This window comes from Vicia villosa, linkage group LG5 (genome assembly GCF_029867415.1).
Source record: "Vicia villosa cultivar HV-30 ecotype Madison, WI linkage group LG5, Vvil1.0, whole genome shotgun sequence".
Taxonomy (NCBI): Eukaryota; Viridiplantae; Streptophyta; class Magnoliopsida; order Fabales; family Fabaceae; genus Vicia; species Vicia villosa.
Window position 1 is genome coordinate 112,311,786 of NC_081184.1, and position 72,089 is coordinate 112,383,874.

Below are 72,089 nucleotides of genomic sequence, written 5' to 3' on the forward strand. Positions count from 1 at the left end.
AAACATCAAATAATAGTCTTTAACATGAATTAACTTCCATAGAAGTGCAACGGAAACTCAACAATTAGTTCAAGATTTCATAGCATCTTAATTCAATAATTAACGCACTTTAAAGTGACAATCTCAAATAAACAACTCAAGTGTATGCCAAAACATAAAAATCCAAAAGCAAATAAATCAACTCGTTCGTCCCCTCGAGTGCTACGTATCAGAGCGACACGACTCTAGACCAACTCAGCTAACCTTTCCTCAACGCGAGTCACCTGCACGTTACCAATATAAAGGCAACGGCCAAACAAAGAAAGGGTGAGATATCAATTCATATAATTGAGCGCATGATAAATTATATATCAGAAATTAGACATGTTCGGTTAATCGCATTCACAAATATTAATATCGTCATTCTATCATTAAGTCACAAATTCACATCTTCACATAATCCCATCGTTTAATAAGTCACAAAAATACAATTCACAACAAAGTCACAAACGTCACGCTATGAATCACATAGAAATATATGGGACATGACTCATGTATATGCATGTGGTACCAATCGGAGCTTCAGCCCCCGTCACCAATTGCCCAATTCAGAGGCACAAGGCATAAGCCTTCGTCACTAATTTGCCAATCCAGGCCGTCACAATATATATATATATATATATATATATATATATATATATATATATATATATATATATATATATATATATATATATATATATATATATATATATATATATATATATATATATATATGCAAATGTATGCGACTCGATGGACCGAACATCACACAACACCATCATCATCATCATTTACTTCACAAAAATATTCGTCACAAGGCACACACCCATATCACAATTATTACCGATTGTTAAAGGTAATACACTTCACACATAATGCAACAACTTCATACAACAACGGAACAATTCTGACAATTCACCAAATCAACGGACGAAACCATTATAAAAAGAATCACAAAGATATTCACAACAATCACATTCACGATCAAATCCGCAAGATACCGTAATTTACCGCTAAACCGAATAGTTAATCTAAGTTCAATTTATTCTAATTAAATAGGCTTATAAAAAGTTAATTTAATTATTAATTTAATCGACCGATTAATATCACAATTTTGACAAAATAACACCACCACGTTAATATACTAATTAAACTTAACTACCACGTCAATTTTCATCAAATTCCGGACAACTAATTATATCGTCTATTTCCGCTATTTCGGTCGAACGGGACTAATTATTAAATGTGTTCATTGCCAACAGGAACTAGTTATTATATATATATATCTTAGGTGATTTATGAAAACATGGAAAATAGTACTTACAGCAAGCAAGTAAAGTAGTCGAACCAACAAAATGAACTCACATGGCAAGGTGGGTGTTTCATACTTATACATACTACCCATATGAATGTCATATAAAATTAAGTAGAAGTATTCACATATAAAATAATAAGGCATGTTTAGACATAGCATGGGAAATCATGTTTTAGAAATAGCAGGTAAAAGTGTTTCATACTTATGCATACTATTATAATAATAAAAGGAACCAAAACAACACCTGTTGTCCGTCTGCACAAGTGCAGACCGCCAAATGGCTTATGCCGGCAATAACAGAGGCAATGCGGAAACACCAAAGGCAACAATTTTTATCAGAGAAACAATTTTTATACAATACGGCAACAGCAACAATTTTTTTTTCATTTTTCTTTTTCCAAACCCAATACAGCAAAAGCAATTACAGCAATAACAGAGAAATAATTAACGGCAACTTCATACCCTAATCCCCAACATATAAGGTTTCATAAGCCTCATTATAGGAAGAGAATCCCACCCTTACCTTGGATTGAGTGCAGCTCTAATGAATTCTTGGAGAAATTTGAGAAAAATTGCACTTTAGAACAACACTTTTGGATCCCCTTTCTCCTCTTCACAAACCCTAGCTTCCACTTCTAATCTTTTGTTTTTAACTTCCTCGGTTCTCTCTTTCTCTCTATCTATGCTTCTATTTTATTTTATTTTTTTTATTTTAAATGGCAAAAGAGACCACCACCACCTAATGGGCCTAACAAAAGATTCCCCTTAACACTTAGAAATGTCATTAATTAAACTCAAAATTTATTCTACTCTTAATAAAAAAAATAATACTTCCACTTAAATATCATTAAAATAAAATCTGATTATTTTAATATACCGACTGAATACTCAGTGTCTCATATTTACGGTCTAATCTTAATTACTCGGAAAATTCCCAAAACGCTACATATTACCTCATTAATAGTATTAATACTAAAAACATTAAAATTTACGATTAAATATCGATCCGCTATCCCGAACTAATACCGACTAAATCACCCCAAAACGCGAAAATTCAATAAACACCGCAAATGTCTAAATCAAGCAGATAATCATTTTTCCGGGCGTTACAATTCTCCCCCACTAGAATATTTTCGTCCTCGAAAATAGAAATTTACCTGATTCAATTAACTCGGGATAGGATTCTCGCATCTTGCTCTCCAATTCCCAGGTCAAGCTTTTGCCAGCAAATCCTACCCAGACAACTTTCACCAATGCAATCTCTTTGCCTCTTAGAACCTTCATATCGCGATCCACAATTCACACAGGCATCGTCTCTACTATGAGATTATCGCGCACTTGCACATCGTCCATCTGAATCACATGAGACGGATCTGAAACATACTTCCGGAGTTGTGACACATGAAACACATCGTGCAAATTAGCAAGATTTGCCGGTAACGCCACACGATAAGCAACCTTCCCAACTCTATTCGATATTTGATACAGACCAATAAAGCGAGGAGTGAGCTTCTTAGACTTCAGAGCTCGCCCAACACCAGTCACAGGTGTGACCCTCAAAAACACATGATCACCAGCTTGATATTCCAAATCTTTTCTTCTCTTGTCATGGTAACTTTTCTGCCTACTTTCAGAAGCTTTCATCTTATCTCGAATAAGCTTCACTTTCTCCGTAGTCTCTCTAACAATCTCGGGTCCAAGTACCACACCCTCACCAGACTCGTGCCAACATAACGGAGTTCTACACCTCCGACCATACAACGCCTCAAAAGGTGCCATTCCAATACTAGAATGGTAACTGTTATTGTAAGTGAACTCAATCAACGGAAGATAAGTATCCCACGAACCTCCCTGCTCAAGAACACATGCTCTCAACAAATCCTCTAATGACTGAATAGTCCTCTCGGTCTGACCATCTGTCTGTGGATGATACGTCGTACTCAACCTCAACTTAGAACCCAACGCCTCTTGCAAACTTCTCCAGAAATCGGAAGTAAACCTCGGATCTCTATCCGACACAATACACAAAGGTACACCATGCAACTTCACAATCACCCTGACATATATCTCTGCTAACTTCGCTATCGGAAATGTGATGTTAATAGGTATAAAGTGTGCCGATTTCATAAGCCTATCAACAATCACCCAAATCGAATCAAATCTTCTCAAGGTGTTAGGTAATCCCGTTACAAAGTCCATCGAAATGCTATCCCATTTCCATTCTGGAAATTCTAACGGCTGCATCAATCCTGCAGGCTTCTGATGTTCGATCTTTGACTTCTGACAAGTCAGACAAGCATACAAATACTGTGCTACATCACGTTTCATACCAGGCCACCAAAACAAACCCTTCAAGTCTTGATACATCTTTGTAGCTCCTGGATGAATACTCAAATTGCTTCTATGACTCTCTTCAAGAATCGCCTTCTTAATCTCTTCATCATCAGGAATGCAAATACAATCTCGGAATCTCAATACACCACGTGCATCTAACTTGAAGTCATCCTTCTCAAGTCGATTGGTTCCTACCATCAAATCCACCAACTTCACATCTAGCTTCTGAGCCTCTCTAACATTGTCAAGGAAGTCATTGTTAATCTTCAACATTCCCAACATAACACTAAGCGGTGTCACTTCGCATACCAAACTCAAGTCTCGGAACTGCTCAGTCAACTCCAACTCTTTAACCATCATGGCTTACATATGCAAAGTCTTTCGATTCAAAGCATCGACCACTACATTTGCTTTTCCAGGATGATAGTTCAAACCGAAATCATAATCCTTCAACAATTCAAGCCACCTTCGCTGCCTCATATTCAACTCTTTTTGATCGAACAAGTACTTCAAACTCTTATGGTCGCTAAACACTTCAAATCTAGAACCATAAAGATAATGTCTCCAAATTTTCAACACAAAGACCACTGCCGCCAAATCAAGATCATGCGTAGGATAGTTCTTTTCATGGATCCTCAACTGCCTAGACGCATAAGCAACCACTTTACCATTCTGCATAAGCACTCCACCTAAACCCATCAAGCAAGCATCACAGTACACAACAAAAGGCTCTCCTGAATTAGGCAAAGTCAAAACTGGAGCCAACGTCAATCTCTTCTTCAACTCATTGAAACTTTCTTCACATTGAACATCCCACACAAACGCCTTTCCTTTGCAAGTCAATCTCGTCAATGGAAGTGCTAACTTAGAAAATCCTTCGATAAACCATCTATAGTAACTGGCTAAACCCAAGAAGCTTCTAATCTCAGTAGCTGACTTCGGAGTCTCCCATTGTAACACAACATCAACTTTAGAAGGATCCACGATAATACCACTACCCAAAATGACATTACCAAGGAAACTAACTTCATGCAACCAGAATTCACCCTTAGACAACTTGGCATACAACTGCTTCTCTTTCAGAACTTGTAACACAATTCTCAGATGCTCTTCATGCTCTTCTTCAGATTTAGAGTAGATAAGAATGTCATCAATGAATACCACCTCGAACCGATCCAAGTAAGTATGAAAAATACGGTTCATGTACTCCATGAATACTCCCGACGCATTAGTGACACCGAAGGGCATCATCGAATACTCGTAGTGTCCATGCCGGGTCCTGAACGCGGTCTTCTGAATGTCATCTTCTTTTACTCTAATCTGGTGATATCCGGACCTCAAATCAATCTTAGAAAACACACTAGCACCCACTAATTGATCCATCAAGTCATCGATTCTTTGAAGTGGATACTTGTTCTTTATCGTCACTTTATTTAACTGCCGATAATCAACACAAAGTCTCATACTTCCATCTTTCTTCTTTACAAGAAATACGGGCGCTCCCCACGGCGATACACTTGATCTTACAAACTTTTTCTCAAGCAATTCTTCTAATTGCTTCTTCAATTCAGATAACTCCGATGCAGACATCCTGTACGGTGCCATAGAAACAGGTCTAGTACCAGGTACAAGATCAATCGCAAATTCAACTTCTCTTTCCGGAGGTACATCAGGAATGTCATCAGGAAACACTTCAGGAAATTCTTGCACCACCTTTAACTCATCAATTCGAACTTGATTCTCAAAAGACAAAGACACCATCAATGAGAACATTTGTGCTTCATCTTGCATCAGTTGCTTCAATTGCTTACCAGTCAACAAACCAACTCCTTCTTCTTCAAAAGAAGAAAATCTCACTGTGTTGTTAAAACAATTGATATGAACATAGTTGCGTTTCAACCAATTCATACCCAAAACCACATCCAAACCAACAAGCGGTAAACACACAAAGTCAACAACAAAGTCCCTATCAAAGATTGACAGAGGACAATCCAAACACACTAGAGAAGTAGTCACCGTTCCCTTAGCGGGGAGTTCGACAACCATTTCTCCATCCATAGTAGACAAAGTAAGACCCAATCTTTTCACACAATCATCCGCAATAAAATAATGAGTGGCACCGGTATCAATAATATTAATGAAAGGAATGCTATTAATGAAACAAATACCTCTAACAAGGCCATCCTCACTAGATATCTGAGTTCCTGACAAAGCGAACACTTTACCACCTACATCTGTCTTCTTTGGCTTCTGACACTGGCTATCAATATGTCCCTCCGCACCACAGTTAAAGCAAACTGCAAACAACATCCTTATGCTTACAATCAGATGACATGTGTCCCGTCGTACCACAACGGTAACACCTCTTCACATCAGCAGTACAAGCATTGCTCTTATGACCAGGTCGACCACACTTGAAACATACAATCCTAGCAGGAGCATCTCCCCCACTAGTCTTATGACCATGAGCAACTCTTTGCTTCCCTTTACCAGCATCATACGGTTTCTCGCGGTTGTGTTGATTCTTGCCCCTCTTCTCATTAATAACACGATGATGAGCATTATTGTCCTCCTCATAAATCCGATAAGTATCCACCAAATCAGCAAAAATACGGATCTTCTGGTAACTAATCGCTTTCTTAATTTATGGACGCAACCCATTCTCAAACTTGATACACTTGGAAAACTCACGATTCCACCATCATAGTATTGGTAAAACTTAGCCAGCTCACCAAACTTAGCAGCATACTCCATAACAGACTTGTTCCCTTGTTTCAGCTCAAGGAATTCAATCTCCTTCTTACCACGGACATCCTCAGGAAAGTATTTCCTTAAGAACTCCATGCGAAACGCAATCCAAGTGATCTCCTCACCATGAGCCTCCAATCTCCTACGGGTCTCTAGCCACCAATCATCTGCTTCCTTAGCCAGCATATAAGTTCCATATCTAACCTTCTGTGCAGGAGTGCAATCCATAACATGAAAGATTCGCTCGATCTCCTTCAACCAATCAAGAGCACCATCGGGGTCATGCGTACCCTTGAACACCGGCGGATTCTCCCTCTGGAAAGTCGCCAAACTACAAGATCCAGCACTCTCGTCAGCATTCGGTTGGTTCTGCATAGCCTGAGCCATCGCTTCCAAAGCAGCAGCTATCACAACATCATTCCTCCCAGCCATAGCTTCACTACAACACAAAAGCAATCGGCACAAACAACAATACGCAATTGTTAGTCTACACTATGACTTGACACTTGGCCGGACAAGACCGACCTGCTTTGATACCACTAATGTAACACCCCAATTCTATCCACGGAAATTAAATAAAACCAGAGTATAAAAAAATTCGCAAACAAACAATTGAGGTATCACATAATCATTCTCTAAAACAGTTCACCTCGTTGCATAAAGCGGATACATAGCATTCACAAATACGGAAGGACTAAAAACATCAAATAATAGTCTTTAACATGAATTAACTTCCATAGAAGTGCAACGGAAACTCAACAATTAGTTCAAGATTTCATAGCATCTTAATTCAACAATTAACGCACTTTAAAGTGACAATCTCAAATAAACAACTCAAGTGTATCCCAAAACATAAAAATCCAAAAGCAAGTAAATCAACTCGTTCGTCCCCCCGAGTGCTACGTATCAGAGCGACACTACTCTAGACCAACTAAGCTAACCTTTCCTCAACGCGAGTCACCTGCACGTTACCAATATAAAGGCAACGGCCAAACAAAGAAAGGGTGAGATATCAATTCATATAATTGAGCGCATGATAAATTATATATCAGAAATTAGACATGTTCGGTTAATCGCATTCACAAATATTAATATCGTCATTCTATCATTAAGTCACAAATTCACATCTTCACTAAATCCCATCGTTTAATAGGTCACAAAAATACAATTCACAACAAAGTCACAAACGTCACGTTATGAATCACATAGAAATATATGGGACATGACTCATGTATATGCATGTGGTACCAATCGGAGCTTCAGCCCCCGTCACCAATTGCCCAATTCAGAGGCACAAGGCATAAGCCTTCGTCACTAATTTGTCAATCCAGGCCGTCACAATATATATGCAAATGTATGCGACTCGATGGACCGAACATCACACAACACCATCATCATCATCAGTTACTTCACAAAAATATTCGTCACAAGGCACACGCCCATATCACAATTATTACCGATTGTTAAAGGTAATACACTTCACACATAATACAACAACTTCATACAACAACGGAACAATTCTGACAATTCATCAAATCAACGGACGAAACCATTAGCAAAAGAATCACAAAGATATTCACAACAATCACATTCACGGTCAAATCCGCAAGATACCGTAATTTACCGCTAAACCGAATAGTTAATCTAAGTTCAATTTATTCTAATTAAATAGGCTTATAAAAAGTTGATTCAATTATTAATTTAATCGACCGATTAATATCACAATTTCGAAAAAATAACACCACCACGTTAATATACTAATTAAACTTAACTACCACGTCAATTTTCATCAAATTCCGGACAACTCATTATACCGTCTATTTCCGCTATTTCGGTCGAACGGGACTAATTATTAAATGTGTTCATTGCCAACATGAACTAGTTATTTTATATATATATATATATATATATATATATATATATATATATATATATATATATATATATATATATATATATATATATATATATATATATATATATATATATATATATATATATATATATATATATATATCTTAGGTGATTTATGAAAACATGGAAAATAGTACTTACAACAATCAAGTAAAGTAGCCGAACCAACTAAAAGAACTCACATGGCAAGGTGGGTGTTTCATACTTATACATACTACCCATATGAATGTCATATAAAATTAAGTAGAAGTATTCACATATAAAATAATAAGGCATGTTTAGAGATAGCATGGGAAATCATGTTTTAGAAATAACAGGTAAAATTGTTTCATACTTATGCATACTATTATAATAATAAAAGGAACCAAAACAACACCTGTTGTCCGTCTACACAAGTGCAGACCGTCAAATGGCTTATGCCGGCAATAACAGAGGCAATGCGGCAACACCAAAGGCAACAATTTTTATTAGAGAAACAATTTTTATACAATACGACAACAACAACAACAATTTTTTTTCATTTTTCTTTTTCCAAACCCAATACAGCAAAAGCAATTACAGCAATAACAGAGAAACAATTAACGGCAACTTCATACCTTAATCCCCAACATATAAGGTTTCATAAGCCCCATTATAGGAAGAGAATCTCACCCTTACCTTGGATTGAGTGCAGCTCTAATGAATTCTTAGAGAAATTTGAGAAAAATTGCACTTTGGAGCAACACTTTTGGATCCCCTTTCTCCTCTTCACAAACCCTAGCTTCCACTTCTAATCTTTTGTTTTTAACTTCCTCGGTTCTCTCTTTTTCTCTATCTATGCTTCTATTTTATTTTATATTTTTATTTTAAATGGCAAAAGAGACCACCACCACCTAATGGGCCTAACAAACACTTAGAAATGTCATTAATTAAACTCAAAATTTATTCTACTCTTAATAAAAAAATAATACTTCCACTTAAATATCATTAAAATAAAATCTGATTATTTTAATATACCGACTGAATACTCAGTGTCTCATATTTACGGTCTAATCTTAATTACTCGGAAAATTCTCAAAACGCTACACATTTCCTCATTAATAGTATTAATACTAAAAACACTAAAATTTACGATTAAATATCGATCCGCTATCCCGAACTAATGCCGACTAAATCACCCCAAAACGCGAAAATTCAATAAACACCGCAAATGTCTAAATCAAGCAGATAATCATTTTTCCGGGAGTTACATAACACCCGTATGATTTTAATTTTAATTTAAATTGAAAATTTAATTAATATTAGAATTATGTTGAATTATGGAAAATAAAATTAGAAAATAAAAGGTTTAAGGCATTGGGCCAATGTATGATGTTAGCAAGGAAGGAGGTGTGAGTTAGTAAAAAGCCTTTTCTAATTAAAGTTATTTTCCATAAAACAAAAAGGAAATTGGGAAAAGAATAGAACGTGAAAGATTGAAGGTTTGGAACACGAAGAACGTGAAAGAGGAACAAAGAGGAAGAGACCAAAGATCAAGAAATTTGGCTAAGGTAAGGGGGGACTCTTCCAATTACCATCTCTTATTGTAATTATGAGTGATAATGCATGATTGGTTGTGTTGTTGAGTCAATTTGATTGTATGTCAGAGTTAGGTTTTTGGGGTTCTAAGAATTGAATTGGGAATTGGATTTTTGATGTATGGATTGATATAGGATGATAGTCTAATAAGTATGAATGAATCCTATGAATGAAAGTGTGAAATTGGACTATTTTAGACTAAAAATCATGGACTGATATGAGTAGAAACGAGTGAGAATTGGACATGGTGCGAAAATGCAGATTTTGGAAAATTTACTGGTGTTTCGCGTATGGAATAGTGTCATACGCGTATGGGATAAGGCTATATGCGTATGAGGGACAATTCCAGGAGCAATACACGTATGATACGCAGCTGCCCTGTCCCAAAGACCATGTGCTGGTGATTTGCGTATGAGGAGCGTATGAGAGGGGTCATACGCGTATGAAAAATTTTAAAGAGGATTTTGGTTCTGATGATACGCGTATGAAGAGGATGATACGCGTATGAGATGTTTTCTGGGAAATTTTTGACTCTAGTGAAACGCGTACGATACGCGTATGGTAAAGGGCGATACGCGTATAGCTTGGTGATACGCGTATGGTCGCTGTGTGTTAAAAATCCAGTTTTGTGATTTTCTTTGAAAGTTCAATGATGCGTAACTTTTGATCTGTAGGCCTGTTTTGTGTGCCATTTGAGATGATGAACCTTGTGATATGATCTTGTGTTATTGAATGATGATTTGAATTGTATTGAATGATTGCTAATATACATGTGAACATGCTTAAAGATGATGATGATGATGATGATATAAGTATGTTGTGTATGTTGCATTCATTTCATAGTCATTTGATGAAGGCTGAATTCCTAATGATGAGAGGATTCAGTGAAGGGCATAATTCCCATCGTGTGGAATTTTATGATGGCAGGGCCGTATCTGGACGATGTTAGATCGGTCCGTGTTTTATTCTCATTGATGATGTTTGGTACCACATGCATAGAGTCAGTTACATTCATATGCATGAATTGGATAATATGATTGAATGTGCTTCATTATTATGATTGGTATTGTGTGTTTTGTGTGATGATGGATTATCTGAATATAGATGGATTGGGTGAAAGATGTAACTATTGATGTATTGTTATTTATAATGCAATAATATTGTTAATTGCGAATGAGAGTCACCCTTACACTATATTTTTCAGATTGAGGATAGCGGCTTCGACTTGGTGAGGATTAGCTCATGAGTCAATGTGTTTATTTAGCGTCGGGTCATGCTCTGATAGATGTGACACTAGGGGAACGCTGTTTTATGTTTATGACAATAACTCTGTTTTGTTTAATTTATTTTGAGGATTAAAAGCATTGACGACGTGGTGCTAGTTTTGATGATTTATTCCGGTGTGTAAACATTAGATATTTGATTTATGAGTTATGTTAAGATGTTTCTTCAGTGAATGCATGACATACGACTGATGATGTTTATTTTATTATGAATTGTGACGCCCTTGTGCATGTTACTCTGATTTTAAATTGTTTAATTGTCGCGGGGTTTAGAAGGGTGTTACAATAGTGGTATCAGAGCATAGTCGGTCGTTGTGACCAGAGTCTTAGTGTCAGTCTTTCCTGTGTATGCGACTAATACGAGTTATTTGTCGATACTTTTGTTCTGATTAAATTGTTTGTGATTTAAGCAGAGCAATGGCTGGAAGAGGTGGAAGAAATGATGATGCTATCGCTGAGGCTTTGGGCAGGATTGCTGGTGTGCTGGGTGGGAATGTAAATGGAGCTAGGGTTGGTGCTGACAGGCAATTAGGGAATTTTCAGAGGAACAATCCTCCATTGTTCAAGGGCATGGACGATCCTGAAGGTGCTCAAAAATGGCTGAAGGAGATCGAGAGGATTTTCAGAGTCATCGATTGCGCTGAGAACCTGAAAGTGAGGTATGGTACGCATATGTTGTCTGAAGAAGCTAACGACTAGTGGATGTCGACCAGAGCTGAACTAGATGCTGATGGTATAGATATTTCTTGGGCTGTGTTCAAAAGGGAGATTCTTAGAAGGTACTTTCCTGAGGACGTAAGAGGTAGAAAGGAAGTTGAATTCTTAGATTGACTCAAGGTAATACGACAGTGCCAGAGTATGCATCGAAGTTCATTGAGTTGGAAAAGTACTGCGTGCACTACAACAATGATGAAGATAGTGAGTTCTCAAAATGTGTCAAATTTGAGAATGGCCTTCGTGATGAGATCAAACAAGGTATCTAGTACCAGAGGATCCGGCGATTTGTCGACTTAGTGGACTGTAGCAGGATTTTTGAAGAAGATAACATTAAGCTGAAGTCATCTCACTCTCGCGAGTTAGTTGACAGAAAGAGTAAGAAGTCTATGGATAGAGGTAGTCCATACGGTAGAGGTAAAGCTGCTGACTGGAAGAAACCTAGTGGAGGAGATTCCAATGCTCGTATCAGATGCTATAATTGTGGTGAGATGGGACATCGTAGGCATGAATGTAAGCTTGATCAGAAGAAGTGTTTCAAGTGTGACCAATTGGGTCATGTTGCTGCTGACTGTAAGAAGAGGGTTGTGACTTGCTACAACTGGGGTGAAGAAGGCCACATTAGTCTGAATTGTACTAAGCCAAAGAAGAACCAATCGGGAGGAAAGGTTTTTTCTTTGACCGGGTCAGAGACTACTCCAGAGGATAGATTGATTAAAGGTACGTGTTTTATCCATGGCTCACCTTTAATTGCGATTATTGACACTGGAGCAACTCATTCTTTTATTTCTTTGGATTGTACTAAGAGGTTGAATTTAGAAATATCTGAAATAAATGGAAGTATGGTTATTGACACTCCTGCGTCGGGTTCAGTAACTACTTCGTCTGCTTGCTTAAATTGTCCGGATGATATTTTTGGTAGAGAATTCGGAATGGAGTTAGTGTGCCTTCCGTTGAAACAACTTGATGTAATCCTGGGAATGAACTGGTTAGAGTTCAATCGCGTGCATATCAACTGTTTTTCGAAGACGGTAATATTTCCTGATGATGTTAGTTTTGAGGATCTGGGAATGACTGCTAGACAGGTGAATGAGGCTATCGAAGATGGTGCAACGGTATTTATGTTGTTTGCATTGATGGATTTGAAAGAGAAAGTGGCAAGTAGTGAACTACCAGTGGTATGTGAGTTTCCAGAAGTTTTTCCAGAAGATGTGAATGAATTGCCACCAGAAAGAGAAGTAGAATTCGCTATTGACTTGATTCCGGGAACTAGTCCAGTGTTGTTGGCACCGTATCGTATGTCGCCGTCTGAGTTGGCTGAACTGAAGAAACAATTGGAAGAATTTCTTGAGAAGAAATTCATTCGTCCGAGTGTTTCCCCGTGGGGTGTGCCTGTGTTGCTAGTAAAGAAGAAAGATGGTTCGATGAGGCTGTGTGTGGATTACAGACAATTGAACAAGGTTACTATCAAGAATCGGTATCCACTGCCGAGGATTGATGATTTGATGGATCAGCTGGTTGGAGCATGTGTATTTAGTAAGATTGATCTGAGGTCTGGGTATCACCAAATTCGTGTGAAGGATGACGATATTCAGAAGACTGCCTTTAGAACGAGGTATGGACATTACGAGTATTCGGTAATGCCGTTTGGAGTTACTAATGCGCCTGGTGTTTTTATGGAGTATATGAACGGGATCTTTCATCCTTATCTCGACAAGTTCGTAGTGGTGTTTATAGATGATATCCTGATATATTCTAAGAATGAGGAAGAAGATACGGAACATCTCAAAATTGTGTTAGAGTTACTACGAGAGAAGAAACTTTTTGCCAAACTGTCGAAGTGTGAATTTTGGTTAGAGGAAGTCAGTTTTCTTGGACATGTGATTTCTAAGAATGGTATTGCTGTTGATCCTACAAAAATAGAAGCGGTATCTCAGTGGGAAGCTCCGAAATCAGTGTCAGAGATTCGTAGTTTTCTTGGCCTTGCAGGTTACTACAAGAAGTTCATTGAAGGATTTTCGAAGTTAGCGTTGCCGTTAACCAAATTGACCAGAAAGGGACAAGCATATATTTGGGATTCGAAATGTGAAGAAGGATTCCAAGAGCTGAAAAAGAGGTTGACAAGTGCTCCTATCTTAATTTTGCCGAATCCGACAGAATCTTTTGTGGTTTATTGTGATGCATCACTGATGGGCTTAGGTGGTGTATTGATGCAGAATCAATAAGTGGTCGCTTATGCGTCGAGACAACTCAAAGTGCATGAAAGGAATTATCCGACTCATGATTTAGAGTTAGCAGTTGTGGTTTTCATTTTGAAGTTGTGGCGACATTATTTGTATGATTTGAGGTTCGAAGTGTTCTGTGATCATACGAGTCTGAAGTATCTCTTTGATCAAAAGAGCTTAATATGAGGCAGAGGAGGTGGTTAGAATTTCTTAAGGATTACAATTTTGGTTTAAATTACCATCCTGGTAAGGCAAACGTTATTGCTGATGCGTTGAGTAGGAAGTCTTTGCACATGTCTATGCTAATGGTGAAGGAATTGGATTTGATAGTACAATTCAGAGACTTGAGTTTGGTGTGTGAAGATACTCCTAATAGTGTTAAATTGGGTATGCTAAAACTGACTAGTGGTATTCTCGAAGAGATTAGAGAAGGTCAGAAAATGGATGTTGAGTTGATTGATAAGATAACTTTGATTAACCAAGGTAAAGGCAGTGAATTCAGAATTGACGAGAATAGTATATTGAGGATTGGTGGTCGAGTTTGTATTCCCGATGTTGTTGAGCTTCAGAAGAGTATTCTGGAAGAAGGACACTGTAGTGGTTTAAGTATTCATCCGGGTGCTACCAAGATGTATCATGATTTGAAAAAGCTGTTTTGGTGGCCGGGAATGAAGAAAGAAATTGCTGAGTTTGTGTATTCTTGTTTGACGTATCAGAGGTAAAAAATTGAGCATCATAAGCCATCTGGGTTTATGCAACCGATGTTTATTCCGGAGTGGAAGTGGGATGGTATATCCATGGATTTCGTTTCTAGTTTGCCGAGAACTGTCAAGAATTGTGAAGCTATCTGGGTCGTGGTGGACAGGTTGACGAAGTCTGCACATTTTATACTGGTAAGAATGGATTATCCGATGGAAAAGCTCGCTCAGTTATATATTGAGAAGATAGTTAGTCTACATGGTATTCCTTCGAGTATCGTGTCTGACAGAGATCCGAGATTTACGTCGAAGTTCTGGGAAGGTTTGTAGAAGGCTTTGGGTACTAAGCTGAGATTGAGTTCTGCTTATCATCCGCAGACGGATGGACAGACTGAGAGGACGATTCAATCATTAGAAGATCTGTTGCGTGCTTGTGTCTGGAAAAAGGAGGTGCTTGGGATAGTTATCTGCCTTTGATTGAGTTTACCTACAACAACAGTTTTCATTCGAGAATTGGTATGGCTCCGTTTGAGGCCTTATATGGTAGAAGATGTCGAACGCCGTTATGTTGTTATGAATCTGGTGAAAGTGTTGTGATCGGGCCAGAAATTGTACAACAAACTACGGAATAGATTAGGATGATACAGGAGAAGATGAAGGCTTCTCAGAGTCGACAGAAGAGTTATCATGACAAGAGGAGGAAAACACTTGAGTTTCAAGAAGGAGACCATGTGTTTATGAGGGTTACTCCGATGATAGGTATTGGTCGGGCGTTGACGTCAAAGAAGTTGACACCGCGTTTCATTGGTCCGATCCAAATTTCTGAAAGAGTGGGAGAAGTGGCATATTGTATTGCTTTGTCGCCGATGCTTGCAAATTTTCATGATGTATTTCATGTGTCTCAGTTGAGGAAATACATTTCGGATCCATCCCATGTGATCCAAGTAGATGATATACAGGTGAAAGACAACTTGACGGTTGAGACTTTACCTGTGAGGGTTGAAGATAGAAGGCTGAAGCAATTACGTGGCAAGGAAATAGCTTTGGTCAGAGTAGCTTGGGGAGGACCGGCTGAGGGAAATGTTACCTGGGAGCTAGATAGTCAGATGAAGGATTCTTATCCGGAACTCTTTACCTGAGGTATGTTTTCGAGGACGAAAACTCTTTTAGTGGAGGAGAGTTGTAACACCCGTATGATTTTAATTTTAATTTAAATTGGAAATTTAATTAATTTTAGAATCATGTTGATTTATGGAAAATAAAAGGTTTAAGGCATTGGGCATTTGTATGATGTTAGCAAGGAAGGAGGTGTGAGTTAGTAAAAAGCCTTTTCTAATTAAAGTTATTTTTCATAAAACAAGAAGGAAATTGGGAAAAGAATAGAACGTGAAAGATTGAAGGTTTGTGTCGCCCTCGGTTTTTTGCCATACCTCTCGTGGAGAGATACGCGAACTGACTCTTTTTTGTTCCTGCTTTTGTATTTTTGAAAATCAGAGAGTCGCCACCGACCTTTTATTTTATCCAATTAAGGAAAGGTTTATAAAAGAAACAAAAAAAAGACCTTTAAGAAATTCTGGGTAAGGGGGTAGGTTATACAAAGGGAAGGTGTTAGCACCCTTTGTATCCATGGTTATCCATGGGCTCTTTAATTTTCTTAGCTCACTTGTTTTCAATTACTTTTCTATTGCCTTGAAATGCTCGTAGGTGGCTTCAAATACCTTTGTAAATTGACTTTGTAATGATCCATGTGCGGATGTATACAAAGTGTTTTTATCTTTCAAAAGATGTTTTTTTGAAAAAAGAACGTTAACTTCGTAATGATCCTTGTTTGGATATATACAAAGTATTGTCTTTTTGAAAGTTTTATTTTGAAAAACAATGATATATGAGAGATTTGTTTGTTTTGATTTGAGCAAGCAAATTAGGAGGTCTACCCTGAGTTATAAGGTCTTTATCCTATTTCCTTTAAAAATCTATCCTTTCACCGGATATAAACAAAAGTTTGATTTTGTACTCGAAACAGTAGAATTTGATTGAAAAGAATGAGAAAAGGGATTACCTTAAGAGGTGCAAGTGTGATTGTGTTTAGATTCAGATATTTTATCTTTGACATACACGCAGTTTATATGTGCTGGAATTTAAAATGCGGAAATGTAAAATGCGGAAAGTAAATCTACGCTATTACATCGATTGTGTAGGAAATGTAAACTACGCTATTTACATGAATTTGACAACCTATACACTTGATCTAGGAATTTAAAGTGCAAGAAAATAAAAGAAGTGTTTTTGGATTTTTATGATTGATTTTAATTATAATTAATGCATGATTAATTTAATTAAAATGAGGAAAAGATGGAAATAAAATTTAAACCTAAAAAATTAAGTTTAAAATATGTTCAAAATGCTTGTTAATTAATTTTAAAACAAAACTAATTTTTTTGGAATTTTTGAAATTGATTTGAAATTGATTAAGTTAATTAACACATAATTATACAAATAATTACACAAATAATTAAAACTTAAAGAGAAAATTATTCTAAATATGTACAAAATTAGTTTATAATATATAAACAATATTTAATATAAAGAACAATTTTTTTAATGATTTTTTTGATTGGTTAAGATAATTAAAAAGCAAATATATAAATATATACTAATTAATTATGCAAAATAGCCTTAATTTAAACAAAATATTAATATTTTTATGTCTAAAAATAAATAAATATTTTATCAGATTAAAACTAAAAAATAAAATATTTTTGGTGTTTTGTGATTGGTTGATTTTAATTAAAATGCAAAGTATAGAGATTATTAATTAAAATATGCAGGGGGGTGTATTAAGTGAATCTGAAAAAGAACTGAATTTAGTTCAAAAGATGCATTTGGGCCAGAAACCAGGGGTGTAGAAATCACTTCGTATAGGCCCAGTCCACTTGTTTCTTTTTTTTTTTTTTCTGAATTTGAATTATGTGGGGTCCACGTTTTTAAACCAGAACCAATCATGTTATAACATTTTGCCACGCGAGCCATAGACTTATTGACCAGCCAATAGGAGCGAGGGAGGAAGCCACGCATGCAGTCAACCATGCCCTAGCCTTGCTGACCACCGGAACAGTGTTTTCCGGTTGTCTTCTCCGGCGAGGTGGTTTTCAAAACCTGCGAAATCGTTAGTTTAAACACCAAATGAAGACCCTACCCCCCTAAATCGAGGTCTGGGAATCCAATGGTGAGGTTAGTTTGGACTGAAAGTGCTTGTGTTAAGAGATTCGAAGAGAAACATAAACTCACGGTTGACAATGGCAACCTACGTTCTGGACGTTAGAACTCTCATGCTAGGGTTCAAACCTGACCTAATGATTGTTACCAACTCAACCATAACCATTAGACATGATAACAACACATAAAATGAGAGTTTGAAATCAATGAAATTTTACCAAATCGGAGAGTGAGAGAACTCGAGCTTCAGGCCTCTATGAACTTGGTTATGGATCTGAACTTGCTCAAATAAGTTCCAGGAAGTGATTTATGGACTTAGTTTGCTTTGAAACTAGCTGCAAATTTAAATACGAATTTTGAAGTTTCTTTGATTATTTTTGAAATATGAAGTGAGAAAATGATATGCTTGCTCTATTTCGTGTCTCTCCCTTACATTGATGAAGTATGCTACCTAATTTATAAGCTACATGGTGCTTAAAAACTAAGCTAAAAGCATTGATGAGCTTTGTTGAAACTTTGATTTTTAAATATTAAAAATCTTTGAAAATTTGACCAAGTCTTGCTCCTCTTCACTTCTCTTGCCTTGTACTTCCTCTTGTTGCAGAAAATTGAAGATTCTTTGGTGAGTCATGCTTAGAAATTAAGCTATGCATTATCCTTCCATTTTCCTTTTTCAATTTAATCTTAATTATGATAAAATTAAATCAAAAATGGAACAAAAATGATGTGGGCTTTGTCTTGGTCGTGGGAAGCCCATTATATCATGGTAAACATGTTTGAACTATGAAAACTTGGCCCCATTTGGAAAAAATACATTTTTGATCAATGTTGGTTTTATGCATTTTCCCAAAATTTAGCCAACTTCAACAAGGTGTAAATCCCTCAATATTTATCATATGAAGGAGATCTTGCACTTTTTAGAAACCTCAAAGAGTCCTCTAACCAATGTCTTTGGTCTCATGTCAAAATGATTTTCCATGCTCCTTGTGTGTCCTTTTGAAAAAAGTGTCTTTTTGTTGACTTTGAAAATTACCTATAATGTCTCGGTTCATATTTTTCAAATGGTGAATCAAATGATCATGGGACCAATTGAATTTGAAAGATAATTGAATTTCCTTCACAATGAGCTTTGGTTTGAATTTTTTGGATGAAGGATGAGAGAGTTATGACCAGTCAAAGTTCAGTTGACTCTTTAGGAGAAAACCCTAATTTTGAATCTTAGGGTTTTGTTGATTTTTGATATTTCCTTGATGAATTATGATCATCCAATGATCAAATGATGAATCCTTTGACAAAATATGGATGTTGACAAAAAATTTCATTTTTGACTGTCTGTTGACTTTTTTGGTCAAACGGGTCGTCTGTTGACTGTTTGAGCTGCTGACTGTGCGTCTGAGCGGATTGAAGTTTGAAAATTTGTATGATGGTACTTTGAGATATATGGAGGTTCAGGAAATCCATTTGAGGTCTCAAAAACTTGTTTCTCCTGAAAAAACAATAAACCCTAATTAGGGACTGTTTGTGTAGGAGACAGTTAAGCGTACTTGATTTTTGTGCAGTGCTGAGTCTCTGCTAATCATGTGATATTCAGAAGACTTCTAGAACAAAAATCTTGGAATTTTTGAAATGCAAAAAGTTTGATTTGATTGATGGTACAAAACACGGAGAATTGCACTGTCAGCGGTTTGACTGCCAACTGACTGTTCAGGCATGTAACAGTTAGTGAAAATTCAACAGTCAAAGTTAATTTTCTTTTTGTTGTTTTTGTTTTATGTGAAAGATGAAAGTTTATTTACATGACTTGTTAAAAAACACATACATAATAAATAACTAATATTTACTGTACGCGAGCAAAATTACCGATAACCCTAAAAATCATTTAATGCACAGTAAAATAAATATTTAACTAGCAGAAAACACACAAAATATTATCTGAATAATTAAGCAACAGTACGAAAAATAGTACAACATTTAATACTGACAGTACAAACATTACATACTATAATGAACGGTACGACGAGTAAACGGTACATTTAAGAAAATAAGAGATACGACAAACTTTAAGAATGACGATTAATAACCCATGCTATGACCAACAGAAAATAGATGATCGTGAGTGTAACCATCGCAGGTCCACATTTTTCAGGACTATGCAGACAGAAGAAGGACATGATCACCGTAGCAATGGTGATGACCATAAGAAAACACGTTTCCATCCGCTTCGCCATTTTGCCGGGGAGGAAGAGAGAATGAATATGAAGTAGAAATTTGAGAGATGAGTTAGAATTTGATGTGAGATTTTATGGAAAAAATGAGAGGTATTTATAGAATGAAAAGAAGGATAGAGACGTTGGGGAATGAAGTGATTCCGTAGAAAAGGAAAATTTGAGTGGAAGTAAGATTTGAAAGAAAGTGTATGATAGTGTTGGGAAAAAGAGAGATGTGTAGAATAAAGTTAAGATTTGATTTTTGAAAAAGAGATTTGAAAAGAGATTTTGAAAATAATGGAATATAGTACAAAAATTTAGTGGGAGACAAGAATTAGTAATAATTTACTTGTTACCAGTACAGTCTGAATCCCGGACTCTGCGCCTGCAAAAGATTTATCTCTGTACCAATTGTGTCAGTACTATTTATCTGTAAATAAATATCAAATAAATAGCGTGTGTGAAGTAATAAACAGTAATTGGCGTTTGCGTAAGAATAAATTCAACAGCGAGCCAAAATACTGTATAAAAAATTCTAAAAACTAAGTATTTCATATGTCAGGATATTTATGAAATAAAAATCCATGATTATATGAAACTTCTAATTTTTAGATTGAAGTTTTCTTGAAAAAAGATGCGGGCAAATTTTGGGGTATAACAGTTTGGAACACGAAGAACGTGAAAGAGGAACAAAGAGGAAGAGACCAAAGATCAAGAAATTTGGCTAAGGTAAGGGGGGACTCTTCTCTAATACGGTGGGAGAACTGACTTTAAAGAAATGTCGCAGTGAGCAAGAGTCGCCACCGACTTTTATTTTATCCAATTTATAGAAAGGCTAAAAGAACAGAAAAAAACCTTTTTGAAAGAGATTAAGTTCGGGGGGTAAGTTATACAAAGGGAAGGTTTAAAGCACCCTTTGTATCCATGGTTATCCATGGGCTCTTAATTGCTTAGCTTACTTTTGAATTGTTTGAAATGTTTGAAGTGTCGTGTGTGTTCAGAAAAGATTTTTGAATAAGGACTTTAGATTGTAAATAAGCGTAGCCTTTTGGAAATCGTTTTGAAAAGGAGGTGATAAAAGTAACTTGAATTTTAGATCAAGCAACTAGTAGCAACTACCCTAAGTTTTAAAATTTTTTCTTTTAGCTTTTCAGGGCTATCCATACCATAGAAGGGTAGGAAGTCCTTTTATTGGATGTAAAGGGTCATCAGAGTTATCGTTCGCTATAAGACTGACCTGCCATAAAGAGGGCAGGTAGTCTAAGGGAAGGATAAAATAGTCATTTTAGGCAACCAATGAGGATACCTCAGCAATTGAAAGGGACTATCATCATTATATCGTAGGCAACCTCGAGGGACAAGATCATACAACCGAAGGCAACAGAACTTATGATCTTTTAGTGATGATAATGAACTGAGGGCAACATTTGCTAAGGTATCCTCTTATCCGAGGGACTTGACTATTTTTAAATTCACAAGGCAACAGACAACAAGGCAACAAGAGGGGTTACCATTAAAGGTGTGTGGGTGCACAATCACGTGGTTGATTCAGATATATTATCTTGTAATTATGCAAACTAAATTCATTAGCAGGCTTGTCACTCCCTAGATTACTAACCACGCAGTTAATATAAGCAAAATTAAAGACAGAAATTAAAAGTCCTACGCTATTAGATCTTTGATGGTAGATCGTTCTGGAATCGTCTGAGGTATCAGCTTTAGATCTTTGATGGTAGATCGTTCTCGAACCGTCTGAGGTATTAGCTTTAGATCTTCGATGGTAGATCGTTCTGGAACCGTCTGAGGTATCAGCTTTAGATCTTCGATGGTAGATCATTCTGGAACCGTCTGAGGTATCAGCTTTAGATCTTTGTTGCTTGTTTTTGAGTTGATAAGTGATTTGAAAGGAGAGATCTCTTCAGAATGAATCCTTGGCTTGATTATATCTGAGAGGACTGCTTATTTGAATAGAGTTCAAGGGGAACACTGTATGTGATTGAGAACATCTTTGTTGAAGACATCCGTCTGCCTGAAAAATCAAGTTAGTGATATGCAATGGCATGATGTATGTAATGCATGAGATTCTCTAACTAAAGGAGAAATATGCATGTTATGTATGCGTTTGTCATGAAACATTATATGTTGTGTATGAATATGTGTATGACGTATGATGTATGATGTATGATGTATGATGTATGATGTATGGTTGGGAAAATAAATCCCAGCTTAGTCAGTCATCTGGAGATGAAGGTATTGTGATTGTTGATGATCTTTTGTCGTCTTGTTTGAATACCCTCGGCTGGGAACCCTTTTTGAGAACCATGGTGCTCTGTTGAAGGATCTTTGACTACCGTTTGGGGATGAAAGGTAATTTGAAAGTTCTGATTTTGATGCCCTTTAAAGTGGGAATGAGGAAGATGCATAATCCTCCGATGCACTATCTGACCAAGTCCTGGTGTAGAGATCACACCTTCTGGGGATAACAATCTGGAACAGCCCTGCTGGGGAATAAGATTTCTCGAATCACTTTGTTGGAGAGAAAAATCTTATTGAGGAATTTGCTGAGAAATGCATCTCTGTTGGAGATTTTTCTTCTAATGCTGGTTTCGGGATGATGTTCAAATGATTGGGACATTACTTGAATGCTATTCCTGTTTTTCCTGGTAAACATCAATCATATTCAAATACACATGTTCATTCAAAATTATCATTGGGACGTTTACGTATTCAAAACAGAAAAAGTGAAAATGTTGATTTTGAGCCTAGACTGCATTGATTTCTGAAAAAGAGCCACGATAGGCTGATTAGTACAGGGAGACAACAATCCTAGTAGTAGGAAATTGTCATAAAGCTTTTGAAAAATATTTATAAAGTGAAATAGCTATGTGAAAACAATCTAGTCAAGTTTCAATTCTGCTATTGCCAATCTGTCTTCGAGCATCTCATCCCTCACTTATTGGAAGAAAGTAATTGGACTGATCGGTGTCTTCGATGTATTGAATTTTGAAGGTGAGTAGGCAGCTGAACGGAACATAGTTGTACGCTTTATTCCCTAAGTTTTGCCTAGGCTGCCTTTTCAGGTTTTCAGCCTACCGGGATAGTATTATTTAGTCTCTAATTTTTGCCTGGACCGCCCTTTCGGGTTTTCAATCCACCGAGACGCTCATTTTTTTTGCCTAAGTTGCCCTTTCAGGTTTTCAACTTAGCGAGCTTTTCTTTTCAAGCGAAGTATTTTTTGACTATGTCTGCATTTACAGGGTGTGGGAAATCCTCGCCATCCATAGTGGTAAGCAACATGGCACCGCCGGAGAATATTTTCTTGATTACAAATGGTCCCTCATAAGTGGGAGTCCACTTGCCTCTGGGATCACCTTGTGGTAAGATGATGCGTTTGACAACCAAGCCACCAGTTTGGTATGCCTGACTTTTGACTTTTTTGTTGAAGGCTTTAATCATACGCTTTTGGTACAATTGACCATGACAAATAGCTGCGAGCCTTTTCTCATCAACCAAGTTTATCTGGTCCAACCGAGTCTGAATCCAATCGTCTTCGTCTAGATCGGCTTCTTTCATAATCCTTAGGGAAGGAATATGAATTTCAATTGGAAGAACTGCCTCCATACCATAGACTAAGGAGAATGGAGTTGCCCTTGTCGAAGTACGCGCAGATGTGCGATAACCATGAAGAGCAAAAGGTAACATCTCATGCCAGTCTTTGTAGGTTACTATCATCTTTTGTATGATTTTCTTGATGTTTTTATTGGCAGCTTCCACTGCGCCATTCATCTTTGGTCGATATGGAGAAGAATTATGATGTTTGATCTTGAACTGTGTGCAAAGTTCAGTAATCATTTTGTTATTTAGATTTGTGCCATTGTCTGTGATGATCCGTTCAGGGATGCCATACCGACAAATGAGATTGTGCTTGATAAATTGGGCCACAACATTTTTGGTGACAGAAGCAAAAGAAGCTGCTTCTACCCATTTAGTGAAGTAATCAATAGCGACCAGGATAAAGCGATGTCCGTTGGAGGCAGTAGGCTTGATTTCTCCAATCATATCAATACCCCACATTGCAAAAGGCCAATGAGCCGTCAGGACGTTTAACGGAACTGGAGGTACATGTACTTTGTCGGCATATATCTGACATTTGTGACAGGTTCTGGAATGATGATGACAGTCTGTCTCCATGGTAGACCAGTAATAACCTGCTCTGAGGATCTTTTTAGCCATTGTGTGTCCACTTGAATGAGTACCAAAGGCACCATCATGTATGTCTTCCATAATCTGTTCCGCTTCCTTCTTGTTTACACAACAAAGTAAAGTCGAGTCATGGTTGCGTTTGTATAGGGTCCCATTACTTAGAAAGAATTTGGCAGCAAACCTCCTTAGAAACTTTCTGTCGTTAATGGACGCCCCTTCAGGGTACTCCTGAGCTTCGAGATATCTTTTTACTTCATGGAACCATGGTTTTTCTTCTGTTTCTTCGGCATCGATCTCATTGCAATAGGATGGTTCATCTTGTCTGTAAATGGTGATCATCGGCGCCTCATTGTCCCATCTGACTTTGAACATGGATGACATGGTAGCTAAGGCATCAGCTAGTTGATTTTCCTCGCGTGGGATGTGTTCAAAAGTGATTTCTTCGAAATAAGGAATCAGACTCATCACATATTCTTTGTAAGGAATTAGATTCGGGTGCTTCGTGTCCCATTCCTCTTTGACTTGGTAAATTACCAAGGCCGAGTCTCCGTAGACCTTCAGGAACTTGATTCTTAGATCGATTGCAGCTTTGAGACCCAGAATACATGCTTCGTATTCGGCTATATTGTTAGTGCAGTTGAAGCATAACCTGGCAGTGAATGGTGTATAACCTCCTGCAGGGGAAATGATCACAACTCCGATGCCATTGCCAAGTGCATTAGAAGCTCCATCAAAAACCATAGTCCATCGGGATCCTGGCTCGGGTCCTTCTTCCGGTTCTGGTTGTTTGTAGTCATTAACTAGCATAATGTCCTCGTCTGGGAAGTCAAAGTTTAATGTTTGATAATCATCCACTGCCTGGTGAGCCAGATGATCAGCTACCACACTTCCTTTGATTGCTTTTTGTGAAGTGTATTGAATGTCATACCCTGTTAAGATCATTTGCCATCTTGCTATTCTTCCAGAGAGAACAGGTTTTTCGAACACGTACTTGATAGGATCCATTTTGGAGATTAGGAAAGTGGTGTGATTTAGCATATACTGTCTTAGTCGGCGAGCCGCCCATGCTAAGGCACATCAAGTTTTTTCGAGTAGTGAGTATCTTGTTTCACAATCGGTAAACTTTTTGCTAAGATAGTAGATTGCATGCTCCTTTCGGCCGGACTCGTCATGTTTCCCCAGTACACACCCCATTGAATCTTCTAACACAGTTAGGTACATTATCAGAGGTCTTCCTTCCACTGGTGGTAACAATATTGGCGGTTTTTGGAGATACTCTTTGATTTTGTCAAAGGCTAACTGGCATTTGTCATTCCACCTTTCCACTTGATCTTTCTTCAACAGTTTGAAGATTGGCACACAAGTAGTAGTCATGTGGGCGATAAATCGGGCGATGTAATTCAGACGTCCCAAGAATCCTCTGACTTGTTTCTCGGTACGGGGTATAGGCATTTCTTGAATGGCTTTGACCTTGGCAGGATCAACCTCAATACCTTTGCTACTGACGATGAAACCTAAGAGTTTGCCGGATCTTACTCCAAAGGTACACTTATTTGGATTCAGTCGCAACCTGTATTTCTTGAGTCTGTCAAACAGCTTGTGTAGATGACCCGGATGTTCTTCTTCGGTGTTGGACTTTGCAATCATATCATCGACATACACCTCTATCTCCTGATGAATCATATCATGAAATAGATCTACCATTGCACGTTGATAGGTTGCTCCTGCGTTCTTTAAACCAAAGGGCATTACTTTGTAACAAAAAGTTCCCCAGGGTGTTGTGAAGGTTGTTTTTTCCATGTCTTCGGGTGCCATCTTGATTTGATTGTACCCTGAGAATCCATCCATAAAGGAGAATACCTTGCATTGTGCGGTATTATCAACCAGTACATCGATGTGAGGTAAAGGGAAATCATCTTTGGGGCTTGCCCGGTTCAGATCTCTGTAGTCTACACACATTCTGACTTTCCCGTCTTTTTTAGGTACGGGCACGATGTTAGCTATCCAAGGAGGATAACTTACAACTTTCAGGAAGCCGGCATTGAATTGCTTTTCAACCTCGTCTTTGATCTTTTTTGACATATCAGGCCTACTCCTTCGTAGTTTCTGCTTGACTGGAGTGCTACCTTCTTTGATTGGCAGGCGATGAACTACAATGTCTGTGTCAAGGCCAGGCATATCTTCGTAGGACCAGGCAAATATCTCGACGTAGTTTTGCAACATTTGAATCAGTCTTTGCTTGACACTGTTTTCTAAATCAGCCCCTATTTTGACTTCTTTCTTTTCTTCGTTGCTGCCCAAGTTGATAACCTCAATTGGTTCCTCATGACACTGTATAGCCTTCTCTTCTTGTTCTAGCAGCCTTGCAAGTTCTCTTGGTACTTCACAATCTTCCTCACTTTCGTCCTCAGTTTGGTAGATCGGATTTTCAAAGTCATGACGGGCAATAGCAGAATCGTTATTGACTGGATCCAAAGTGAATGTGAATCTGCATTTATTTATGTGGGTGTGTGTAAGAAAACATAGCTATTTGAAAAGAAAAGAAAGAAAAAGGATCACAAAATTTGAATATGCAAACGTCCCATGATTTTATTGAATGCACATGCTCATGATATGATAAACCCTTATAAAAGGACCAGTGTGCTTTGGGCAAGGCACACGGCTTTCAAGCTCATGGTTCGATAGTACAGGAACCATTTTTATCTTTGCATAATATACACAGCGAAGACAGAAAATTGCATTTACTCCTGATCAAAGGAGATCACATCCTCAGCTTCCCAGTTGTTCAATCCATTGTTGTGAGCAGGGAGTATCCAGCTGTTCCAGTTGCCGTTGTCTTCTTCATCTTCCACAGCATTGATTTCATTAGTGGGGAAATGAGCCGGTGATCATTCGGGATAAGTGATATACTCTGCTGGATACGAGAGCCCAGGCTGAGATATCTCTGTTGGCCGAGCGAGATACTCGATAAGGCCGTCCCATCCAGTCGGGATGATGTTTTGGATAGAGACTTGTGTATCCTAGTGAGGGGTGTATTCTGACAGAAAGTAACCCTCGTTATTTGGTGTTTCCCTGGCTTCTTCGAGAGTGAAATTGTCGTCGTAATGTTCATCCCATCCAGTTGGGACAATGTCTTCCATGGCGATTTGTGAGCTCGGAGGAGCGGAGTATTTCACCATAAAGTCATATTTGCCACTTGGCTCTCCTAGCGTATCCCATACTTCTTTAGGTGGATTTTGATATTGCTGAGTGCTGGGACTTGTGAGACTTTTGTCATTTTCAAATTGATCACCCCATCCAGTCGGGGTAATATCTTCCATAGCAATAAAAGAATTCTGAGGTGCGGTATATTGATAATTATACCCGCTGCTTGGTTCTCCCAAAGTATCCCACATTCCCATGGGAAAGGGTGGAATTTCATCTGGATATGGCTGAATGATATGGTTCAAGAACACTCCATCGTCTTCAATAGCATTCACTCCTTGCCTGATGAAATGTGACATTAGTCCTCTAGAACAAGGACTTTGATCATTCTTTTGAGTTCCACTATCATAGCCCATGCCTAGCTTGTCGGACTTGTAAGGTATATCGAGGAGCTGTCCCCATACTGTGCAATCACCTTTTTCGATCACAGCTTTGGCATCTTTGAGAGAAGCCATAGTTGTAGTTGGAGTAGCAGAAATATGCTTGGTAGTAGAGACATCTGGAGAGACCACCTCAAAAGATTGGCAAGGAGTTTCGATGAATTCGTCATCCAACTCAACATATTTGGAATTGCTCAGGTGACTAACCACATATTCCTCTTCGCCATAAACTGTGACAATCTTTCCTTTTACTGGATATTTCAACTTCTGATGCAGGGTAGAAGTTACAGCATTTGCCCCATGAATCCAAGGGCGTCCAAGTAAACAGGAATATGCTGGGTGAATTTCCGTTACGTAAAAGATAGAATCAAAGATCCGAGAGCCTACTCTGATTGGGAGATTCACCTTTCCGTACACTGTTCTTGTTGACCCGTCAAAGGCTCTTACCACAACATCGCTTGGTTGTAACACAATTCCTTCGAAGTCAAGCTTTTCCAGTACTGTTTTTGGTAACACGTTCAAAGAAGAACCGTTATCTACCAGCACATGAGATAGAGTGGTGCCATTACATTCAATGGAGATATGTAGGGCTTTATTGTGATTCTTTCCAGCAGGGGTTAGATCAACATCAGAGAAACCGAGGCCATTATTTACTGTTAGATTGGCAACACAATTTTCAAATTGATCGACTGAAATCTCTTGAGGCACATGCGCAGCTTTCAGGAACTTCATCAGAGCTTTGGCATGAGCTTCTGAATACTTTAGCAGAGACAGCATTGAGATTTTTGAAGCAGTGTGCCCCAGTTGTTCGACAATATTGTAATCACTCTTGCAGATGATTTTCAATATTTCCTCCATTTCTTGCTTTGATGGATCCTCAGCAGTGATCTCCACCGGTATTTGAACTGGTTCAACTTGTGGCTCTTTGCCTCGAGCGTTGACATCTTGATTAGGAATTGGGACCTGGATTGGATTAGCAGCAGCATTTGGAGAAATTTCTGGTGAAAAAATCCTTCCACTTCTCGTAATCTTACTGGTACCCACAATATTATCCACAGTTGGAGCAGTTAACTTCGTGGCCTCTTCAGTCGAGGTATCTTGTTTAACTCCATGGACATAAACATTAGTGTCGTAACCCCACGGGACAGCTTTGTCTGAGGAGTATGGAAATGGAGTTGGACTAGCAATGATTACTGATGCCACTTTGAGTGTAGCAGAAATTTTGAAAGGAGCCTTGGCAGAGATTTTGAATGGTAAGTTGGAAACCACTGAGACATCCTCTATTCTCATCCCATTTGCAAAGACTTCGCATAAAACGTCCATAGAAGGGAGCCTCTCAAACATAATGATACGGCGATCCATCCATTTTTGAATTCCCATTCTCAGATTTTCACAACCATTGGGCAGGTATGAGCAATAAAAGCAATCAGGGTCACAACCTGGAAAGTAACCAGCTTGGATTAGCTTTCCTTTGACTTCGAGGAGCGGAGTTGACAATTCGGTCACATCATAGATGTAAACAGTGTCTAGGATAGCGTTAACAGTTTTGTCATGCTTCGGCATAGGTGCCGTGATGACATTTGGAGTTTCTGGAGGATCGAACTCAATTTCCCCAGCATCTATCATGTCTTGTATTTTATTTTTCAGGGTCCAACAGTGATCTGCGTCATGTCCTGGACAGTTTGAGTGATACGCACACGTTGCATCGGGGCGATAACTCGGAGAGGAAGTGTTGACATTCTTTGGAGGATCTTTTAATGTGATCAGATCTGCTTTTAGCAAATGCTGCAATGCCTGAGAGATCGGCATATTGATTCTGGTGAAATTTCTTCTTGGCGCATCTGGTCGACGCGTATATTTTGGCTATTGATCTTTTTGAGGTGCAGATGCGGAGATCAGAACTGCCCCTACAGATTGGTGCTGCTCACTTTTGCGACCTTTCTGAATTTGCATTGTATTGACCTCATTTCTCCCACTGATGGGCCTTTTTGTAGTACCAGAGGAAGAGCCTATTTGAATTTTTCCATTTTGAATGCCGCTTTCGACACGTTCTCCAGTCAATATCAGGTCAGTGAAACCTGATGATGAGCTTCCCAGCAAATGACTATAGAAAGGGCCAGTTAAAGTGCCCATGAACATGTCGACCAGCTCGCGATCAGATAAGGGTGGTTGAACCCTTCCAGCCATATCTCTCCACTTTTGTGCATATCCTTTGAAACTTTCTTTTGGTGCCATGGACATGCCCCTTAGTTGAGTACGGGTTGGTGCAAGATCAGCATTGTATTGATACTGTTTGTAAAAAGCAGCAGCTAGATCTTCCCAGGTATGAACTTTGGTACTTTCCAGCTGGTAGTACCACTCGAGTTGTGTACCCGACAGGCTTTCTTGGAAGAAGTGAATCCACAATTTGTTATCTGCTGTATGAGGTTGTATCTTCCTTACATAGGACCTCAGATGTAGTTTTGGGCAAGAAACTCCATCATCTTTTGCAAAGACAGGAACTTTGAACTTTGGAGGGATAACAACATCTGAGACGAGTCCCAGATCATTGAAATCTAAGCCAGGTATTTTTTGTATCTCCATAGCTTTCATGCGTTCTTCCAACTGCTGGTACTTGTCATCATCCTATTCGTCTCCAGAATGATAATCCTCTTCATTAGAAGAGAGAGAGGGTTTGGCAGAACCCTGGTTGCTGTGATTGTCTCCTTGTTCACCATCACCGACTATTTCAGGGATCGGTGGCTTTTTGAACTTTTTGGCTGGGATTTTGATCTTTCTTTTCAGTTGGCTCAAGCCTACAGATCCTTTGGGCCTCTTTTTCTTTTTGATTATCAGGGCTTTCAGTTCTTGTTGTCCCTTTATCAATTCCAGAATTGCCACTTGAACTTGGGCGTTCTGTGCTTCGAGATTCTTGATGCTTGTTTCAGATTCCATCTCTTCTGACTGAAATAAACAGCGAGGAGATGAGAAATCCGTCATGTGAACCTGTTATGCAATGTGTATGAATGCAATGTATATGCAATGAATGAAATGTATATGCAATGAATGAAATGTATATGCAATGTTTTCAAGGATCTTAGAGTTTAGATTTGTTAAAACAAAAGAAAAACAAACATTTGTTAGTTAAACAATTTATTATTATTTTTTCTTTTTCTTTTTCTTTGCCTCATTCGGGCTTACAAAACAGAAATAAATAAAGAAAATGAAGGATCCCTCAGGTCTCCCATGGACGCTTTCTCTTTGCACCCAGGAATGTGTTGATCTGCTGCTCTTCTTGGAGTTGTCCGGTGAGCTCCAATAATCTTCTCTCATAGTCTTGACAGTGTGCTTTGAAGGTATCTCTTTCCTCTTTTAGTTGAACCCAAGATTTTTGCAACTCTTCCAGGTCAGTTGGCATATCCGGATGTAGAATAACTTGAGGTTCGTCTCCTTCGACTTTTGGCTCAATAGTCACAGGTAGAATAGCGGGATATGGCATGATGAGTTTCTGAGCATGAGCCCGAACCCATCTGAGGTAAGGTTCCATAGGAATAGAATTCCATTGTCCCAAAGTTTTGCTTTTTATTCTATAGACACTGCCCCACGCATGTATGAACCTTCGTCGATGTCTGTGGGAATCATCCTCGTAATCAAACACAATGCCCCGGATAATCATGTCATGAGGACCGTTGCTCCGTGCATATCCGAATTGGCGTAAAGCTAAAGAGGGATTGTAAGTGATGCCTCCTTTGATGCCAAGTAGTGGCACATTAGGGTACTCTCCACAATGATCAATATTAGTAATGTCTCTTTGAAAGAAGTTGTTCCACCAGATATCTGAATGAGACAAAGACATAATCCTGCGAGACCATTGCATTCTTTGTTCATTTCTCAACACTGATCGGGGAAGATGAAATGTAAACCATCTAGCTAGTAGTGGTATACAGCACATAAGAGTTCCTCGTTTCTTCATGGTACGAGTGTGTAGAGAATGTAGAATGTCTCCCAGCAATGTTGGTACCGGGTTACGGGTTAGGAAAAGGTTGATGATGTGCACACTTATGAATTGGTCGGGATTAGGGAATAAAACCAACCCATAGATCAAAAGAGCCACAACCTCCTCAAAAAATGGGTAGCTTTTGTTTTCTAGTAGTAATCGAGCCTTTTCCATTAAGAACTTAGCAAGCAAACCCTTAACTCCACTCTTTGTTTCCCAATTGGACTCGATTTCTGACTTTCGCAAATGTAAAGCAGCAGCAATGATTTCAGGTTTTGGAATCCTTTCTAAACCAGTGAAAGGTAGTTGATCTCGAACAGGTAATCCAATTAGTTCAGAGAATTCTTCCAAGGTGGGTACCAACTGGTAATCAGGAAAGGTGAAGCAATGATGTTCGGGATCAAAGAACTGGAACAGGACCCGTATCATGTCTTCTTCAAATTTTGAGGTAACCAAATGGAGTAGGTGACCGTGCTTTTCAGTGAATTGAACATTCCTGGGGAATTCTGATACTAAGTTTTTCAGTTCAGATGGCACCGTTGAGATGTTGATTCGGATGTAATCTCTGGTGGCGGGAGCCATTACCTGCAAAACAAAGGTAAACTCTTTGATCCTTGAAATGATTAGTGAGAAAATGATATGCTTATGATGCTTATGATGTTTATGATGTTATGATGTCAAACATGTGGCACACAAAAACAAATCAAACAATAGCCTTAAGTTTAAAGGCTTGCATGAAGCTGATAGGTGATACCCTCCCCACTGAAGTTGAGATGGTTAAAACCTGTCCTAGAATAGTATTCGGGTTCTATGATCCTTGGAGGTAACATCTTAATACGGCGCTCGGACGGCCGATCAAAATATTCCTCGAGGATAACTAACTTCGATCAATTTCAAAGCTAGCCACTTAATAGGCCACAAGTCAAGTTCAACTAAAAGGTTCTAAGACAAATTAATGTTTAATGATATTTCGGAAGCCTAATATACTCCTTGATCGTTTTCAAGGGATATCAGTATAAACCAAAGTATCGCACTAACGGTGACTACCAGATCAACCGTATCGGTACATGCCGTACAATTTCCTTGGTCTATTGTCACATACTTAAGGTATCTCGAGATTCGGGTTAGAATCTTTCACACCAGCAAAAATACCCAAACATCCTTTGAAAAATAGAGCAATCAAGTCAAACAATTGAAAACATCAGAATGATCTATTCTCTAAAGGTAACCCCTTTTGAAAACATTTTGTTTTTAGAAAGTAAATCCCCAGCAGAGTCGCCAGTTCTGTCGCCCTCGGTTTTTTGCCATACCTCTCGTGGAGAGATACGCGAACTGACTCTTTTTTGTTCCTGCTTTTGTATTTTTGAAAATCAGAGAGTCGCCACCGACCTTTTATTTTATCCAATTAAGGAAAGGTTTATAAAAGAAACAGAAAAAAGACCTTTAAGAAATTCTGGGTAAGGGGGTAGGTTATACAAAGGGAAGGTGTTAGCACCCTTTGTATCCATGGTTATCCATGGGCTCTTTAATTTGCTTAGCTCACTTGTTTTCAATTACTTTTCTATTGCCTTGAAATGCTCGTATGTGGTTTCAAATACCTTTGTAAATTGACTTTGTAATGATCCTTGTGCGGATGTATACAAAGTGTTTTTATCTTTCAAAAGATGTTTTTTTGAAAAAAGAACGTTAACTTCGTAATGATCCTTGTTTGGATATATACAAAGTATTGTCTTTTTGAAAGTTTTATTTTGAAAAACAATGATATATGAGAGATTTGTTTGTTTTGATTTGAGCAAGCAAATTAGGAGGTCTACCCTGAGTTATAAGGTCTTTATCCTATTTCCTTTAAAAATCTATCCTTTCACCGGATATAAACAAAAGTTCGATTTTGTACTCGAAATAGTAGAATTTGATTGAAAAGAATGAGAAAAGGGATTACCTTAAGAGGTGCAAGTGTGATTGTGTTTAGATTCAGATATTTTATCTTTGACATACACGCAGTTTATATGTGCTGGAATTTAAAATGCGGAAATGTAAAATGCGGAAAGTAAATCTACGCTATTACATCGATTGTGCAGGAAATGTAAATTACGCTATTTACATGAATTTGACAACCTATACACTTGATCTAGGAGTTTAAAGTGCAAGAAAATAAAAGAAGTGTTTTTGGATTTTTATGATTGATTTTAATTATAATTAATGCATGATTAATTTAATTAAAATGAGGAAAAGATGGAAATAAAATTTAAACCTAAAAAATTAAGTTTAAAATATGTTCAAAATGCTTGTTAATTAATTTTAAAACAAAACTAATTTTTTTGGAATTTTTGAAATTGATTTGAAATTTATTAAGTTAATTAACACATAATTATACAAATAATTACACAAATAATTAAAACTTAAAGAGAAAATTATTCTAAATATGTACAAAATTAGTTTATAATATATAAACAATATTTAATATAAAGAACAATTTTTTTTATGATTTTTTTGATTGGTTAAGATAATTAAAAAGAAAATATATAAATATATATTAATTAATTATGCAAAATAGCCTTAATTTAAATAAAATATTAATATTTTTATGTCTAAAAATAAATAAATATTTTATCAGATTAAAACTAAAAAATAAAATATTTTTGGTGTTTTGTGATTGGTTGATTTTAATTAAAATGCAAAGTATAGAGATTATTAATTAAAATATGCAGGGGGGTGTATTAAGTGAATCTGAAAAAGAACTGAATTTAGTTCAAAAGATGCATTTGGGCCAGAAACCAGGGGTGTAGAAATCACTTCGTATAGGCCCAGTCCACTTGTTTCTTTTTTTTTTCTTCTGAATTTGAATTATGTGGGGTCCACGTTTTTAAACCAGAACCAATCATGTTATAACATTTTGCCACGCGAGCCATAGACTTATTGACCAGCCAATAGGAGCGAGGGAGGAAGCCACGCATGCAGTCAACCATGCCCTAGCCTTGCTGACCACCAGAACAGTGTTTTCCGGTTGTCTTCTCCGGCGAGGTGGTTTTCAAAACCTGCGAAATCGTTAGTTTAAACACCAAATGAAGACCCTACCCCCTAAATCGAGGTCTGGGAATCCAATGGTGAGGTTAGTTTGGACTGAAAGTGCTTGTGTTAAGAGATTCGAAGAGAAACATAAACTCACGGTTGACAATGGCAACCTACGTTCTGGACGTTAGAACTCTCATGCTAGGGTTCAAACCTGACCTAATGGTTGTTACAAACTCAACCATAACCATTAGACATGATAACAACACATAAAATGAGAGTTTAAAATCAATGAAAGTTTACCAAATCGAAGAGTGAGAGAACTCGAGCTTCAGGCCTCTATGAACTTGGTTATGGATCTTAACTTGCTCAAATAAGTTCCAGGAAGTGATTTATGGACTTAGTTTGCTTTCAAACTAGCTGCAAATTTAAATACGAATTTTGAAGTTTCTTTGATTATTTTTGAAATATGAAGTGAGAAAATGATATGCTTGCTCTATTTCGTGTCTCTCCCTTACATTGATGAAGTATGCTACCTAATTTATAAGCTACATGGTGCTTAAAAACTAAGCTAAAAGCATTGATGAGCTTTGTTGAAACTTTGATTTTTAAATATTAAAAATCTTTGAAAATTTGACCAAGTCTTGCTCCTCTTCACTTCTCTTGCCTTGTACTCCCTCTTGTTGCAGAAAATTGAAGATTCTTTGGTGAGTCATGCTTAGAAATTAAGCTATGCATTATCCTTCCATTTTCCTTTTTCAATTTAATGTTAATTATGATAAAATTAAATCAAAAATGGAACAAAAATGATGTGGGCTTTGTCTTGGTCGTGGGAGGCCCATTATATCATGGTAAACATGTTTGAACTATGAAAACTTGGCCCCATTTGGAAAAAATACATTTTTGATCAATGTTGGTTTTATGCATTTTCCCAAAATTTAGCCAACTTCAACAAGGTGTAAATCCCTCAATATTTATCATATGAAGGAGATCTTGCACTTTTTGGAAACCTGAAAGAGTCCTCTAACCAATGTCTTTGGTCTCATGTCAAAATGATTTTCTATGCTCCTTGTGTGTCCTTTTGAAAAAAGTGTCTTTTTGTTGACTTTGAAAATGACCTGTAATGTCTTGGTTCATATTTTTCAAATGGTGAATCAAATGATCATGGGACCAATTGCATTTGAAAGATAATTGAATTTCCTTCACAATGAGATTTGGTTTGAATTTTTTGGATGAAGGATGAGAGAGTTATGACCAGTCAAAGTTCAGTTGACTTTTTAGGAGAAAACCCTAATTTTGAATCTTAGGGTTTTGTTGATTTTTGATCTTTCCTTGATGAATTATGATCATCCAATGATCAAATGATGAATCCTTTGACAAAATATGGATGTTGACAAAAAATTTCATTTTTGACTGTCTGTTGACTTTTTTGGTCAAACGGGTCGTCTGTTGACTGTTTGAGCTACTGACTGTGCGTCTGAGCGGATTGAAGTTTGAAAATTTGTATGATGGTACTTTGAGATATATGGAGGTCCAGGAAATCCATTTGAGGTCTCAAAAACTTGTTTCTCCTGAAAAAACAATAAACCCTAATTAGAGACTGTTTGTGTAGGAGACAGTTAAGCGTACCTGATTTTTGTGCAGTGCTGAGTCTCTGCTAATCATGTGATATTCAGAAGACTTCTAGAACAAAAATCTTGGAACTTTTGAAATGCAAAAAGTTTGATTTGATTGATGGTAGAAAACACGGAGAATTGCACTGTCAACGGTTTGACTGCCAACTGACTGTTCAGGCATGTAACAGTTAGTGAAAATTCAACAGTCAAAGTTAATTTTCTTTTTGTTGTTTTTGTTTTATGTGAAAGATGAAAGTTTATTTACATGACTTGTTAAAAAACACAGACATAATAAATAACTAATATTTACTGTACGCGAGCAAAATTACCGATAACCCTGAAAATCATTTAATGCACAGAAAAATAAATATTTAACTGGCAGAAAACACACAAAATATTATCTGAATAATTAAGCAACAGTATGACAAATAGTACAACATTTAATACTGACAGTACAAACATTACATACTATAATGAACGGTACGACGAGTAAACGGTACATTTAAGAAAATAAGAGATACGACAAACTTTAAGAATGACGATTAATAACCCATGCTATGACCAACAGAAAATAGATGATCGGGAGTGTAACCATCGCAGGTCCATATTTTTCAGGACTATGCAGACAGAAGAAGGACATGATCACCGTAGCAATGGTGATGACCATAAGAAAACACGTTTCCATCCGCTTCGCCATTTTGCCGGGGAGGAAGAGAGAATGAATATGAAGTAGAAATTTGAGAGATGAGTTAGAATTTGATGTGAGATTTTATGGAAAAAATGAGAGGTATTTATAGAATGAAAATAAGGATACAGACGTTGGGGAATGAAGTGATTCCGTACAAAAGGAAAATTTGAGTGGAAGTAAGATTTGAAAGAAAGTGTATGATAGTGTTGGGAAAAAGAGAGATGTGTAGAATAAAGTTAAGATTTTATTTTTGAAAAAGAGATTTGAAAAGAGATTTTGAAAATAATGGAATATAGTACAAAAATTTAGTGGGAGACAAGAATTAGTAATAATTTACTTGTTACCAGTACAGTCTGAATCCCGGACTCTGCGCCTGCAAAAGATTTATCTCTGTACCAATTGTGTCAGTACTATTTATCTGTAAATAAATATCAAATAAATAGCGTGTGTGAAGTAATAAACAGTAATTGGCGTTTGCGTAAGAATAAATTCAACAGCGAGCCAAAATACTGTATAAAAAATTCTAAAAACTAAGTATTTCATATGTCAGGATATTTATGAAATAAAAATCCATGATTATATGAAACTTCTAATTTTTAGATTGAAGTTTTCTTGAAAAAAGATGCGGGCAAATTTTGGGGTATAACAGTTTGGAACACGAAGAACGTGAAAGAGGAACAAAGAGGAAGAGACCAAAGATCAAGAAATTTGGCTAAGGTAAGGGGAGACTCTTCTCTAATACGGTGGGAAAACTGACTTTAAAGAAATGTCGCAGTGAGCAAGAGTCGCCACCGACTTTTATTTTATCCAATTTATAGAAAGGCTAAAAGAACAGAAAAAAACCTTTTTGAAAGAGATTGAGTTCGGGGGGTAAGTTATACAAAGGGAAGGTTTAAAGCACCCTTTGTATCCATGGTTATCCATGGGTTCTTAATTGCTTAGCTTACTTTTGAATTGTTTGAAATGTTTGAAGTGTCGTGTGTGTTCAGAAAAGATTTTTGAATAAGGACTTTAGCTTATAAATACGCGTAGCCTTTTGGAAATCGTTTTGAAAAGGAGGTGATAAAAGTAACTTGAATTTTAGATCAAGCAATTAGTAGCAACTACCCTAAGTTTTAAAATTTGTTCTTTTAGCTTTTCAGGGCTATCCATACCATAGAAGGGTAGGAAGTCCTTTTATTGGATGTAAAGGGTCATCGGAGTTATCGTTCGCCATAAGACTGACCTGCCATAAAGAGGGCAGGTAGTCTAAGGGAAGGATAAAATAGTCATTTTAGGCAACCAATGAGGATACCTAAGCAATCGAAAGGGACTATCATCATTATATCGTAGGCAACCTCGAGGGACAAGATCATACAACCGAAGGCAACAGAACTTATGATCTTTTAGTGATGATAATGAACTGAGGGCAACATTTGCTAAGGTATCCTCTTATCCGAGGGACTTGACTATTTTTAAATTCACAAGGCAACAAACAACAAGACAACAAGAGGGGTTACCATTAAAGGTGTGTGGGTGCACAATCACGTGGTTGATTCAGATATATTATCTTGTAATTATGCAAACTAAATTCATTAGCAGGCTTGTCACTCCCTAGATTACTAACCACGCAGTTAATATAAGCAAAATTAAAGACAGAAATTAAAAGTCCTACGCTATTACAATAAACACCTGTGGGCAGAAAAATAAAGGCAGAAATTTAAAGGCAGAAAAATAAAACCCTAATTAAACTATTACATCCCGTGAGCAGTTACATAATATGGCAAAAATTTGCGGAGAAAGAAATAATTAAGTAGATGATAACCCTGCTGGGCATTAGGCAATAAAAATAAAAATAAAAATTATAATAGGCATAAATTGTCATACCCCAAAATTTGCCCAATCAGATCTATGTCTTTTAAGTCATCAAGGATCAAAATTAAGAGTCATGGGGTTTGACATTCTTATTGTCAAACCCGCTCTCTTATAAAATATCCTGAGACAAGATGGGGTGCAATTAACAGGTGCTTTGGGATCCAAACCTCGGGGCCCAATTATTACAAGGGTTTTATCCTTTTTTGGGGATTATAGTTTTTTTACTAACATTTGTTTTTATTAATTTTACTATTACTAATTATTAGTATTAATATTATTAATTTTACTAATTAATTATTGTTAATATTAGAATTGTCATTAGAGATTATTAGTGTTATTATTAGAATTAGTATTAATGTAAATATTATTATAATTATGATTTTTATAGTTTTTTATGATTAAATTAATTGGGCAATAGGCCCATTAGGTGTAGAAAGACCTAATCTAAACATTATAAATAGGGTGTTTTTTTTGTCAATTAGGGGAGGCCGATCTCCATTCACCACATTTGTACATACACACTAACAGACCATTCTTTAATCTTTATTCACTACGTAACTTTTCGACATTCACGTACAAACTCCAATTCTTCAGCACAATCATTTGGTTTCCACATTTTCTAATCACCATCTCACACATAACAGTGACCTTTCCCAATACTAACTTAAACTTCCTTGTCAAAATTGACTAACAACAAAACCTTCAAACCTGCAAGAACACTCAAACGCAGACGAAGCCACTACAAATGCCCCACCGACGCCGCAAGAAACGAAGTCAGCACTAGCTGCCACGATTCTGCCATGACGAGGCAGTCTCCTCCGACAAGTTCACCCGACGCAGATCCATCAGAATTCCATCTCAAAATCAGTCTTCCTCCGTGCCAAAAACGAAGTGAATCGCTTCATGGATCCACACGCCTCCGATACCAGCAAAACCTCCACGCAGATCCGAACCCAGCCACCACTGTCGTCACCCTGAAATCACACCACGACCGCCGTTTCCTTCGATTCATAGATTCTTCATTTTTCCGGTAAATCAATCTTCTAATTTCTGACTTTTGATCGTTGATTTGTTGCTATTATTATTGTTGCTTTGTTTCTGTTCGTTTCCGAAAAAGGAGTCTGAGAGAAGGAAGGATATGAAAGAGATAAGACATGAGTGAAAGTGAGAGTCTGCTACGTTATGTGTTTTGGTTCTTTATTCATTTTTTTTTATTTTAAGAAAATATTTGTTTCTATCATTATAATTATGTCTACTTTTAATATAATAAAGTACAATACATATGAAATTCTTTCAATATCCCTCTAATCTTTCAATTTGAGGGTGATAATCGGGGACACAACGGTAATTGGATCTCCTTTATTATTTTAATTAAAAATATATATTCCTTAATCATTGCATACCCTTTCAATTGTCCATTTTATTTTCCATCATTAATACTAACGTGAGGAAAGGTATTGGAATTGTGCAAATCTTCTTGGTTACAGCAAAACCAATTCAACACTTTTTCAATTTTTACACGTTTCTTCATTCCAATACACACATTTTTCATCTCTTTCCCTCTCCCTCTCTCTCTCTCTCAGACAAAACTTAACCCTTCTTTCTTTCTTTCTTTCTTTCTTCCATTTTCACTCCTCTCTCTTTTTCCTTCAAACCCTTGAACCACCGCCTGTTTACGGCCACCACACATCCGCCAACACTGTCACTCCGCTGCGCGGGACCAAACAACAACCACCACTTTCAGATTATACGCGATTATTTCTCTTTTCCTTTCACTCTATTGATTTCAGGGTTTGTGCTTCTAATCCTCATTGTTTTGATTTTCGATTTTAGGTTTTGCCATCAAAAAACATGTCTTATTGCTTATTTCTGACCACTGTGAATCGTATCCCTTGCAAGCTTATTATAAGGTATGTTTCTATCATGGTTTGTAACGACTTGATTTCGTTTTTACATTTTGCATCATTTTTTGTTCATTTTTGTTGTTTCTCTGTGTGATGTAGAGTATTTGAAAGAAGAAAACACTCAGATCCTGCAACAACAAACAAATTACATGAGTTTCAATTTTTCAATCTCTTCTTATTGTTGATTTAAGGGTATCTCATCACATACCTTACTGATTTTTCAATTTCTTATTATTTATTTTTATTTTTCTATTTCATTATTTAATTGTTCTTCCATTTTTGTAGTTGTCTTTGGCTCTACTGTGAAATTTCTCCATCTTTGGCTCCACAAATTTAGTTTGTGAAAATATTATAGATGTATGCTTGAAAATTGATATGAAGAGAAAGCAAATTAAAAGATATCTCATTCATGTTTTTTAACTTCATAGATTGCAATCATGGTGTTTGGAACAAACTTCATAGGTAAAGCAAACTGGAAGCCCTTACTTTCGGTAAAGCCTTTCCATCATTGGTGTTTATTTGTCTTAAATATCTTAACCACTTTTGTATTTGTCTAAAAACTTCATCTAACTTGGCTACACAAGAAGGTCCCTATGTGACATATATTGGCATCCCTTAAAGTAATGACATAATACATGAATGAACAAGAAGTGATTTTGGATATGGCTTCACTACAAACTTTTTGATTTTTTTCCTTACCTTTTCTTTTCCAGGTCAACAAAATGATGCAAACACTCTAACATTTTCTCAATATGATGCAATTGTTGCTGAACCTGAACAAGAACCAAAATCATATGGAAACTCACCACTTCCCTTAGCTGTAGATAGAACAAGAAGAAAAGATCCTTTAGATGGCTTCATTGTATACACTAATGAATGGAATATAAGTGACCACCATTATTGTGTTGTAAGTAACTTCATTCAACCCTTACTCTTTTTGTTCTTTTTTAGTTTCATGTTTTGTAGTATGAACATAGTTAGGTTTTTTTAAAGTGATTTTGGTTTTCTTCACTCAAACTTGAACTTTTTTATATTTGGTCTTATGTTGAACAAACTTGAACTCTTTGAAACTTCAATTAAGTTCTTTCTCCATTCATTTGTTCATAAATATTGAAATATCTAAGTCCTTCTAATTTACTTTAGCATAGTTAATCTTAACCTTTTTGGACCCTCACTAACACACCTCAATTTGAATATTTATATATCATACTTCAACTAATATATATATGTTTGTGCCAACCATCTATAAGTTTTGATTTTCAATACTCCTACCTCATTCCGTTGTCAAACTAAAAAATGTTATATTTGCAGTTCTTTTTGGCACTGAGTTGAATTACATGAGCTGAACTTAAGAATATTTGCAGTTCTTTTTGCCACATTTAGTAAATCCTTTCAAATCTTTTCAAAGTATTTTTATATATTTAAATGATTATGGAGACCAGAATTTTAATTCAAATTCAAAAATTTTGATTCAGAATGTTTTTTATATGTTACTTTATTGATTGTGTTTTGAGTTTGTTTTATTGGTTTTTGTTGAAGGGGATTTGAAGAAAATGTTGTCAGGACCAATTGGATTACATAATCAAGATCAAAAGTTGTTTTACAAAGACAAATAAAGAGATTCAAAGGCTTTTTTTGACATAGTTGGTGTAAAGAGATTCCAATTAAATTAAGCTTGATGCGACTATTGACAATATATTTACCACTTGAAGGACATCTTGCAGAATGTAGTTTGTTGCTGTTAGACATCTTCACATTTGAATTGGTCCCTTAAACTGACTTATCCCATAATTTATATTTTAAAATAATTCATTTAACAATATTATTATTTTTTATAAGATAATGAATTAATTATTGAATATTTACTGTCATGATGTTTTGCCCAATTTATTATCTCAAAATACTCCTTTTGTAGTCTAATTTGTTAATATCTTTCGTTTTTAATTGTCCAATCTTGGGTAATAATGATAAAATTAAATTGCATAAGAAAATAGGTTGCAATAAATTCTTCTTTTTTCATTGCAAGTTATTCCACTCCGGCATTATCTATAGTAATGATGGCTATTCATAATAATGATGGCCTATAGCATGCATGTGTCACTAGCGTGTAGTAAACTTTTCATACAATGTTTAACTCTTGGTTTTTCTTCCCATTAAATAAAACATTTAACTATTTCTTTGTTTATTTTATTTTATATAAAAAACTTCTCTAAATATAATTTGAGTTGAGTATGTGGGGTAAACCGCCCTGTTTAACTCGGTCCACGTAAATCCATAAATTTTTATATAACTCTAAGTAGATTAAATTAATATTTATATGACAATTATAATTTCAAATGTTTTTTCACTTTAATTTGCGTATCTTTTATATATATTTATTAACAATCGTTATATATTTATTTATTGCTTCATTAATCTAAACTACTAACAATAACACTATATAATTATACTAAATATAGTTTTATGTATAAATATTATTTATTTTTTTATGTTATTTTTTAAAATATATATAATTATACGAAATATAGTTTTATGTATAAATATTATTTATTTTTTATGGGATTAAAAATCTGCATTCCTTCCAACAACTTTATTCTAATTATTATGGTAGATGTCATTTTTAATTTCTCAACGGAATAAAAATGTGCAACAATTATCGTAGCTTTTAAAACAACACCAATTACAATTGGGGATTGCTTTTAAGAACATCAATTTACAAGATATCAATTGTCATTAATTTAAATAATCAATTTACAAGATTTTCTAAGATTGCGTTAATGTTTCTAATCTAATATATTTAATATTTAATATTTTTTAAATATTTTCTTCCTTTATTTCAAATGGATGCATTAATGTTTCTAATCAAATATAATTATTATTAGATTTTCTAAATACTTTTTTCTTTTATATAATCATCCTATTTTGCAATTTTTTATTATTGCTATTTCAAATAAAAATATGACTGGTGTCCAAGATTATAAACGAATAATATGTTCAAACTGATCCAATTAAACAATTATTTTCAATTTTGTGAGATAAATATGTGTTATTAATAACTATATTTACATTTATTTTCTATTAGATAATAAAATCATATAATATTAATAGAATCCATAAATTTACAATAAAGAAGAATTTAAAAATTATAGGCATGCCCGACGGGCCGAACCTATTTTTGTGACGGACCGACAAAATATTTACTTAAATTGAACGAATGTTAGAGATCATATGTTTAATGATTTATGAATCTCTATAGCATATAACTTTTAAATTACTACACAAATTTAACAACATAATATTATTCAATTCATTAAATCTAATCAAATTATTAAATCAATATGAGTAATTCTTTAAATTTTCAATGCAGAGATAAAACTTATATTTTGATTTTATTCAAATTATTTTATAATAATTAATTTTATATTTTGATTTGGTCTCAACAATATGCAAATCATATTTACACTTATTAATATGCAAATCATATTTACACTTATTAATATATAAACTAGCCCATTATTTAAAATATCTTGACTTTTAATTATTATAATTATAATATATTTATTTTGGGAAAGATAGTATATTAATTTTTAATGATGACATTTGTTTTTATATTAAAAAAATCAAATCATTTATATTATATTTGTTATAATAATAAATAGTATATTCATTGATTACTGTAATAGATCTATACATTAGTATTTTCCAACTATTTAAAAAAATGAAAAAAGAGGTACTTTTATTATAAAATAATTATCTTATTTTTAATAAAGACTACGAGAAGTGATTTATTTATATAATTTTTTAATTATAATATTCATTTCAATTACATAAACTTTATTCTCTTTTTTTTTAACTTTTTATTATAATATTCATTTGAATTGAAATATAATTCTTAATGCATATTAATTGTCAGATTTTATTAATATTTTGGACTATTGATTTACCCAATACATTGTTTCACTACTTTTATACAATTAGATTTTACCGTGTGTCATAACAACCGTAAAAAAATAGCACTTATTTTGTATTAAATAGAATGAAATCTTTTTATGTCATATTTTTTTATCTCATTAAACCGTATATGTTTTATTCCATTAATCAGTATATTAATTGTAATTTAATTAATAGTGTATATTAATGATTTATTTCCATATTCTTTCTCAAATTTGTATTAAATTAGAGTTTAACAAATATTTGGATTTGTTTGTCATTTTTTTTTGATGTTCTTTCAAGTGATTATTCAAATAGGATGAATTAGATTTTAATTATTTTTCCTTTTTTAGTAATAATAAAATACAATAACTATTGATAATTGGGAAGTTTGAAATATCATATTTAATGAGGCCAATTACAATTGATACACTCATTGTTATTCACGTGAAAAAATTATTAGTAAAAAAAAATTTATAGAAAATTGTAAGAAAATGTCATTGGGAATATGTAGTTTTAGGTGATAATAATTAATCAGTCTTTTTTAGTATTTGCAATTATTACTGTTTTTTAAGAAATTATACATCTACTGTTATAATAACTACTATCATAATAAAAAAAATCATATGTCTACCAAAATTAATTTCATTTCCAATTTTAATCCGATTTACATGTCTTCAATTATCTTTTTCATCATTAACTCATATTAACACGCCTATATCTTTAATACTTGACAATATTAAAAAGAATCATTATTTTTTTTGATGCTACACATTTTTCGATGACAAAGTTTTTCAATATCTAAAAGCAATCATTATGCTTAATTAATCATAAAAAAAAAGTAGAATTCAAATATAATATCAATAAACATAACTCTCTACCTTCCATACAATACAAATAAAATAAAAAGTATCTTGACATAATTCAAACCCAAATCGAGAAATCAGAAAAGTATGAAATAATTAAAAAAAAACGTACAAAAAAGATTTTATATAGTATTAAAAAGTAAATGCATACAAACATATTCTCATATTTTCAATGCCTTCATTACCTAAACATGCACTATTATAAGATTGACATTAAAATGTTCATTATTTTTATATCCATAGTTGATATTAATTTTAATTTTAATTTATTCCTTTAATATCCATAAAAATATCAAATATTTCGTACAAAGAGAAAGTTGGTATTGACCCTTTTTTTCTATAAAAATTAATTCAATCAATTACATGTAATTTTTTTAATAATTTTTTAAAACAAAAATATCATATATTTGATAAAAATAATATATGATATTATGACATGATACAACGAAAAATAAAATTGACTTGAAAAAATGTTAGCATTTTTATATTAAAATATTAGTATTTTTTATATTAAAATGTTAGCATTTATACTAAAATATGATACAAATATTTGTTAATACAAAGAAAAAAACGAGTGACAAAAAAATTTCTTATGAAAAACACAAATTTATTATTCTTCTTTATATTTAAAACAATAATTTAATATATCAATTATAAATCATATACTTTATGACGATATTGTATGATGCATGTGAACGCAAGATAAATGACTACTTAATTATTTTATTTATTTTTTCTACTATAGTATATATTTTTAATTAAATTAATATTTATATGATAATTATAATTTCAAATATTTTTTCTTTTTAATTTGCATATCTTTTATATATATTTATTAATCATCGTTATATATTTATTTATTACTTATATCGACTTAGCGTGACCCGTGCGAACGCACGGGTAAATGATTTCTTAATTATTTTCTTTATTTTTCTACTCAAATATACATTTTTCGACGGGACAAAGCTACTTAATGTGTATATATTTTATTTACATTTTTAACCATCATTATATTATATTTATTTACAACTGTGATAGATAAATGCTTAATTATTTCCTTTATTTTTTATATGTACATATTAACCTATAACTGATATTTTTGGAAAAATAAATCTATTAAATATATTGAAATTTTTATTTAAAATAAGTAAAAAGATTTCAAATCCTTATAATAAGATAGGGGTATGAGTGACAATAAACAAAATTTGGACAAAAAAGTTTGGTACCTGTTACCAAATCAAATAAATATAATCACATATATTATATTTATTTATTATTTATAATATTGTGCAATACGTGCGAACGCACGGGTAGATGACTACTCACGATAGATTATAGCTATATTGTATAATGTGTACGAACGCACGGGTAGATGACTACTTAATTATTTTATTTATTTTTTCTACTAAACTATATATTTCTAACTAGATTAAATTAATATTTATTTGACAATTATAATTTCAATTGTTTTTTATTTTTAATTTGTGTATCTTTTATATATATATATATATATATATATATATATATATATATATATATATATATATATATATATATATATATATATATATATATATATATATATATATATATATATATATATATATATATATATATATATATATATATATATATATTTATTAACCATCGTTATATATTTATTTATTGTTTATATCGACTTTACGTGACCCGTACGGGCGCACGGGTCCTTTACTAGTTTGTAAAAGAAATAAAAACCAAACTTTTCATAAGAGTAGTGATTAGTTTGGGTAATGGTGTAACCACCCCCACGCACCGATTCGGTTTACCTTTTTTTATTTATTATTATTTTCTTATATACTGCCATGTGTCACAGAATAAGTGGTTGTAGAGTTAATTTAAAAAAAATAACAACCATGTGGTGGGAGTGGTCCGTCCCATATTTTTTTTCTTTATTTTTCTGTATTGTTTAATTGTTTAGAATTTTATATAAATTATGATGTTTAATTTGATTAAGTTATTTTAATTGTTAATTTGATTAAGTTATTTTAATTAGGATTTATCTATTAAAATTAGGATTAGGGCTATATTAGGTTTTAGGATTTATTTTCCCGATTATTTTGATTACTCGATTGAATTATTTTTAATCAACTTTAACTATTAAAGATCATAAAATTTCTAGGAGTGTTTATCAAGGTATTAGGGTTTGTCCAATCCCACTGCCCATTGGGCGAAACATTAACATTAATTCTCTCCTCGACCCGACTAAATCTATTAGTCGCATTTTGACGAGGGATAAAAAATATATAAAACTTAAAATACATTTAATTTGCTGCCCGCGACGATCAATCTATCGGTCTGAGTAACCAGCAATGCACATTAATCTGTTAGCTATACTGATCAAATCTATTGATCACCGCATCTAACGGTGACATATCAAACCAGGGTTGTACGCCCAAACACTTAAAACACATCAAACCACAAACCACAGATTTCCATCTCTTCGATACTGCGAAACTACGAAGGTAATCAAAATACCTTTTCAAAACTGCGAAACGGTAATTCAAAATACCGTCAACACACTCATATCAAATTCTAAGGCGTACAACCCTGTGCCCGAACTACGTAGACTCTGATCCTCCATAAGGAGGTACGTAGGCACTTGGATAACCAAGGCGAGTCCCCCTCCCTAAAATCTCAATTTTTCCCCTATTCACTTTCTTAGCTATTAAACCTCAATATTTTAGCCATAAAACTGTTACCTTAGATTCAAAGCCAATAGGAAAGGGTTGAGGGTGCCTAACACCTTCCCTCGACCTGATTATAATAATCTTACCCCGAATCTCATAACTGTGTAGGGTTTCCTATTCGCCCTTCAGAATAGGTGGCGACTCTCAGTCTTAATTTTTAGGGCAGGTTGCTACAGCTGGCACCCTAAGCCTTTACGTCGAACCTATGAACCTAGGGCTTATGTGCTTACGTGCTTATTATATATATGCAATTTATATACTGCGAGTGCCTTGCGTTTAAATTTTACAGGTATTCCTACGTGTTCCCTGGCCTGAAGGGACTCTATTTCCAAGACCATGTCCTTCCCATGAAGGGCATCTACATTTATGCACGTTGATTGGCCTCTCGATGGCCATGAGACCTAGTGACTGTCATGAACGGTCACTTCGCGCTTGTATCTACGCATTCCCTAGCCTATAGGGATTCTAACTCCAAAAACGTGTCCTTCCCACGAAGGACATCTTCGTTTACGCACGCCAATTGGCCTCTCGATGGCCATGCGATCTAGTGACTGTCCTGAACGGTCACCTCGTGCCCACATCTACGCATTCCCTAGCCTGTAGGGATTATACTTTAAAATCGCGTCCTTCCCACGAAGGATATCTTCGTTTACGCACGTCGATTGGCCTCTCGATGGCCATGCGATCCAGTGACTACTTTGAACAGTCACCCAGTGCTTACTCCTACGTACTCCCTAGCCTGTAGGGATTTTCTTTTACATCCATGTGTTTTCATAACGACGCGTCCTTCCCCGAATGACAACTTCATTAGCATGCGTTCGATTGGCCTCTCGATGGCTATGAGATCTAGTGACTGTCCTGAACGGTCACTCCATGCTTGTTTCCGCGCACCCTCTAACTTGTAGGGTTTGGGTTCCCATCTATACATCTTTCATCCCTAGCCTGTAGGGATTTCACTTCATCCGATATCGTTCTTATATAGGTTGTGTTCTGCATAGAGAACCTTCCCACCAAGGACAACTTCATTGGTACACGTTGATTAGCCTCTCGATGGCTATGAGACTTGGTGACTGTCTTGAACGGTCACCAGCCGCTACCTTCCGCATACTCCCTAATCGAAGGGATTTCCATTGGCGTGTCATAACATCTACCTCGCAAGAATTTCAATAGGGTCTAATATCGCCTCTAAGGCTATCCCTAGGATTATACGTCGTACGTCTGCATTGCATACACGGGGTTATAATACAAGGAGTCTCTCGCATACGCATGCATTTGCATTTTCATGCATTCATACATTTACATTTGCATCTTCGCCCGCACCCACACTTACCGTGCTAGCCGATTTCCCGAGACTCGTGGAGAAAAACTAAAGAGGAGAAAGAAGGAGGATAAACAATTAAGAATGATCTTAAGGAAAAAAGGGTTGCCTTTCATCATGCCAGCCGCATGTCCACGCCTTTCCGTAACGGGTTTGTAAATACAATAAAGGTTGTCAACGAGCAAGGATTAGTTCAACAAAGAAGTTACCTCATAGACACACTCAAGATGTATCTAGCCATAAAGGGGTTCATCTTAGAACATATCAAACTTACAAGGACGCTCTACGATAACCTAGGGGCAAGGATTAGTCCAACTGGGGCAAAATCCTGAACAAAGATGCATAACTACGATGGAGGGAAGGCGACATATGTTAACTCCACACCAAGGGGCAAAAGGGCCATAGATTTCCTTTATCAATCTACAAACTCTGGAGGTTGCAAATGGTGTGATACTATCCTTAGGAAAAGCAAAAGAGGTTCAGTCAAAGGAAACTCATGAAGTTCCGATACGACGAAAACCCACCGCTGATAATTCATTCCCGACAGGTTGACGTGCCCAAGGAGAATTCGAGATTACCCTCACTTCTACAAGTTAATTAACTAAGGAGTAAAACAAGGTCGATGGATCTACAAAGGAGGTTGTCCCTAGGGTCAATAGGTGCTTACCATGCTCAGAATTTCAAACGATCGCTAAGTGTTTCTTAGGATAAAAGTTGTACCTTCGGATTAGCAATTCTAATGGGATGACCATGCAGGTTTTGGAATCAATTCATTCACTTCATTCACTCACTACTATGACTTTCCAGTCACACACTTCTATTTTTAGGATTATTAACAAACTTAAGGGAGAATGACGAATACAAATAACTTAATCCAGCTAAACGTGTGCTTTCAAGGTAAGACCGAGCCGAGGATGTACAGGCATCGTTTCAATTCCCAAACAGTGGAGATATAAGGATGTTAATCCCTCGTCACCCCCTTGAGCCAGGAGTTGGAGTTTGTTTTCTACTTTTTCAAATAAACCTTGATTTTAACCAGGGGCAGGGTAGATTTCAATTAATTCAATGGTGTAATTTGGTTGTCAAGAGAATCAGTCAATCCAAGCAAGGTTCAAGCATAAGGATCAAGCAAAGCAAAGGTTCAAGCATATCTTTCTTCCTCGTGTTCGTACAAGAATGAGGGAGCAATGGAGATAACATTCAAACAATCTTCTCCCTCATTACATCATTCAAGATCGAGGAAGTGTCAAAGTCGAAGCTTACAAATCAAAATCAACACGACAGTCACAACATTCAATATCCAAGGATCAAATCTCAAAAAGAGCTTTTAAAAGAAAAACGCCCGCTAAGTCAAAATGGAGAATTTCATAAAAGAAAACAAAATGACTTAGGCAAAAATTAGGGCATCCCGATGGATCAAATTCAGAGGAATTGATTCATGCAAAAATAAGGGATAAAAACAAAACAAAGGCAAAGGATTTACTTGTGACTGCTAAATCATCGAAGCTTCTCATCTATGCTTGGATCTTTACAACATTTTTTCATCAATGCTAGGATCTCTACTAAGGCTTCTGCTCAACATCAAAACTAAAGCGATTCTCTTGCAAACAAAGCACATCCATTGGATTAGGCGAATTTTTAGGATCTGGAGAATATCAAGGAGAAAGGGGTGGGATAAATAAAATTTTGAGCCTTATATCCATTGTTTCTTAAAACATGAACCAGGCCAAGTTACAACATTCAAAAGTCCTAATTGAGGCAAGGTTAACCGTGAAAGCATACTAGCAGGATTTTGTTATACCGACTCCTATGTTTGTTAAAACTATTCATAACAACTACGCTTCTTTAAGCATCCATTTCTAATCATCCAGTCCTAATTCATAACGGACTTCGATTTCAAAACTTGCAAAACGCATCGCATTGGAGTTACGTCTCAGAAGGTACAACGTCATCCACGAATATACACTTAGCATCGGGGAAATCTCGAAAGGGGTAATCAAAGGCGATCATTTCCAATAAAGACTCTGGAATGGGGGAAACCACGTCTAGGGGGTTCTCCTAAACAGGGGCAAAATTTCAAGGGTTACAGGGGCATACAAGCGAAGATCCTATTTACTAGGGGCATTCTTCCTAAGGTTCAATCAATTCGGGTCACATCTCGAAGTAATCTGGGGCATGTCAAACATGGGTAGAATTCAAATTCAAAGGATAGGACACTATGGATAGTCCTCCATATCCTGGAGATCAAGGGCATACCCTTCAATGCAAACGCTGAAGCATATGAACCACGTTTGTATGACAAGGTTATTTCTCGGGGCACCTCCTTCATGGCGTGGAGATCATAAGCGTCTTTTTCCACTAAACATTGGGGCATGGGGCATCAAACCCACAAGGTGAACAATTCAGAGGTTAAAGGTGTGGAGAATCCGGAAGGTTAAAGGTGTGGAAAACCTCGAGAGGTTAAAGGTGTGGAGAACCTCCAAAGGTTAAAGGTGTAGTGATCCTCGAAAAGGTTATAGGTACAAATTGCAAAAAGGTGAAAGACATGGAGGACTTCGAAAATTCAAAGGCGTGGAGTAATTCAAAGACCCAAACTGGGGCAAGGCGCACAACAAAAGAAAAAGGTGTTCCCACACTTTACAGATCTTTCTCCTAACTACGATCTTCAAAAACAGGTATCGGGGAATCGCGCTAGCATCACACCCCATCTTATCAAACAAACCTACAACTCCAGCGAGCTATATACGCTTTGGTTATTAATAACCTATCATTGGGGCATCATGCAAGTATATATAAATCATGCATTACATACATTGGTTGATACATTACACCACACCTTTTTTAGGTAGTCTTCTTTTGGACAATTCTTACGATCCTTTATAGGAACCTCTTCAGGCAGTCTTATTTAAGACGAATCGTCATCCTTTCCAGGAACCTCTCCAGGTGGTCTTCTTTAAGACATTCTTTTTCTAAGAACCTTTCTAGGTAGTCTTTTCTAAGACATTCATCATCCTTTCCAAGAACCTCTTCAGGTATTCTTCTTTAAGATAAATCTCACGATCCTTTCTAGGCACCTCTTCAGATAGTCTTCTTCAAGACATTCTCTCTTTAAGAACCTTTCTAGGTAGTCTTCTTTAAGACGAATTATCGCCATTTCCAAGAACCTCTTTAGGTAGTCTTTTTCAAGACATTCTTTTCTTAAAAAAAAAAAACTTTTTAGGTAGTCTTCTTTAAGACAATTTGTCATCCTTTTCAGGAACCTCTTCAGGTGGTCTTCTTTAAGACGTTCTACGAACCTTTCTAGGTAGACGTTTCTAAGATATTCATTGTCATTCCGAGAACCTTTTCAGGTAGTCCTTTTTAAGACATCTCTCAGCCTTTCCAGGCGGTCTTCTCTAAGGCAAATTGCTATCATTTCTAAAAAACCTTTTCAGTAGTCTTCTTTAGGACAAATTTTCATATCCATGCCAGAAACCTTTTCAGGTAGTCTTATAGAAGACATTGCTTCGTTTCACCCATTACATCAACCAACATATGCATAAGCATTATACACATACATAAACATTACCAAGTCGGCATAAGCATAGCCGAGGTATAGGTGCAAATATGGTTTAAACAAAGTTCAATGGGTTTAAGGAGATAAAGTCTTGGGATTGCATCAGCATTAGCATACATACATACGCATTAGCATTAGCATATACATATCACGAAAAGCCCAATTTTTATTGGCAATCCAAACCATTTTAAAACCCAGTTCTCGTCTTGGCAAATCACTTCAGAGTCTAGTGCTCGCCCTAGAAAATCATTTTTAAAGTCAGTTCCCGTCTGACTGTTACCTCAAAATCCAGTTCCCGTCTGGTAGTCAGTTCCCGTCTGACTGTTACATTATATCCAATTCTCGCTTGGTAGTCAGTTCCCGTCTGACTGTTACATTAAATCCAATTCTCGTTTGGTAGTCGGTTTCCGTCTGACTGTTACAAAAGCCCAGTTTCCAACCCTCGTGTTGTGATAGGTGTATTTTCCGACCCACGTGTCGTGAGTTTCCAACCCTCGTGGTGTGATTGGTGTATTTTTTCGACCCGCGTGTCGTGAGTTTCCAACCCTTGTGTTGTGAAAGGTGTATTTTCTCTGACCCTCAAGTCGTGAGTCTCCAAACAGGTGAAACTTTTTTCATGCAGGTAAGTTTGCTAGAACTATAGCAAATGATTACTCTTATGCAGGTACGCTTGTCAGAACCATGGCAGGTAATTCCTTTGGTGCAGGTGAAATTTGTCCGAACTAGGGCAAATGATCCAAATGGTGCGGGTGAATTTGCTACAAGCACGACAAATGATCCTAAATAGGGCGGGTGAGTTTGCTACAAGCACGGCAAATGATCCTAAATGGTGCGGGTGAATTTGCTACAAGCACGGCAAATGATCCTAAATGGTGCAGGTGAGTTTGCTACAAGCACGGCAAATGATCCTAAATGGTGCGGGTGAGTTTGCTACAAGCACGGCAAATGATCCTAAATGGTGCAGGTGAAGTTGCTATTAGCATAGCAAATTATCCTAAATGGTGCAGGTGAGTTTGCTATAGCTATGGCAAATGATCCTATTGGTGCAGTCCTTTTCAGGAACCTTTTCAGGCAGGTTTCTTTAAGACGTATTCCATCCTTTCTAGGAGCTTTTCCAAGCAAACAGGGTTTTACAAAGGGTTTTACAACAAGGATCTACAAAAGGGTTTCTCAATTGGGTTTCTTATCACGTTAGTCCCTCGGCAGTGATATCTTTCAAAACATCATCAACAACAGTCAAAGGTGTTATCTTTCTTTTCAGAGTTACTAACGTACTTTAATTAATAATCATGCATCATTCAACTAACACACCTCATGCACACATATTGCATATACATACACCGCTCTCATTTATTTTGAGAAGCTCACTGCATCATGCATCGCATGCATCATAAACATTGCATAAAATTCAGGTTGCCTTTTTAGGCCGTGCTACAATCAAAGCAGGTGGTTCCTTTCGAAAGCATCTGCTTCGCATTCTAAAAAAGAAGGGTATTTACCTTGGGCGACATCTGTAAGCCCATCTCCCATGGAATTTCTTCCCAACAAAGGCAAATTTCAGGGCATTTCAGTGTTCAATCATCTTCTACCTTTAGATTACGATAGGCAGACGTGCCTATCCGACTCTTCAGGTTTAAGAAGATTGAACAGGGGCAGCTGTCATACCTCAAAATTTGCCCAATCAGATCTATGTCTTTTAAGTCATCAAGGATCAAAATTAAGAGTCATGGGGTTTGACATTCTTATTGTCAAACCCGCTCTCTTATAAAATATCCTGAGACAAGATGGGGTGCAATTAACAGGTGCTTTGGGATCCAAACCTCGGGGCCCAATTATTACAAGGGTTTTATCCTTTTTTGGGGATTATAGTTTTTTTACTAACATTTGTTTTTATTAATTTTATTATTACTAATTATTAGTATTAATATTATTAATTTTACTAATTAATTATTGTTAATATTAGAATTGTCATTAGAGATTATTAGTGTTATTATTAGAATTAGTATTAATGTAAATATTATTATAATTAGGATTTTTATAGTTTTTTATGATTAAATTAATTGGGCAATAGGCCCATTAGGTGTAGAAAGACCTAATCTAAACATTATAAATAGGGTGTTTTTTTTGTCAATTAGGGGAGGCCGATCTCCATTCACCACATTTGTACATACACACTAACAGACCATTCTTTAATCTTTATTCACTACGTAACTTTTCGACATTCACGTACAAACTCCAATTCTTCAGCACAATCATTTGGTTTCCACATTTTCTAATCACCATCTCACACATAACAGTGACCTTTCCCAATACTAACTTAAACTTCCTTGTCAAAATTGACTAACAACAAAACCTTCAAACCTGCAAGAACACTCAAACGCAGACGAAGCCACTACAAATGCCCCACCGACGCCGCAAGAAACGAAGTCAGCACTAGCTGCCACGATTCTGCCATGACGAGGCAGTCTCCTCCGACAAGTTCACCCGACGCAGATCCATCAGAATTTCATCTCAAAATCAGTCTTCCTCCGTGCCAAAAACGAAGTGAATCGCTTCATGGATCCACACGCCTCCGATACCAGCAAAACCTCCACGCAGATCCGAACCCAGCCACCACTGTCGTCACCCTGAAATCACACCACGACCGCCGTTTCCTTCGATTCATAGATTCTTCATTTTTCCGGTAAATCAATCTTCTAATTTCTGACTTTTGATCGTTGATTTGTTGCTATTATTATTGTTGCTTTGTTTCTGTTCGTTTCCGAAAAAGGAGTCTGAGAGAAGGAAGGATATGAAAGAGATAAGACATGAGTGAAAGTGAGAGTCTGCTACGTTATGTGTTTTGGTTCTTTATTCATTTTTTTTATTTTAAGAAAATATTTGTTTCTATCATTATAATTATGTTTGTAAAAGACAAATAAAAACCAAACTTTTCATAAGAGTAGTGATTAGTTTGGGTAATGGTGTAACCACCCCCACGCACCGATTCGGTTTACCTTTTTTTATTTATTATTATTTTCTTATATACTGCCATGTGTCACAGAATAAGTGGTTGTAGAGTTAATTTAAAAAAAATAACAACCATGTGGTGGGAGTGGTCCGTCCCATATTTTTTTTCTTTATTTTTCTTTATTGTTTAATGGTGAATTCTAAGGTGAGGGTTCAGTTAAATCCCTCACCGGTGGAACATTAAAAAAAACACCGATAGATTTAATTGACGGGTTAGATTTATTTTTAAGAAATAGGAAACATTTGTATTTTTTCATAGACAATTCCATTCTACCTCTTCTCCTTTATCTCTCCAACTCATCTAAAATTGATTCTAAAAGGACCAATTCTACTTTTATCTCTTTTTAATTTGTTCTCTCAAACTTAACAAAATTCCTAGATATTTATTGAAAAAACAAACAATTTGCGAATGCATAACATAAAGAAGATGGAGAGAAATAGGAAGGGTTGGGTTGATAATGGGTTTTTTTTAGAAGAAGAGCAGTTAATAAGATGGTTCTAATAAATCTATTATTTTAATCATAACAATGTTAAGCAATAAGAAAAAAATTGTGTTGGATGATGTATCAATAACTTTTGTGATAATTCTTAATTCGTATAAATGCTTAGAGTGAGTCTACCGATTTTCTATCAATTTATCTTCTCATCTGCAAAGGTAGGAAGACCTATTTGCAATACCATTTTTAAAGAATCTTAGGTTTTCAATTTTCAGCATTTTTCATATATGAGATTGTAGGATATATTAACATGATGATAAATAATTAACACCATCAATTGCCTATCGACGCCCTTTTCTAATTAAGTGTTTGCAACGTTGCTTTTATCGTATTTATTTGACTATCAACGGGCAAGCATGAGTTGTAGAGATAAATAGAGTGAAATTATGTGTGAAAGATATATTTGTTTTCTATATTTTAAAAGTAAATCGGATCCATCAATTTGATCTAACGGCATTTTTTCAAGGTTTCACCGGTGAGGGATTTAATTAAACCCTCACCCTAGAAATCACCTTGTTTAATTGTTTAGAATTTTATATAAATTATGATGTTTAATTTGATTAAGTTATTTTAATTGTTAATTTGATTAAGTTATTTTAATTAGGATTTATCTATTAAAATTAGGATTAGGGCTATATTAGGTTTTAGGATTTATTTTCCCGATTATTTTGATTACTCGATTGAATTATTTTTAATCAACTTTAACTATTAAAGATCATAAAATTTCTAGGAGTGTTTATCAAGGTATTAGGGTTTGTCCAATCCCACTGCCCATTGGGCGAAACATTAACATTAATTCTCTCCTCGACCCGACTAAATCTATTAGTCGCATTAGACGAGGGATAAAAAATATATAAAACTTAAAATACATTTAATTTGCTGCCCGCGACGATCAATCTATCGGTCTGAGTAACCAGCAATGCCCATTAATCTATTAGCTATACTGATCAAATCTATTGATCACCGCATCTAACGGTGACATATCAAACCAGGGTTGTACGCCCAAACACTTAAAACACATCAAACCACAAACCACAGATTTTCATCTCTTCGATACTGCGAAACTACGAAGGTAATCAAAATACCTTTTCAAAACTGCGAAACGGTAATTCAAAATACCGTCAACACACTCATATCAAATTCTAAGGCGTACAACCCTGTGCCCGAACTACGTAGACTCTGATCCTCCATAAGGAGGTACGTAGGCACTTGGATAACCAAGGCGAGTCCCCCTCCCTAAAATCTCAATTTTTCCCCTATTCACTTTCTTAGCTATTAAACCTCAATATTTTAGCCATAAAACTGTTACCTTAGATTCAAAGCCAATAAGAAAGGGTTGAGGGTGCCTAACACCTTCCCTCGACCTGATTATAATAATCTTACCCTGAATCTCATAACTGCGTAGGGTTTCCTATTCGCCCTTCAGAATAGGTGGCGACTCTCATTTTTAGGGCAGGTTGCTACAGAAATAAAATCAATATTAGGAAACAGAAGTTAACAAAAACAGTTTAAAAATTAGTGGCTAAAAAAACTAAAGACAAACCTAAGGATAAAAATCTAAGGGTAAAATCCTAGTTGATGGACAACACCTACCAGTAATTACTAAGCCTAACTGCACTAAAGTGAAATGGCAAGGGAAAGTCAATTTGATTAAATGAACCTAATTAGCCTAAATTGTTTAACCTAAAATCTAATTAATTTAATCTAATTAATTAACCTAAAATTAATTAACCTTATCTTAATTAATTATATCTAAAATTAACAATTAAATAATAACTAATTTAATCTAAATTAAAAGATTAATCTAAAAACCTGATTAAAATTGTTAATCTAAAAAAAAGACTTAAATTAAAACTAAATTAAGAATTGTTAAAAGGTTTTTAGTGTTTTGATAAAAAATAAGAAAAGGGAACAAGTACCTAAAATAAATAAAATAAAAGAGATAAGAAAAACCAGGTTTAGGATTGTGTGTGGCTAGGGATGGAGACCATATGATGCGCCTGCAATCCACATGCGTTGGATCCTGGATGCTGAGGATCTGATGGTGATGCGCTGGGGGTGTATTGTAGGTGTGCACAAGCCTGGTCATACCCAATCTGCAAACAGATGATTTGTAAAAATAAATTGAGGATGCTGGGAGTCGAACTCGGTACCCAAAGGTTGCCAGCTTCCTTCATTTGCCAAACGTGGTGCACCTTTTACTTGTTATTTACCTGGGCCAAGAAAAATAAATATAATAAAGTACATATAAGTTAAAAAGTCAAAATATGGACCGAGTGGGCCCCAAGTGTTACAATACAACCAATTAAACGTGGGGAGAGAGGATGGCCTGATTGATTGGCAAATGACGTTCCACCACGCGTTGGTCAGCTTTCAACGCTTCTGTTCATCTCCTTCAACCTCCGTTCCTGCGGATTTTGTTGTGGAAATTGCTGTGATTTTACCTGCGGATTTTTCCGCAGGTACTTCTTCACCATATCTTCAATTTTGAAACCTGCACCATCAATATTAAACAAGAAAACTACACGCCAATATCTCCTAATTAAGACGTCCTGAATCTAATGGTGGTATTCTTTTGCCCGAAAACGGCCTACACCATGAAGAACGAAGGCCTCCAACTTCCACGCCCTAACAATGGCGATTGCTCATCCTCACACTAAAGCTTCGAAACAACGGATCTATACCACCCTAAACACTTGCACAAGCACATTAGAAGCAGCAAAACTCATGGAAACACATTAGATAACAAAATTCGATAATCAAAATTTGAATAAATATGAATGACATGCAACATGGTGTTTACGTGATTTGTTGATGCTGTACCAATCCTTACTTACTCAGAATTGCCTCAGGAAAAAGAATATGGCCTTGGTTCGATCAGAAAGTAGCTGTACAGAGAAATTTTGTTTGCCCTAGTTTTATGAAACTTTTGCTACTTTGAACCCTAGTCCCTTGCTCTCTATTTTCGTCCCCTTATGCTTGGAGTTGGTTATGTATATATAGTGGAAGCCTTTAGGTCAACAAAAACTTAATAAATCTCATTGAATCAAAGATTGAAAATTTTATGGAAATTTGATTTTTTAATATTTCTAAATAAGTCCAATTTCAATCTTCTCTTATCAATATTATTTTCCACAAATTTGGATGAAAAATATGATTTTTTATTTGATTGAATTTGATTGGAAATCAAATCCAAATCAACTCTCTTTCATAATCTTTTGATTATTTGATTTTAATCATATTTTTTAATGAATAAAAATTCAAATAAAACCAAAAATTCACCACAAATTCGTGGCTTTGAGATTGAGTATCTTTGATGACTTGAGGAGCAAGATTGAATCAAAAAAGATTGGGCCCATTTGTAAATAAATCCATTTTGAAGCCTTTTTGTTTCACACTTTTCTCTCCAAATTGTCCAACTTTGACAAGGCACATCTCCCTCAATTTTTAAGATATGGAAGAGTTCTAGGACTTTTTGGAAACCTCAAGATGTCCTCTACAAGCCACTTTCGAAGCTTTTTTCCATTTGAGGATTTTATCTCGATGATATGGGCTTTGATAAAAAACTGCTTTTGGTTGACTTTCAAAAAGGACCTATAATCTTTTGATCCATATCTCTCAAATGAAGCATTTTTAGACTTGTCATGTGAGAGGCAAATTTGTAGAGAATTCAATTTCCTTCAAAATGAGCTATGGATGGAAAATTTCTGATGCTCCATGCGAAAGTTATGGCTGGTCAAAGTTCAGTTGACTTTTTAGGTAAAAAACCCTAATTTAGAAACTTTGAGTTTTGTTGATTTCTGAACTTTCCTTGATGAATCATGATCAACCCTTAATCAAATGATGAATGATACTTCAAAATAAAGATGTTGACCAAAAATCAGGAATTTTGACTGTACTTTGACCATAGTTGACTTTTAGGTAAAACTGATCGACTGTTGACCATTTGAGCAGTTGAATGAGCAATCTTATGAATCAGGGCTTGGAACTTGGCATGAGGATCCTTTGAAGCATATGAGAGGAATCAGAAGCTGATCTTACTTTAAAAAGATCAAAACCCTAGTTGGAGAGTTGTTGTTTAGGAGAGTGCGCATTCAGTCAAGTCTCGAGCCTTTGATATTCAAATGAGCTCGAGTATGAAAATGTGATGGGCAAATTTTGGGGTATGAGATATTCCAATTACCATCTCTTATTGTAATTATGAGTGATAATGCATGATTGGTTGTGTTGTTGAGTCAATTTGATTGTATGTCAGAGTTAGGTTTTTGGGGTTCTAAGAATTGAATTGGGAATTGGATTTTTTGATGTATGGATTGATATAGGATGATAGTCTAATAAGTATGAATGAATCCTATGAATGAAAGTGTGAAATTTGTTAGACGCTAGGCTTAAGGATCTAGAGGGGGTGAATAGATCTCTCAGAGTTTTTCGGAATTATTTCAAACTTTAGCGAAAGCGGTTCAGGATCGACTCGCGTCTAGTCCGGACCGCTATTGAAAAGGTTGTATATGTGATAAAACCACAAGATAATTGGGATTAACAATGAAAGGATAGATTATATAATCAATTAGTTGCTCTAATGAAAAACGATTAACTTCTGATTTGATAAACTTTGTTTGCAATGCTTTGATAATGGATGAAGCAAAAGCACAAACACTTGGTGATAATATCTAAATTGATTGTGATTCAATATGTGGTGAATTGTGATGTTTACGAAGGTTCTTAATACAAAATTTTAACACTTGAATCATTGATCAATTTGCAATTATAACCAAGTACGAACAAAACGTAAATGAAAAGACAAAAGCGATAACAACACGATATTTGTTCAGGCAGTTCATCGATCGTCCTCGCTACGACTACATCTGCCCCCAATTCCAAACGGGAATTGGGATGTCTTTCATTATTATTGAAAACAGTTTATACAAAGAAGATAACAAAGCGATAAACATAAACCAATTATGTTGATCCTTTGAATCTTCTTCCCCCTTAATCTTGGGCCAGATCAAGGTCTTCCAAGAGCTTCACTTTGATTTCCTTGCTGCAGTGTATTGAATTCCTTGAACCCTTGTTCTTCAATCTTCACACTCAGCTGAATCTTTGATAAATCCTCTTGATAAAAACCCCCAAAATTCACCAATCTTGGAGGACAAAATCCGCAGATTTTATTCACCAAAACCCCACAAATCTTCACCCACTAGGAATCTTCAATTCCGTTCCATGGACGTTATCGATCTTGAACGCAAACCCTCAACGCAAAAATGATTGTGTGTAGTTGTGTTGGAGTTGTGTCGATGATCGAAGATGAGAAGCCTTTGTGTATCTTTCAGTTGTTGGTGTTTTTGCAATAAATGACATGAAGGAATATATAAAGGAGTAGGATCTGTGTATCAGCAAAACACACATAGTTTGGCAGGTTTTGAGCAGATAGGTCGACCTACTTTGTTGGTTAGTTCGACCTAACAGAGTTAGATTTGGCCAAGTTGTAATTACTTCCAGTTGAGTCGACCTGTTGGTAGGTTAGGTCGACCTAAAGTCAGTTAAATTGCATTCTTGAGGCTTTTCTTCAGTTTAGGTCGACCTAGGATAAAGGATGAGTCGACCTAACAGAACCATGTTGTTTTTACTTCACTTTGAGTCGACCTGCTGAAGCTCTGGGTCGACCTAACAGAAGTATGCAATTTTTACTTCAATTTGGGTCGACCTGATTGTGAACTAGGTCGACCTGACAGATGCAACGATGGTCAAAACTTCATTTTCTTTGAGTCATTCACTTGTGCTCTTGTATTTGGTTGCTTGTGATGTTTGCCATGAATCAAAAACTCATTTGTGATTGTATGCTTGTTCTTACAAACTCCCCCTTTTTGATGATGGCAAACATTTGCTTGAATGACGAACGCTCCCCCGTATTCACAACTCATATCTTGTGTGTGTTAGCTCCCCCGTACTAAGCTCCCCCGTACTCTCATTTTATCTCCCCCTTTGACAACATAAAAAAAAAGGCAGAAAACAGAAAGAGAGAAGCAGACGGCAAATATAATATAGAATGACAACATTATAATAGTGCAGATCGAATATAATATAGAAAGGAACAATATAATATCCAGGCATAATTAAAATTACAAAACAAAGCTTAATGTCAAGTATTAAAAGGTAGATAATCAAGTAGAGAAACATAATGAAATGCAATATGATGTGATGGCTAATGATATGAAACGAATGGATGCAAAGGTTGCTAACGCCTGCCTCGTCTTCCTCTTCCTCTTTGGAACCCTTGAGGACGATCCTCTTCAACTTGTTCCAGCAATTCATAGACGGATGTATTGAGAATGTTGAATCGTTGGCTCAAACCGGCGTGTCGAGTGTTTGCTGATTCTTCAAACTGATTTTGTCTTGCAATCATATTGGAAGCAAAGGTTTCAAAATCATTTTTGTGTTCTTGAGCCAAGCGATGAAGATTTTCATATTGGAGTTGTTGAGCATTGTAACGATCCTCTTGAAGCTGTTGCATATTCTGAAATTGAAGCGGTTGTGCTTCAAAGTTTTCTTGTTGGCGAAGCTGCATGTTTTCTAACATGGAAATGATGTTAGTTTGATCCGGCTGAGGCGGGGCTGTGTATCCCCAAGGGATTTCCTCTTCTTGTGATGGAACATATTGCCAATTTGGATCCGGATTATGTGAAACATCTTCCATAGTGTGATCATCATCATTTGCTATGTCTTGATCATTGCCTTCTTCTTCATTACCTGCAAGGGGGCCAAACTCTGTAGGATCGTCATAGTTGTATATGATCTTTCCGGTTCCCTTTTGAATGAGATAGTAAGTTTTCCTATTCGGATCCCAGTGGTATCCCATGAGGGTCAAGGTTGTTTGGGAGAAGTCTTGAGACTGTTGCATGTGGATGTAGGGCAAATTATCAAGCCTCATGCCGAAATGGTTCACGATAGTTTGAATGATTGAACCATAACATAGAGCAGTAGTTTTCTGCTGTACTTCATGGAACTTGGCAGCTAGAAAGTGTGGCCAGTGGACACGCGTTCTGTTTTGCAGCAGATACATCAACACAAATTCATTGCGTTCAATTCTTGAGAATCCTCCTGCTCTTGGTCGAATGACTCTTGAGATGATCCAATTTAGGAGCCTAGGATCTCTCTTTAAGTGACCAGCTGTGATTGTTTCATTTGGCTTGTCAAAGACGGAAGGGTCTTTGAGAATGGATTTCATGTAGGCCACATGATCATAGTTGCCCAGCATTTCACCGTCTTCCATACAAAATTCATCTCCTACAAGTGTGAGGCCAAAAATGCTTATCCAAGCCCGTTTGTCAACAACATGCGACCTGGATCTGTCGCGGGCGAAAAATCGTTTTGTTCCTCTTTTTTGTGGGATGAGACACCTGATGCCTTCTTTGGGCTCGAGTGCTCATAAAAAAATGATTTTTCTTTGTTTCGACCAAACTTTTTATTATTTCCAAAGGAGGAAAAGGAAAAAAGCTGCAATAACCTAAAAGTGGGGGGAGATCTTGGGTAAGAGGGTTGGTTATACGAAGGGAAGGTATTAGCACCCAACGTATCTGTAGTACTCTACAGGGTTCTTTATTGTTTTTTATTCTATGCTACGGTGAAGGTTCTGTTGTGAAATAGGTGGGACCTAAGGTGTTTGTTTGATTATGCTCGCAAAGATCATCGCGATCCTCTGCATACATATCCCTTAAAGGGAATCAGAGCATCTGTAGCTCGGGGTCTACGGGTGCTAAGGTTTGAATGGTTTTTTTTTGTTTTGTTTTGCTCGCCAAGGATCGACCTTGTGCCTACGTATTCTCAAAGGGATGTTGAGAAAGTCAGAGCAACCGTAGTTCCCACTTATGCTAGTGGAAGCAAAGGAAAATAGACAAATGTCGTCTAAATGCTAGATGTATCTAATCTATATCATCACATACATCTGTTTGATTTTGTTTGAAAATCTTTTCATTATAAGCCCGGGGCCATGCCACTTAGGGTGCTTAGAATGATAAAGATGTTTTTGTTTAACCAGCCTTGTGGCAAAAGTTTCAATGAAGTCAGCCTTGTGACAAAAACTTTGATTAATCAGCCAGCCTTGTGGCAAAAGTTTCAATGAAGTCAGCCTTGTGACAAAAACTTTGATTAATCATCCAGTACGGTGGTAAAACAGTTTGATTGATTAGCCAGCCTTGTGGCAAAAAGTTTGATTGATTGATTGATTGTTTGTGATGATATAGAAGAGATACTCCTAGCATAGAGATGAAAAATGTCTAATCTCCTAGGGTATTTGGTTTTGGATATTGGGATGCTTATAAGAAGCCCGTGGGTCCTTGTACGAAGCCCAAGAGGAGGCTATCCGAGGGTCCTTGCATTGTAAGCCCAAGAGGAGGCTATGGGAGGGACAATCCAGGGTCCTTGCATTGTAAGCCCAAGAGGAGGCTATGGGAGGGTCACTCGTTTGTACAAAGCCCAAGGGGAGGCATGGTATAGTTGGTCTGAGCTCTTAGAGCGATTTCACCGGGAAACCATACTCTATGTCCTAACCTAAACTAGGGGAGATTCTTTGCACGAAGCCCAATAGGAGGCTATGGGGAACCTAGTGTTGTACTAAGTTGAACAAATATATATAACACAATCACAAACATGAACAAGTACGAACAAATATGAACGAGTACATGAACAAATATGAACAGTTATATGAACAGATATGAACAAGTATGAACAAGCACATATATATGACAAAGTGTGTGCATATAATGGAGTTAATGAAGGAAATATACCTGTAAGCATGCTCCATTTGTATACATAGGGCTAGGGACTCACACTCGGGGAGAGGTCCACTTGAATTTATTCAAAGCTATGTAAACAGGTATTTACAAAGGGGCTTGGGACTTATACCTACATGGAGGCCCATGGTATTTTTGGGAAGATTTAAAGAAACCTTCATTTTTGGTTTGTTATTCAAAGTTAAAAAACAGATTGAGATATGTACAAAAGGCGTACAATGAAATACCTAATTTCATGTACTAGAGTGGGTATGTACGAAAGGGCTCGGGACTTATACCTACATGGAGGCCCATGGTATATTGAAAAGTTTTGTTTCTTTGGAGTTTTGTTGCTTTGAAAATGATTTGAAAATTGTTTGAAAATTGTTTATTTTGAAGAAGTTTTATTGTTTTGAAGAATGTTTTGAAAACGGTAAGAAAAGAAATGAAATGGGACTTACACTCTCTAATATTCGAGAGGCCCCTGTTTTATTTTCATAAAACAGGGTGGATGGTTTTGAGATTTATTGTTTTAAAAACTGTTTGGAAGTAATTTGGAAAAAGTTTTCTGTTTGAAAAACTGTACAAAGAAAAAGAAAAGGGACTTATACTCTCTAATATTCGAGAGGCCCCACTTCGTTTTGAAAATCAATTGATCAATTAAAAAGATTTAATCAAAAGTTTTCTTTGAGAATCAAAAAGATATGGTTTATCGTTTTTGAAAAGAATCGCGATCGCTTGTTTTAAAACGATTTGATTTTGACAAAAGTCAACTTAATTAAGTTAAAACAAGTTTTAATGCTTAATTAAGACCTAAATGATTATGGTTTGATCACAAAAAATATTTACAAGTGATTAGGTTAAAAAAATTAAATGAAAAAACAATATTTAAAGTATTAAAAATACTTAAAAATAAGTCATTTTAAACCTAAATAAAAACATATTAAATAAATATTTTTTGATGATTTTTTTTTATATTGTCAAAATAGGTATATTAAATAAGAAGTGTGTAAAAAATGAAGAAAAAATAATGAATTTTGATTGGTTAAATTAATTGATGAAGTTTGTTAAAAAATGAAAGAAAACAAGTGGTAAAAAATTGGTTTTGTCTCCACTAGGGTTTGAACCCACGCCCTCTCTCTCACAACTCAAAACACTTGCCAACTGAGCTGCGCGCGCAGCTTGTAATATACATGCTTCTATTGAATTATATTTTAAACTTAGCATTTGAAATTTCCAAACCAAAACTGGCGCCAAGAACACACCTTCAACTGATTTTCAAAAATCTTCAAAACTGTGTTGTTTTGATTAATCAAAGGGTCTATCTCACTCGGTTTTTCACGAGGAACATGATGATGGCCTTTAATTTCATTTATTTTCACTCTAAGGGGGTCAATTTTCGCATGAACATGAAGAACCCTAAAACTGAATTTGATCGTGAAATCGTGTATGTGCAGGTTATGATGCAATTGATTGAGGGTTAATGATCCTCATGTGTGCAGAAATGAGATGGTATGTTCATATTTCATTTATGATGCGTGGAGAGTAGAGTTTGAAGTTCAAGTGCACTTACCTCAAAAACGGCCAAACTGAGAATTGGATTTTGATCTGGAAGTGTTACAGATGCTTTGTATCAATCTGAATAGCTTCTATGATGATTATGGAAGGTGTCTGGATGTCTGGAACAAATTGAATTCATCTGAGCATAGTCATGGGACCCGATCTGCAGTTGCTTGGAGTGAGGATCGAATCTGATGATGGAGGTGTTTCAGGTCATGGATGATGATTGGTATAGCTCATATATGATATATGGAATGTGTTTGAAGCATTAGTTTGGACAGAAATGAGCTTGTGTGGATTTTGGCATGATAAGGCTCATTTGATGTTCATATGGAGGTTGAAAAGTGAATCTGAGTTTTGGGGTGATTTGGGGTGTGTGAGTGGTTCAAACACATCCCATATGATGTTTATGAGTTGTTAGAACCATCACTTTGGCCATAACTTCAATGATTTGGAGGTTGAGTTTTCTACCTCTTTGAAAACTATGAAACTTGTAATTCAAGAAAGAAGAGAGAAAACCTATAATTGTGAGGTTTTGGTGTGAATTGAAGAGTGATTTGCACCTCTATTTATAGGCCAAAGTTTCTGAATACAAAGCTCTTGCAAGTTGATCAAGAATGATGATTTGGCTTAAGAGATAAAATGGAATCTTTCACATTAAATGCAAATGGTTAAAAGTGACTTAACCATGGTTATTTCTCAAGCTTCTTATCCTCTTCCATTCTGATCTCAAATCAGAAAATATCTACCAATTATTGCTTCTATGCATCATTACTTGGATCATTTGGCAAATTGGTTCATAACTTAGTGAAAATGGCATGTAATTTCAAGTGAAAAGTTCACTAATGTCAAAATTCAAAACCATGGCTACACTCCATATTTTTTCATGCTCTTGGACATTTTGGAAAGCTCATATTACACACTTCAAAACCCTAGTTGAAAGTTTCTTCAAGATCCTTAAGGAAGTGGGTGAAAAAGATCCATGAACTTTGAGAAAAATGAAGTTTTAAGTGAAATTTTCATAAGATACCAACTTTGATGCTCCATATCTCTTAAATGGTTGATCTTATGAAAAAAAATTATATGTGACAAAGTTGTTCATTGGATCAAAATCTACAACTTTCATGTTGGAAGTTTTTTTCAGTTTGTAGGTGAAATTTTGAGTTATTCCCTTTCAAAGTTTGGAAAAAACCATTGAAAAACACTTAGAAATTTTTCTAAGTATGAAAGTCAAACTTTTGACTTTTTGATTCTTGATTGATTTTCTTGATTTTTCTTGATCAAATGACTTCTCATATCATATATTGATGATTAAAAACTTCAAAAGTCATGGTTGACCAAAATTCCCCAAAAGTCAATGGTGATCTTGTACAGTTGACTTTTTCAGACGAATCGCGTTTCTGGAGTTTTCAATGAAACAGGCTATCCTCATCAAATGAATGGTATGAATGGATCACATTGAAGCATTAGAGGATATTGAGCCATGGTTTGAGTTGTGACACCATGTCCTGATTAAAAAGTCAGTTATTCAGTGAATTAGGTCAAAAACCCTAATTGTCGACCAGATGAAATTGATGACTGTGGATCTTGAATTGAGATGTAATCTCCATTGGATATTGTCATAGGGATTATTTGAGGATGATTGAAACCTTTGATTGACTTCCTGGGGTTTTTTAGGGTTTCCCAAATGTGATCCCTGATTTCAGTCCCTGATAGTTCAAAACTCTGATCTGAGGATTTGTCTGATCAATCTTTGTGTAGGAGATGTTATGAGCCAATGGATTAGGCCAAAATGATGCACTTGGGGTCTTGAGGTCATGTCCCAAGTCATTAGGTCAAATCCTGAGCAAAAGTCAGGAGTATACTGTCTTCAGTCAAAACCCTAATCTGATTGATTCAAAGCTGCTGAGTTTGTTGAAATGAATCTCTGAGGACCAAATGTTGATTGTTGATGAAGATGATTCATTTGAGATGAAGGGAGAACAAAACCCTAGTTGATTGTTACTTGTACTGATGAGTGGTTTCTTGATTAAACCCTGCTGAGTCACAAGTAGCAAACACAAGCTATGCAATTTGTTAGAGATGCAAATGATGCATATGCAAATGATATGAGGTGGTATCTTAGGTCAAAAATTGGGGTATGACAGATGCCCCTATTTAAGTTTCTTCAACCTGAGACATGAAGATTGAAAATCTTCGTTTCGATAGGGTGGAAGAGACTTAAATATCAGAAGACGCAAATTTTGGACCTAAGATACCAAAATTGCGAATGATGCAAGGATATCTTTACCGAGGGATATCAAACTGACTCCGCTGGGGAAAAGAGATTGGGGAAGGATATCTCAATCCGTTTTAGGAAGAGAATCCGTTTTTTTTTTCCGGGAAAGCAAGTGTATGCTTCACCGGGGAATGATAGCTTTGTAAGAAAAGCTTACCTATCAACATTATCGACTATCAGCATGGGGATAGACTTGTTTAATAATGCGAAGGTGAAAGGTATGAAACTGTGTTACCGACTATCAGCATGGTGATAGACTTGACAAGGTAAAAAGAGTTTCAAAGTTTTGGTTAATATTACCGACTATCAGCCTCGTGATAGACATGTTAAATAATATAACCAGAACAAAAGGATTACCGACTACCAGCCTCGTGATAGTGGTTTTGAAGACATGATCAATTATCAGCCAAGTGATAAAATGATTCTGGAGACTTAGCTAGGGGAATTACTGGTTATTCAGCCTTGTGAACAGTAATAAGACCCTGATTTGTCAAATGGTCTTCATGATTGATTTACTTGAGAGGAAAAGTCTTTTGGAAGAGACATAAGCTGCTCGGACGATGAGGCTATTGCTTATTGTCTGTTTTTTTTTTCACGACTCTATTTGAGGAATCGGAATTTGAATATTTGGTAAAGACAGGGTTCTAACCAAGAATGAATTGGAAAGAGACAGTCAAACAAGACTTTGTACCCATGAGGAATGAACTCAACTGGGTATTTTCTCCTTTGTTTTGAGAGGAGAAACTAAAGCAACCTTCTTCCACGAGGAATGATCTCAGTGGGGAACTGGAGAAACAAAAGGTATTCTTTCTGCTTATGGGTGACAACCTACTTGGAGAGAGGACACGCCCATACCTGTTTCTTTTTTTTCTTCTTTTTTTTCTCTTTTTTTTTTCTTTTTGGGATAGATATATCCTAAACAAGTGAATATGAAGCAACATTGAAAAATGCAAGAATGCATAAATGATGCAAATATGTATGAATGATGAATGTCATGAATGTCGCATGCATACTGACGATACTGACAGACAGAGGAGTATATACTGGAGAAGGACCGACGTCGCAATACAACCAGATACTTGGCAAATGTTCTTCAACACGGTGTAGATAACACAGGTGATGAATGGTGTTGCGTGCTTTAAACTTCTCTGGGGAAGATAAGCATTTTTCCTTATTGAGATGGAAGAACCTTTTCACTGGAGATAGAAAATCTTCGTTACTGGGGATAAAAGACCTCCTTCACTGGGAATAGAAGAACTTTTTTTCACTGGGGATAGAAGAACTTTTTTCACTGGGGATAGAAAACCTTCTTCATTGGGGGGATAGAAGAGCTTTTCCTATCATAATCTTTGATTCATCCTATGGAGATAGCTGTTGATGTTCCTTCTGTTGTTCACAACTCAAAGGAAAGTTTCGCTTTTATTTTGAAAAAGTGAAGTAAATTCATTTAAAACCTTTTTTTTCTTCTTTTTTTCAAAAACGAATAACACAATTAAAGCGTCATTTTGCAAGCTAAAAGAAATTAGAGATTGCAAACAAATGGGCACAAGGCTCAAATTTATTTAATAGGATGGAAATCAGCTAAAGGCGTGATTCCATGGAGTATTTACAAAAGTTGGAAATGGTAATTATGCGGAAAAGGCTACATTGAAAGCAATAACCACTATTCCCTATCAACTTTGAGTTCCAACTGTGTTTGTCGCTTCAGATTGGCGATGATTTGATTGAAGATCCTTTGATGAAAAAGAAGACTCTTCAGGTGACGAAGTACGGACTGATGCAGTTACTTTGTCATAAATCCCTAATTTTTGCCTAGATTGCCTTTTCAGGTTTTCAATCTACCAGGATGAATTTTTTCTGTTTATTGTCTCTAATTTTTGCCTGGACCGCCCTTTCGGGTTTTCAGTCCACCGAGACGCTCATTTTTGCCTAAGTCGCCCTTTGCGGGTTTTCAACTTACCGAGCTGTTCTTTTGTATTTTTTAGACAAAGTATTTCTTGACTGCATCAGCATTCACAGGATGTGGGAGTTCATCACCATCCATAGTTGTAAGAGTCATGGCGCCGCCAGAAAATGTTCTTTTGACAACATACGGGCCTTCATAATTAGGAGACCATTTGCCCCTAGAATCTGGTTGGAAAGATAAGATCTTTTTAAGCACGAGGTCGCCTTCTTGAAATTCACGAGGTCGAACCTTTTTGTTGAAAGCTTGTTTCATCCTTGCTTGGTATAACTGTCCATGGCATAGAGCAGTCATACGTTTTTCTTCGATTAAGTTCAACTGATCGTATCTGCTTTGACACCATTCAGCCTCTGATAACTTAGTCTCCATGAGGACTCTCATTGATGGGATTTCAACTTCTACGGGGAGCACAGCTTCCATGCCGTATACTAGAGAAAAAGGAGTTGCCCCTGTTGAAGTACGCACTGAAGTACGGTACCCATGTAAAGCAAATGGCAGCATTTCATGCCAGTCTTTGTAAGTGACGACCATTTTCTGGACGATCTTCTT

General features: G+C 36.0%; 1 long non-coding RNA gene across 1 annotated transcript; it reads left to right on the forward strand.

The window, feature by feature from the left end:
* The first annotated feature begins 40,703 nt into the window (after positions 1 to 40,703).
* On the forward strand, positions 40,704 to 42,846 carry LOC131607062 (uncharacterized). The gene is made up of 5 exons (XR_009285188.1): positions 40,704 to 41,072; positions 41,166 to 41,258; positions 41,495 to 41,557; positions 41,780 to 41,973; positions 42,606 to 42,846. It is a non-coding gene; the product is annotated as an uncharacterized LOC131607062 (long non-coding RNA).
* The last annotated feature ends 29,243 nt before the right edge of the window (positions 42,847 to 72,089 follow it).